Here is a 60,948-nt window from a genome sequence, read left to right on the forward strand (position 1 = left end):
TGTCTTTCTCTATTTCTCTCTATCTATTTATCTATTTTTTAACTAGAGTATCTTTCTATCTGTTTAATTTGTTAATAATCTTCTCTGTCTCTCTCATTCTTTAATTATCTATTTAATATCTCTCTCTCTATCTATCTATCTATCTATCTATCCATCTGTCTGTCTTTCTCTATTTCTCTCTATCTATTTATCTATTTTTAACTAGAGTATCTATCTATCTGTTAATTTGTTAATAATCTTCTCTGTCTCTCTCATTATTTAATTATCTATTTAATATCTCTCTCTATCTATCTATCCATCTGTCTGCCTTTCTCTATTTCTCTCTATCTATATATCTATCTATCTATGTATATATCTATCTGTTAATTTGTCTATCTTCTCTGTCTCTCTCATTCTTTATCTTTCTATCTATCTAACATATATCTATCTGTCTCTCAAATTCTCTATCTGTCTCCTTCTCTAGCATCTGTCTGTCTTTTTTCTCTCTTTCTCTTTGTCCGTCCATATTTCTATCTACAACATCTATCTCTCTATCTATCTATCCTTCTCTCTCTCTTTCTCTCTCTCCCCCTCTCCCTCTATATATCGACCTCTCTGTCTCTCCCCCTCTCTCTATTTAACTATTTATCCATCCATCTCTCCCTCTTTCTCTCTCTTTCTATCTATCTATCCACCTCTCTCTCTCTCTATTTCTACCTATCTATCTGTCTATCTATCTATCTATCTGTCTATCTTTTCTCTATCTATTTATCAGTCTTCTATATCTATCTTTCGGCAGCTTCTTAGTGTATCAATCCATTCTCAATTTGTCTTTCCATTATAAGTATCTGTTTATTTTGATTTTGTCTGTCATTCTATTCATTTAGTTAATAATTTATTTTTAGAAAAAAAAACTATCATAAACAACGCGACTGCAAAAGCATGTTCGGATTTCACTCCTGACTGCCGCTCTTTCTGTACATGAAGTGCCGAGGAACTCTGCTCTGATCAGTAACTGTGCAAATTGCATGCGATGGTGGACTCGCCTGTGTCGCACGCTGCATGCAACCAGCGACGTGTGTAGACTCTTCACTAGTCGCTTTTTGGCTACTTTTCCGGAAAATGCCTTCGCCAGGGTGTAAAACGGAAACGCGCCCCCCGGGCGGCCTCTCGAGCTCTGGGAGGAACCAAAAGCGGATTTGGAAAGTCGTCCTAAATCGGATATATCGCTGTTACCATAGTAGCAACCAGAATTTTGCACACGAAACGCAAATTGAATGTTTCCGTTCCAGATGCGAAACGAAAAAATAAAATCTCATGTCACACAGTTTGCATTGCAGGACAGAGGTTTACGACCATGACGACGGGCCCAAAAGTCTCTTCCAAAATCAACTAGCGTCGTAAATAAGCGTGCGCGTCCTCAAACGAAAGGTCGGGAATATTGAACAGCAACGATGTTCGCCCCCCTCCCCTCTACCACGCTCACCCTTCCGGTTTTCCCTGCTACGCCACCGATTATTTCATTTTTCGGATTAATGGACCTGTATCAAACCTTCGAAACAACGAACTTTATTTTGTTCGAAGATCATCGAACCTTCGGAATAACGAAGCGTATTTCGTTTTCGGACGGACGAACCTTCGGAATAACGCCACAAAATAATACAATTTACGTGTTTCGGAATAACAAGCATTCGGATTTACGAAGTGTAAAATTCAAGAGGTAGAGGATCTTAATAGAATGCTAACAAATCAATCTTTGTCATTAACAATGAAACGCCTTCAGTCTGTTTGAAATTCACGTTTTCACATATTCATTATAATCCCTTGCAAAGAAGGTGTATTTTACCTTGAGGTTCCAGCTGCGAATTGAACATTCTGACGTCACACATCCATATATAACTGCGCTTTGAGCAATCGTAGATTGATATCGCGCTATATAGAAGCCAATTGTTATTATTATTGCTGGGTGTAAATGATACCTTTAAATCATTGTTAAGTTGTCGGCATGTTTTTTTTTACATGCTACTATTTCATTGTCATAATGTATAAAATGCATATACTTTATATATTCTGTCCTATTTTTTCTGTGATTCTGCAAGGAAAATGAATTCACTTAAAAAAACGGAAATAGATGAGTATCAGATATTACTTCGAATTAGAGAAAATGCCATTTCATGTATAATACGACATTGTTTATCTAAAAATCAATCTGGAAAGAAAACGTGATATCTTATATTATATCTGATGGAACCTCACAACCATGTCGAAGACCAAATACACAGTATTCAGTATCTCCGTAAATTCAGTATCTCGGTAATTATCCTCACTCATCTCGGGATTTTCAGAATCTCGGTAGAGGGAAATCATCCAATGTTTTGTACACTATTTTCTCAAGATTTTTTTGAGAATATGGGTAACAACGCAATGGGTCTGTACTTTTCAGTGCATTTAGGATCATTTTTTTTAAATACCGGGACTACTTTAGCTATTTATTGAAATACTATGCTTAAGTAAATCCGAATTTAGCAATAATTCGCTTTGATACATGTCATTTGGGAGTGGCATTTTCGAACAAGATTAGTCAATGTATTTTTGTAATCAATATACTTTTTCCGATAAATCTCATTTTAATTTTTTGTATATGCATAATAATGCTTTTGCTTATCATGAATGGATTTCAGAAGAACTGGAATGATCCATGGTTTCCTGTATCACTACATTCAATTAAAAGAAAATGTTCATTATTTAACTTTAAAAAGGTCACTAAAATAGTTAAACGACACATTAGCATCACACAAATCATACAAAATAAACCAATCTGTGTTGATTAATTCTTGTCTAAAGTTATTCATTCGTGCTTCAGTAATTACACGTCTAATCACCTTTCTATTTGCTTTACTAGAAGTAATGGTATTACCTTTGTTAATGCTACAAATCGGCATATGGTCAGAAAAATCAGAACAAAGTATTCCAGAAAAGAATTGATATTGAACACAATTGGTAAATATATTATCAATTAAGATTGCTGAAGATGATGTTATACGTGTAGGTTTAGTGATTAGGGAAAACAAGCCAAATGAACAAATGAAATTATTAAAATCTCTAAGCTTTTCATCTGTATCAACATTTAACAAGTTAATGTTAAAATCACCCATAATAAAAATGTCTTTATTTTCTTTTCTCAGTATTTGCATATAATTGTTTAATAGTATAGCTGCTCGGGAATAATCTGGGCAAAATCATTGTGCCCTGTGATTTCAGCCTTGTTAAATGAAAGGAAAATAACTGATGAAAGTTGTGGTAATATGGCGGTAACAAGTAAAGCAAAATTAAAACCTAAATGCTGTGAGATAACATGTTGAAAACACATTTTCCTTGAAATTGTACAAAAACCGCTACGTGGTTTAAATTGCATACAGTAATGTCATCGTGGAATAATCTGTAGCAGTTTACACCAGATTCTAAAACCGTTTAACCTTTGCTTTCAACAAATTCGATATAATAATTAATGACACAAATTAACGTCCTATATGAAATGGAGAAAATGCATGGTGACATTTTTGAAGCCTTTTTAAAAACTTGTTTGTAATTTGTACTGATTCCCATATAGATGCGAACTTTTATCCCTTTATAGACCACTGATTAATCTTTACAAATAATTCAGATAAAAGTGCATTTCTAATGAAAACGATGCTTAGATTAGGATAATTATGCATTTATTGTCTTTAACGAACGTCATAATGTAAAAAAATGAAGGAAAAAAGCCCCATAATAATCAAATTAGAATTTGTAATATATGAAAATACATTTTACTAATGTAAAAAAAAGAAATTTCTAGCATACACATATAGGCATAAATCAGAAAGTTGAGAGAATGTACTGGATCAGTGTGGTATCCGATTGCTGATCTGCTTTCTGGCGAATGAATTATTAACTAAGATGGATTGACCAACAAAATATATTAATGTAACCATGCATTAACCTGAAATAAAAACACTCCAAATATTCTTTTTTGCTCAATTGATTTTCCATCGGATCAATTGTTACCAGAGCAATGTCATGGGACCATCTATACCGTACTTGCTGTTAAAATAATCGATATTCGACATAATTTTGTGACAGGATTTATTTCGTATGATTTATACGTAGAATCCTAGAGGTTGGTATAATCTGTTCTCTTTTTGTACAACAAAACAAGTTAACCTTCACAAACATTGTACTCCCACTAAGCATCTTTCGAGTATTGTCACCATGACAACCGATTCTCCAGTCAACGTTTATCTTTGAACCGTGTAAAGGAAATTGGCGGGGAAAATCGAGCAAATAAATTTGTTCGTGATCATCACGCTCAATGGTGGAAGTGTAAATAAAAACAGTGAGAAGAATGTGGAAGATGTGGCACAAATGGGGAAGAGGGATGATTTCTCGGTTAGCCAGATATATTTACGCTGATAATGTTTGCTTGATTTCATGGGTAAAGACATCTTAAATCACTCACAAGTACAAACAAAATGATGGCACCATATTACCTTCTTTACTGTAGTGGAAGCAAGATTCACTTCAGAGGTATGTGTTGATGTGAGTTTTGAGAGCTAGGGTGTAGACTATCTCAGAGGACATTTACTTTAAAGAGATGCTAAACGTGCCAGTGGAGGACATATTATGGCATTCAAATAGGCCAAACTGATGTGATTTCAATCGAGAAGAACACATGGAATAAAACGCCACCAAGTGAGAGGAAGCTGACATAGATGTATTCACTTTTGTTAGTATTTCGCTTGCGCGTATTCATTTCCTTGACAAAATGGACAACGCACTTCATGTTTGAAAAAGTAAAAAAAAGGAAAAAAAAAAACGAGACACCAATCAGAAAACACAAAAAACATGAGAATTTCAAAATATTGCTTGGCATAGACAAGGATGATAAATTGTAAGTTTATTGTTTGGCGATACAATTTAAGGGCCTATTTCAGTTGAAGCAGTAAATCACAGATCACTTTATTTTTCTTTCACACAGATCACACATTATAATCATTCTTGTGAGCATTCACACACGAACTCTCCATTGTAAAAACCCTCTTTCACATTCATACATGCACAATATGCACAAAACATACCCTCATCCACACACCCACCCTCCTTCACCTATAGGCTTAACTAAAACACGCACATAAAAGCTTCCGAGATGTTTGTTTTCAATGTCTTTGCCGCTTTAACCCTTTCAGTATTTGCCTATGAAAGACCGAGCAAGATGATGGCAGTTACATTGTCATTGTTTTGCAAAGTCTATGAGAAATAACTATACAAAAAACGTCACCAATTTTTTCTGTTTTCTTGAAAGAAAAGGGGATGCAAATTTGAAATCCACAGCTTATATGTGCTGTAAATGAAACAAGATTGAGCAAGTCAATAACATGAAATATCTTGGACTCATGATTGATGATAAGTTGATGGAATGCTCACACTAATATTCTATGTAAATCTGTCGTTTACAAAGTCCATATTCTTGCCTAATTTAGTAAATTTGTTAACTCTAACTTATTGAACATAAATATTGTATAAATCCACAATTCAACCATGCTGAATGTTCTGTGTGGGGTAATTGCCCAGAAGTTTACAAAAAGAAATTATTGAGAATACAAAAAAGAGCAGCACGAATTGTCACGGAAAACTTTGATTATGAGAAATACAATGGAACTAAGTTAATGACTGACTTGTCGTGGCCAAACATTGAACAAAGACGCAACTACTTTCTTGCAACACTTATGTGCAAAATGCATTAATGGCACAACTCATGCAATGTAATGAAATTAAGATGTATTGTGACCGCCATGGATTAAACACACACAAAAAAAGATTCTTTAAATGTAATAAAACCTAAACCTAAGCTAGAATTATTCAAACAATCATTTAAATATGCTGGTGGTAAAATATGGAACGAGCTTCCACCCAGTCTCCAAAATGCAACATCACTCGATAATTTTTAATTTAAATACAAGAAATTAATTAAAAAACCCTGATGTGCAATTCATATGTACTACATTACCTGAGAGCTTTAATTATTTAAGGAAAGGAATTGTAACCCAAACCCCGATATGCAGTTTCATGTACATTTTACCTACCATATTATTCAAATAAACTTCGATCCAAACATTGTTTTCTTTTTTTTAGTACCTATTATCTTTGTCGTAATTCGTTACAATTTATTATTTATCTTTTTTATATTTATAATTCAGTTTGATTCATGAATACATGAAACACATTTTTTATGTATTCTCATACTTTAATGTAAATAATACCACTTTTTTCTATCTGATATCAGTGTTCAACTTATGAATATATTTTATTATCCTGAGTTTTACCGATTTTTATATAGTTCTGTAACCATTAATTCATATATTTTGTCCCTGAATTGTGTACTTTATTGGTTGTTAAATACTTAAATTTAATTACATTTACTTTATTTCTTTGTATAACATATTGTAAATGTTCTTGTATTGCATTGTATCACTTTAAACACATTTTTTTTATTTGATTTTTATCTCATCTATAATATATTATTGATTTACATGTATTTATGTTTTTAATGTCAGGACCATGATGTAAAACAGTTTTTAACTGATCTTGTCATCCTGAATAAATATATTTGAATAAATAAATAAATTTCTGATAACAAAAACAAATGTGCTTCATTGAGTCCTACCACGATGCGTTCTTTGAGATTTGAAAATAGATCCGTTGAGGTTTTCACAACAACAACAACAAAATTGATAAAAAGTCTGCAGGCGCGCTTGAACATTTTCAGTATAAAAAATGGCAAAATCTAAAAGGAGGCACAATTTTGTGACAGTGTGAGATCCTCAACGAGAGAGGGAAGCGAGGGAGTGTGGTGGGGGATACCCTACAGGGGCAGATCCAGCTTTCGCCAGGGGGGGGGGTGTTTCCATCAACATTTCCCCGATATGCCGCTTAAACCTGATTATTAATGACATTTTTTAGGCCGGGGGGGCAATTCTGACTAAAGACTGACGTTTAATGTACGTCTATAAGCCGTGATTCTTACACTGTTAAAACTGTGGTGTTAAAACTGACACCAATTGGTGTTAATAGAGGACCACACCCTGAGGTGTTAAAATTACACCCTAGAGATTGAACATAACACTAAAGAATGTAAATTTAACATCCAAAGGTGTTGTAATAACACCTATAGGTGTAAAACTAACACCACCAATTTAACACCGGTGTAAAATAACTGGCGAGGTCCTCTATGTACACCGGTTAACACCACAGTTTTTGCTGTGTACAAACAAGAAAAAGGATCTCATAAGGTCTTTATAAATAATACGACCGCGCGAAGCGCTTCCGACCTGAAAACTGGACGTTCTGAGCTAACGAAATAAATAGATGCGAGCGCAACGCGAGAGCTGAAATGTTTTCCGGAGATCGAGGCCTAAAAATAGGACATTCTTTTCATTTTTTGTTATTATGAAAGAATAGGTATCTGATTAAATAACTGATGCCAGCGCAAAACGCAAGTTGAAAACTGATTTTTTTTTTGTCTATAATCATATTCATCATGAATAGGGTGCGTATCTCGATAAAAGAACTCGAATCGTGAGCAGAATATATCTGCATATTTATTTGGCAACCGGATACTTTAAGCCCCAATTTATCCTCTTGCACAGATCACTATCTCACTCAATAGAAAACAATGCGATTACAAAGCGCGAGCGAAAATTTGTTTTCATGCAGTATAATGACCTTAACGTTTTCCTTTTTCCCAATTATTTCCCTCCTTAATTTCATTCATTTTTCTTCCTCCTCATATCATTTTTGTTTGGATATGGAGGTGCCGTGGCCGAGTGGTTAAACGCGCCTGGCTATACATGGAAAGTCCGGGGTTCGATCCCGGCCGCGGCACCTTTGCCCGTGAGCAAGGTATTTAATCGAGAGTGCTCTTATATGCGCTTAGATAAACTAATGGAAATGTCATACGCGTTATAGGTAATTCGGTGTGCACTTATTTTTTTTTAAATATATATACATACATATTTATATTCTATCATCTCCATTTTGCGTCTCCGATAGGGGGTGCGGCAGCTTCGCCCCCTCACGTTGATCTGCCCCCTCCTACCATGCCTACTGGAGGCAATTATTGTAAAAATGGTGTATAGAGTTCGCATTTATAGAGCATGTAAAAACTCTTTAGAATAAACATAGTAAAAAATCTATTAAGAGGACTATAATTACCAAAGGTATATGTTTACGGGAGCCTGTGGCATACTCGTCGATACACGCGAGGCTACCATCAACACACTAAATTTACTTACCCTGGTAGGGTAAAACAAATTTCTTTTTCAGTTACGAAATTAACAATTTTAGACAAGAAATGTACCTTTATTGTTTATTTTACTTTTAGGAGGCACATACCTCCCAAATTTTAATGAGGGGGAGGGGTGAGAGGGGCAAGTGCCGCTTCTACCACTGCTTCCAGCGCCTATGAAAGTCAATATTGAAATACAATACAAATTGAATAGCAAAGTAAAGCCAATCAAATATGAATGGGTATATAATTATTTTCGTCCACTAGACACACGCACCCACCGTATATTCATAATATTCAAAGAAGATAGACTCGACACTCCCGTTAACGTATCAGAATGCCATGGGTTGTAAGAAAGGGGGATGTCAATTTTGAAAAAGGAAAAGAGAAATAACACAGAGGCTTGGGAAGAAAATGACTGTTGTTGGGCTCGTATCGGCTGGGCTCAAGGCTTGATAAGTGCTTGCATTGATTCAAAGAGCACACCGGAACTCCTATCCATTTGCTACATTTTGGCGATATGCGCTTTTTCAAGTGGCCGCAGAAAGACAGCAAGCTCCAAAGCGTCCTGGCTTTTGCATGTACGCTTATTCGCATATATTAATCTTATTTTAAGGTAGTTGACGTCTAGTTTCCCATCCTATTCACTACCACCCCCTGTTATCGATCCGGCGCCAAAGATGGAACACCAGACAATCTTGACTAATGACAATAACGAGAGAACTCATTTCCTCCTTGATATTGATACATTTACATTCCCATCTCTCATATGTTAAAAACATATTCAATTTTACAATCATCTACCTCGACACCTTAGAGGTCGGTTATTGAAACGCACTTTTCTCTGACGGGTAAAGTCCGTGTCACATGATCGCAATCGAATAATGTCCTTCTCAATCCTAATTTTGATAAGAGAATACAAAATAAAACCGTGTGAAACTCAATAAATACTGAACAAATTAAGTATGATCACTAAAATTACACTAAGTTCCAAATGGAAATTGTGAAACGTTATTTATGCTTATATAGTACACAAAATTATCCTGTGATTATAAGCAAGAAAATAACAGGTGAATCGGTTGAGACAGTGAAATGTGCAAATATAAACATAGTCCAATATCTGAGTTAAAAATGATATTTTACCCGAAGTTAATCTGATTTCAATATTCTTAGAACAATGTCATTCCAAGCCCTATTCTTTTTAATAAAAGAAAGATGGTTGGATAAACTGAGTATCCAAAGTGTGAAAATCCATAGATTAGAGATGAGAATTTAGGGATGCCCTCTAACAGCCCTCATACCCCTTCCTCTACAGCCATCACCTGTGGATCCACCATTGGGAAGCAGTTCATAGTTTTAACACACTTTTACAACATGTTCCTCCGCTCAATAACAATACCATGTCTGTCGAAAGCTCCTCGGCGACACCTTCAATGAGCTTGTGAATGCTTATATTTCTCTTTAGATTTTGCATTAGACATGAACAATAGTATAATTATGACAAAAAAATACTTGAAATCATTCCAATACTTGAACTAATTCAAGCATTTAAGCCCCTAAGGACGTTTACTGTGGAAAATTCCTACGGTCGGCTGCAAGGTACTTACTTGCCTTGTATATTACTCTGAGAAATATAAGCATACCTCCTGCTAAAACTAGGTCTGTATGAGCTGAGCAACCCATGTTGGGATATAACTTATTCACAACCTATACTGGGACTTGTACATATAGCTAATGGAAAATTGCTTGATTCAACCAGGCTGTTTTTGAGCGGGGGAGGAGTGAATATTTTTTTTGTAGAGATCCGCAAATTCGGGAGGGCAATTGTTTTCAACAAAAACAGCATTCTTCATCATTAAGCTCTGATGCACTTTGAAATTTCTATCCAATCCTGGATCATGGTATTTCACCGTCATTCCACCAGGGTATTTTACTGACTCCAAGCGACTTAAGATTGCTGAAAGAAGTGAAAGTCAATTAGTAACGCGATAGCTAACAAAAGGTCGATCTTTCTTCAGAAACTATATATATGATTTCCTTACGAGAATCTCCATGAGACCCCTTTAATAATGACATTTTTCTGTTAAAGGTTGGGGAGATCTATGGCCAGAAAAATCAAATATTTGACCCACATAAAATTTTCTTCTTGTGATGTTGACTGATATCCAACTATATGATTATGATATAAAATTCTCCTTAAATAAAATGCAATAATTGTTTTAGTAAATCATATCAAATAAAGTAGTTCAAATCAAATTTACGTGAGAGAAGGAAAAAAAGTTGCCATAGTCGGTGTTTGTGATACATCGAGTATTGGTCACACGACATTTGCTCCTGCGATTTTGATAAGGTCGTAATATTTCAGAGGGAAAATGATAAGAGTTACGACTGTATCAGCGTTTTTGGTTAAGAATGATATTGTAAAGGAAAGGGTTAGGTTTTATTTAGTTCGGAGGTTAGGTTTTATGTTTGGCTTAATGAGCAGAACATTTGGAGCAATTGTTACCGGAGCAAATGTTCTTGAACCGTTTTATCACTTTATAAGTATGAAAATTACATTAGGTAGATCGTTGATTTCTTTTCTCAACTCGATATTACGATCACAATAGGTATTTCAGTATTTTAGTCCGCTGTATTGAAGTTTAAAGAAAATGTTGTGAATGGAGAATGTTATCGACAGCTCATCTGTGTCGAGGTAATACTGCAAAATAAAATGTAAAAAAAAAGTCACTTTCTATTTGGTATGCGCACCCTGACGCACATATTCGTTATCAAAATTGTACTTGCACCAGGGCCAGGACAGCGTCAGGACAAGGCGGGGAATGTAATAATTGTAATACGCGACCCTTCCGCAACCTGTCCGGACATTCCTGGGAGTGTCCGCACGCTGTCCTAAACCCTTCCTGGTGTTCGGGAAATCAAAATTTGTACGCGGGTATTGAATTCCTGACACCTTCGGGATCTTGTCCTGACGATGTCCTGATGATGTCCCGGCCTTCCTGAACCCTTCCGCGTCTTCCGGAAACCATACGCGATCAGGTCAGCTTCAGGAAGAAGCCATGCGAAATGTTTCAGGAAAGTGTGGATTGGAATAAGAAGGCGAGCGGACTATTTCAGGAACATGCAGACTGGAATAAGAAGGCAAGCAAGGCAGCGGCGTAACAGGGGTCGGTGGCCAGGGGGGGGGGGGGGGGGCAGGAGCCAAGAAATTTCCCGGTCATGTCATGGTATGGTAAGATTTTGAGAGGGCCAGACATTACATATCAGGCAGAATTTATCTTTAAAAAAAAGTTGTAAGCGAGCGAAACGAGAAAGCAATTTTTTTTTTACATTTTTTATACAAAAATCAAATTTTGTGATAGATTTGACATGATATCCAGAGAATGATATATTTCACTCTTCTCTCTTTCCATTTTTTTGTGGTATGTATGCCACTGTGAACAGGATTCTTTGCGGCAGTATGGCGCATGTGCTAAAAAGCTGCTTGATATAAGTCCCGAGCGAGCAAAGCGAGCGAGAGAAAAAAAATCACATTTTTATGAGAATCTATATAACTGAGATATTTTTATACTTTATATTCAGTAAATAAAATCATATCCTACACTTTTCCTTTGCTTTTCTTTCCTCTTTTTTTCTCGGTTGTAGAACTTTTGGGGACCATGGCCCAACCCTTTCATACGCATATACGACAGTGCTGGGCGTTTGGGGTCCGGGCCCGGAAGTTTTTGACATCAAAGCCATTTAAACCTCGCAGATTGCCGCTATTTATAATCAAATCGCGGGTATATACAGAATATAGCTTTTAAACAACACGTTTATTCAACCCATCTGAACCAAATATTTTTGAGGGGGCAAAACATAGCAATGAGGGAAAATTTCTAAATAGTCGCCAGCGAGCAAAGCGAGCTGGAAAAAAAATGCCTGTTGAAATTAAATTCTTATAATGTGATAGATTTTTCCAGGCATTATATTCAGCAAATAACACATTTCATTGTTTCCATTCATTTCATTATGTTATACGTTGTTTCCTTTAATTTCTCTTATTTCCTTTTGGTTGTGGAACCAACCCCCCCCCCTCCGCGCCTGTACGCAAGTGATTAAACGTAAAGCTTAATGTAGGAAGGGTCCTTACAGGGGGCGATATAGAGCAATTTGAAGGTTATAGATGAAGAGCCCTACTGTGTGGGGTCCGGGGCAAAGCCCCGATACCTTATTTGCATAAAATTTAGCAAGCTTATAGCACAATGTTGTATACAGTCCATTTTTCTTCCCGCTCTTTATTTTCAATCCTCGACAGCTCGGTCGTGTTATTAAGTGTTTTTTTTATAATTCTTTTCCCTTTCTTTGTTTTCCAATTTAGCATCTGACTAATTCCATTCTACCTTCGTTTCCCGCTATTGTTTGCCATTTTTACATCTTTAATTTATTACCCATCATGCTATTGCATTACATAAGCCTATTTCGGAATGATTTGTTCTTTCTCAAATGTTCTTCTTTCATTCCTTTTCCCGCTTTCCTTCCTTTTCTATAAAAATATGTGTTTTTCTACGTTTCCTTTTCCCTTTCCCTTTTCTTTTCCTCCTTTCCTTTTCCCTTTTCCTGTTTTTTCCCCTGGTGAAATCTGCTTGTGGGGCAGCTTGTTCCCCCCTGCCCCCGCCTGTTACGGTCCAGTCGTATATGCATAAAAGCACGGGATTTTCTAATCTCACAAGCATGGTGTCGCATGAAAAAAGAATTTTGCGCACGAAACGCAGATCTAGGGCCCGTTACCCAAAGTTTAGTAATGGTTTTAGAAGACATTTCTACGATGGATTACATTGACTGTAATGAATAATCAATTGTGAAAATGGAGTGTTACCGTCCCGAGGTTTGCGAAAGGTGGCTATTAAGGAAGATGACGTATACTAAGAGTGATATTCCTATTAATCCCACAGTTTGTCTGAATAAGGAGCTAGGTGCGGCCCCCAACAAAATCCAACTTTAGTAGAGGATGATAAGATAGGATCCTCTGGAGTCTAGTCTGCTCCACATTGCTTTGGAGTGATCTCATAACAATTCGGAATGCTACAGTTCTCAGAACTGCGTTGGAACACAATATGGCATATCTGATCCCCAAAGAACTGTGTTTCTGATCAATGCCAGGTCAGAATAATGACCAAGTATGTCCAAAAGAGGCTTAATCCGGTCGATATCCGACTCTTTCAATATCCCACTGCTGTCGTGCTATCTATCCATTAGTGTCATCTTATTGGCATCTTGAATAAAGCACCTAGAAGCAGAGGGTCACAGCAGAAAACAAGGGCTTAATATTCAGCTAACCAACATCCAAATGAAAGAGCAATATTAACCTGATTTTGTGTTGGTATAAAGTTCAAGACAAGTACCAGTATAGGAATGTCAATGTACACAAATGCGATTAAATACAATAAAGCGCTTTAAATATAGACATGACTTTATGAATAGTGAGTGTAATTTCTAAAAGGAAAATAATGTATTCGCTTTTACCTGTTTCTGGTTTTGATACTTGACAATTTCTCTATTTTTTACATTCGTTTTAAACAATGATTTATATTATCTACCAAAGATATTGAAGACTTATTTGTAATATACCTGTAAAAAATATGCATCTGTTGTTGGTTTATTTTCAGTATCATCTGTAATGTTAGTGCTTCCATCTGCGATCACCTATATTTTTGTATTCATTGTTTTTGTTTGTTATTATCAGCTGTTTTCAATGGGATCATGTCTGATCGCTTGTCACCCTACACTTATTGCAGATTATCGTAACACTATGAGGCGATCGTGACTGGTCATTTAAGCCCCTTTCACAATTGACGCACGAGCAGTTCACGACCACCTGCAACAGTTTTTTCTTGTTGTTGCACAATCGATCTCTTGGTGTCTTGCGAGCACTCGCAGTCGTTGACTCTTTGTAGACGATCGCACGAACTCGAGGTGGTCGTGACTGGTCGCATCTGAACTTTGAACATGTTCGAAATCCAAACGCGATCAAATACGATCGATTTATCGCATCAGGTCGTACCATCGGTCGGGCGATCATCGTGTGAGTGTTGTTCAACGTTGTAAGACTTGATGCGAGATGTGGCACAGCTAAGTAGTCGCATTTAGTCGACTGGATATCGTACAACACTTGCACATGTACTAGCGACCTACTGAGACCAGTCTTACGACTTGGTGCGATAATGTATAGGCCATAAGACTGTTGCAAGACCGATCGCAACACGGCTTACAACATTCCACTACCGTATTAACTGTACAGCTTTAATGAAATTACACCTTTCATGCCTTTATAAATGTTGCAACTTTGCACTTTTCAGAACAGATCGCATGGTATCATGCCTGTCTCACTAGGTGGGTCTTCATCAGCTCGAGCTTGAAGAATAGCGCGCTATTCCTGATGCAGTGAATTAGCCCGATCAGAGAATAGCGAGCTAATTTTGCAATGAAGACGGAAATAGCGCGCTATTCTGATCGGAAAATAAACCACCAAAATCTTGGACTTATTTTCAGAATAGCGAGCTAATTCGCAAAATAGCGCGCTATTCTTTTCGCGTCTTCATCAGCTCGAGCTCAAATTTCGGGTTAATCGATCCCACCATGCACTGCAACAATCAATTTCCGGCTCTTACAACAACAAAACACACGTGTACGTGTACGCACCATAGAGATGTACGCACACGTACTGTGTACGTACGGAGAGCGCGGTACAACTGCTGTATGCATGCATGTACTGTGTAGCCGCGATCGATCGCTGGCCTGCGCTTCAATTGCAACACGTACGTACGCAGACGGTCTGAATGTTGGCGCGGTAAAATTTTAAAAGCGCGCGCCTGTTCCTTTGAAGCGCGCATGCGCCAGTTTCGGGCTTAAAATCGAGCGAGCTGCAGCAAGGTGAAGCTCGAGCTGGTGAAGACGGGATCGCACACTCCCACTGACTTCGGGCTTATTTCTCTGATCCCACATTAGGGCGCTATTCTTCAAGCTCGAGCTGATGAAGACAGACCTACTGTCATGTTAGGCCATGTCTTGGTCCATGGCACACAGAGAACATTTTGGCCAGTTCTCCAGGCTCTTGTACATTAAATTCCAGAATTACACATGTTTAACACCGGAGCTCTATGGCGAAATCTTGCAGAGAGTGGCAAATTGTCAGTTACTCTGAGAACCTGTGGACAGTCGACTTGCGTAGGCTTTTAGGTTTGGAGTGTCCAGCATATCAAAGATGGATCCTTACGTGTATCTGGCAATATTGTGCAAGCATAAATATAATTATAACGCGTTTCGTAAGGTCTGGACAGCAAATTTTTACTAGTTTAGGCAGAGATGGTCACCAAAACATAGCCTTCTTTATCAGTTTGCCATGTTGGAATAACATCTTTGCACTTTATCTAATGAAGTTGAAAATGCCTTCAGGATACTTGCCAGAAGATCCGGGTGGAAGATTCAGGTGTCTCCCAATGATTCTAGACAGAATTACAATAATGGAACAGGATTCTGTGGAAGCGACACTGGTTCTGCACCACAAACTGTTGCATAGGTATCCGGGTATTGCGGCACTAAAGACGGACAATGAGAACGAAAACTACAATCCCATTCCATGTGCGTGTAGAGACCAAGTGACTGACCAGGTGTGGCTCAACTTCTTGCACCTCGAAACTCATCCAGAACAGATGTAAATAATCAGAGAGAACCCATAAACCCCTTCTTTATCTCACCACAAATTTGCAGTTGCATGGCAGAAGGATGGCATGTCTACACACTTAAAATGTTGGGCAACACACTGTTCACTCTATTGAGTAATGTATGTTGGTAAATACAATTCTGGGTCAAATGGACCAAATTTATTACCAAAATTATTAGTTTTTATTACCCAATTCGGACAGATCTTGATCAATAGTTGTGTGGACAGTATGTTGCCCATTGATGGTTTAAAAATTTGTCTTTTTTGCCAAAACTTTTCAAGAGTTTACATTATCCAGAAGATGAATAGGATAAGGGATAAAATAGTGGTGGTGGTGGTGGTGGTGATGAAGCAACCTGAACCAAAACGGCGACTACCTCAACTCCTAGTTGAGCAGAAGGTAAGGAACCAGGTACGTCATGACCCTCCTCAACAACGACAGCTTCCGTTCGTACGAGCGATCGCATTGCCTCAGGTCGACTCACGACGAGATTGTGCAACCATTGAGATTGCTGTGTAACCACTCGCAATCTCTAGCGCGACATTCGCATGTGCATGCGCTACGACATCGCACGAACATATGCGAGCAAATGCGACTTACTCGTGCAACCGTGCTTACTGAAAGCCTTTATGCGATCTTATTAGACAGATAACGATTGATGTATGTCGTGCAACACAAGGGTGCGAAAGGGGCTTAATGTGTATTAAGCCCCTTTCACAATTTATTGACGTACAACCATTTGCGACCTTTGGTCGCGCAACAGGCATCCATCGCTAGTCATCTCATAAGATCGCAAGAGGCTTTCACAAATGCAACAGTTGTCGTAAAACAAAATGCTTTTATTGTGCTCTTGCGATCACATGCGAGTGTTGCAAGAGGGATTGCGAATGGAACGGTCGCATACATGCGAATGCAGGATGTAGCTCGGATGTAGGGATGTAGCTGGGAACTTCAGTGGTGGTGATGCAGGATGGTACTTATAGTGATTTAAGATTTCTATTTATATCTGAGTAGCTTTTTGTAATGTACGTGTACAAAATGTTTGTATCAAAAGGAAATGTTGCTGCGCTAGCGCTATGAGCGTCTCTGGACGGTGTGTGCGCTCAATAAGATATCACTATTATTATTATTTATTATTATGGCAGTGCAATGTTGTAAGCCGTTGCGATCGGTCTTGCAACAGTCTTATGGCCTATTATCGCACCTAGTCGCAAGACTTGTTTCTATAGGTCGCTTGCACATGTGGAATTGTTGCACGACCTCCAGTCGACTAAATGCGACTACTTAGCTGTGCCACCTCTCGCATTAAGTCGTACAACTTTGAACAAGACTCACACGATGATCTCCAGACCGATGGTACGATCTTATGCGAGTGAATCGATCGTATTTGATCGCGTTTGGATTTTGAACATGTTAAAAGTTCGGATGCGACCAGTCACGACCACCTCGAGTTCGTGCGAATGTCTACAACGGCTGCGAGTGCTCGCAAGACACCAAGAGATCGATCGTGCAACAACAGGAAAAAAAAGTGTTGCAGGCGGTCGTAAACAGGTCGTACGTCAATTGTGAAAGGGGCTTAAGATATCAATCTTGCGTGTGATATCTGTTCGGTTGATCAAGACATCAAGTCTTTCAAATACGGTTCCAAGACCGGCTGCACCTATATGCAACCGTCCGACAGGGTATATTGTCGGGGAATGTAGAGAAGATCTTGTAGAATAGAACTTCTATAATTGACTCTTGTTTTCGTAATGTTTCGGGTATCCTGACTCAATGATTTTTAACTTGTGATTGTAGTTGAAATGGGGTAAGGTGTTTCGGTAACTCTTCAACCCGCAAAAGATAATCGTATAACCATTCTCACCTAATCCCATTACCAATCACAATATTCTCATGTACACTCACACTTCCATGCTTTGAATAGATTGAACATTGTTATTGGCGTCAAACGATTTGCAGTCACTAAAAAAATCTAACTCCTCACTCAAGTATTTGCATTATTCCATGGAGCTATTATAGCTCCATGATTATTCTGTCTCTCCCGGTCTTGTTGGTTGCAGGATGGCTATGATCTAGTGAGGTTTATGGTGATTGGTCACATTCTGTCATATACGACTAAAACAGTGTTGACGGTCACAACATTATTTTGCACAAGGTCTTGACTCGTCGTTTGGTTAGAAATTTTGAAGAATAGAATGAGTGTACATTTTGACAGATAAAAAAATAAGAATTCGACAGGTTACTGAGTACAAATTGAGAGACCCGAGACATTTAGTAAGACATTAATACAATATAAACTAACTTTATTGCTGAGCATTATATCGCCCAGTTATAATGAAAATGTCATGTGCTGTTTTGATTATCTTACGAGATTCAGTGGATTTATCTTGTACTAAATACCACCTTGGTCTAACAGAAATTTGCTATGTCTTATGGCGACAAATGGTGGCGTTTTAGAAACATTATGTTGAGCTGTTTATTGATGTAATTTGATCTTCACGTCAGGGAATATAATTCCCAATAAGGTTGCTCTTTCTCTGTCTTTTCTCTCAGCTTCTCCGTTTCAAATCATGTCGACATAATACCAATGCAAACAATAATCAGTGAAGGCGTGCCTCTACCTCGTCAGGGAGACAGCTTTTGGAAGTCATTCATTGATTTGGGAATATGATACCCAATTATACAATGTTTATGTAAAGATTTTGTATGTCAAGCAGCATGACTCTGGTTTTAAGTATATAGATGACTCTATCACTTTTACCTCCGCTTTAGGTATCGTTTTAAACATCCTTGGTGTGTACATTTGATTTAAAAGTTTCAATTGCATTGAATATTTCAATTCATCACGCGTGGTTTAATTTAAAAATATCATTAAATGTATGTGCGTAAACGAACACTGGACGCGTAATATGCAATTATCTTTTTCAATCATTGAAAATGCCTCCTACCTCATGAAGACATCATAATTAATTGTTGATCTAAAGTTTACATAAGATACAAGTAATCACTGTATAATAGATGATAGAGTTTCTAGGGCTGTCTGAAATTATTTATCAATTCAAATCGTCATCTTGTTATACTGAACAAATATTTTTGAATTGCCCATAGGCCTATATGACACACTTTATTTCTAGGTGAAATGAAAACATGATTCTCCACAAAAATGAATCATTTTGACAAACCAATAAAATTTTACCTTCATCATTCTATTGGGCAGCTGAGATTTAAAATAAATCCGAGACAATCAATGATGTAATGATATGAAATTATTAACAAGTATATTAGTTCGAGATTGGCTTTAAAACAGAATAGAATATACCGGTAAAATGGTTTATTAAACCCAAATCATTTGCTACCCAGAAGCCAAATTAAACTAAGTATACATCGAACTTACATGAGAACATAACAAAATACGGTAACATAATTTAAAAAAAGTACATAACATGCCTGAGGCAATAGGTTAAGTTAAGGAAAAGATAAACAATGATGTAAGTCGAGTAATAAATTAACTGACCACATCAAAACTTTAACATACACTAAATAATTACCATATCGTACCCTGATTCAAACCATAACGGTTCCATGTGTAATTATTTAAAGTTCATTGATACCCCAGCTTATATACGTTTGATGTATCTATAATTGGTTTGTGTTATGAAATTTTAAATCTGTTCCGTTATAAATGAGGTAACACTAGCTTGTACACCTTATATTTTTTGTCGTGGATTTGTGACATGTGAAATAAAACATAGGTTGTCAAAGTTTGATGGAAGATGGCGACCACCACAAAATCCATCATAATGAGAGATCGGATTCGGGGCTCCAAGAGCTTACTACATTGCTCAGGAAAAGATTGAGGTCTACGTCAAAGAAATAAGAATCCTACAGAAAGGGATGCGATCGAAGAAGAGAGGGAATGTGAGAAAAAAAATCTAAGAACTCGAACTCTCTTCGGATTCAAAAGAGATTTTCACTGGTAGTGGTGTTTACTTTTAATCATAGACCCCAGTTCAATCAATTGTGTCCCCAATGACTAAAGTAAGAAATATTAAACTTTCTGAAAAGTGAAATAGATGGCAATAATAATCTGTCAAAATAGGTTTACTTGTGCACCAGTTTTCATACATAATTACAAGTTTTGTAATCTTTATCCTCTCACTGGTTGAAAGATGACAAGACAGGGAATATTTATAATTGTATAACATACCAAATCTAAGCAATTTCAGATACCAATTATCTTCTATGATATGCATTATTCCAAACTCATGTATCGCCTTTTAATTATTTTGGTTCTTCAAGTTGTGTGGCTTTGTTTGAAGTGAGCCAGTGTCTTTTAAAATGAAGCTTGATTAGTTAATAGTATTCAAATCACGCCATGTTCAAATCATTTGCATCACCGAGAACACATTTTTCTTGATTTGTAGGTATAATGTATTTGAATGAATGTGGAAAAGGTATATGAAAATATTGCGAAAAAAGTGACAATTGAATAGGGATGGTATTGTGGAACTGGTGACTAGCCAAAGTAAAATAAAAGAGTGGATGTACTCCTTTATTCTCTATGTGACAGATGATACTGAAGCGGTTAAAGGTTTTAGGGCGCGGATTATCGCTGGGCGATGGCTTTTAACGAATACCGATTGGGGGCTCATTGGACCTATATATGTCATTCAGATGGGTTGGACCCGTCTTCATTTTCACTTTCCACAGTTGATAAATTCGTCCCTTCCAGGATCTCATTTTCCATATATGAATGTCTATCGGGTTACATCGCCCAACGGTGATCGCCATTGCTTGCAAATTTTAGTTTTAGCTTCTTCACACATAATTTAAAGACGTAGTACCTATATACGTATTGAATGTTATACTTGATTTCTCACTTACAGTGTTTGCTATCGTTAAACTACGAGTCAATACGTCCCTTTAATGGTCGGGTTTCAATCAGAATGTATTATGAAATGGATGCATTTGGAGAAAATGAAGAAGAAAAAAATCGACATCTGTAGAAAATAAGTATTATGAAATGGTTGCATTTGGGAGAAAATGAAGAAAAAAGTCTATATCTAAATTGCAGGGATTTAAATAAAATCCAGATGGACTGTAGTGGGAACCAATCAAATCATGAATTCAGTTAGAATCCAAAGGATTGTGGATTTAGTTTTAATCCTAAAGATTCATATTTCAATCTCAAAGGATTTAAATTCAAATGCGCTCTTAGGATTCAAGCTATTTAGATTGGTCCCTAACTAAATCCACCTTAATTGGCCCCTTGCATAAAAGTACTATTATAGTAGCTACCATGGTAAAGCTGATCACCAACCAATCAGAATCAGATGCAACGAGGACCTTTTTTGGGGGTGGTATACTTTACTCCGTTTTTGCATAATTTGATTTCATTGAACAAGTTGCAAGCGTGCGCCATTCGTTATTCCTTCAAAATCCACAAAGGAGATAATAATCACCATTATATATATTTTTTTAAAAACACGCATCGATTCGAAATGGCTTGGGGATGAATCTTTTGAATAATAGTGGGGGCGTCGTGGTCTAGTGGTTACGAATCTCGTCTTTCAATGAGAGGGACGTGGGTTCGAGTCTCAGTCACGGCATATTTTTCTTAAGCAAGAAATAAATCCAAATTGTGCTGCACTCAACCCAGGTGAATGAGCTGAATGGGTACCCGGCAGGATTAATTCCTTCAAAGCACCAAGCGTCTTTAGCAGCTGGAGCTACAGTCGGAGTAATATATAGTGCACCATTTAACATGAAACTAGATAAATCGGTGCCTAATAGATGCGATATATTATTATTATTATCATCATCATCATCAGAATAATTGGTATTATTATTATTACTACTACACAGATTCGCATTATTGGTCAATCAATTCATGCTTTCAACGGCTGCGAGAGAAAAGGTGTCTTTCTGGATATGAGCCTTTGGAAGAATTGTAAGCAAATTCTCTTTTTGAAAATGATTTCAATTTTTTTTTCAAACCAATCAGACATTTTCTTCCATAAGTTTGCAATGATACACATGTATGTACCATAATACACCGCTCGTAAAACACAAATCGGGACCTGTCAACATTTTACCACACCATATACCGGGAGTAGAGCAGTCCCTGTATGACTTGCACAACCTCCTTATAAATTATATAAATATACATTTCATATCATAAATATTAAGAAGACATCGTAGGGTCTAAGGCCATGCTGATTAGCCTAATAGGTTTTATGAAGATCGTAAAGCCGCCTAATGTCTGGAGATAAGGGTTCCTTATAAGGACACTTTACAAGTTAATAAAATATGTATACTTATGACACTAGCGTTCCACATGTTTCTACATGGCATATTTTTGTCTTGAATAAAATGTTTATGATTTCATTGCAATTAACCTTTTCTATCATCTTTATATAAAAAAATACAATACATCGCTCCATGCAGACGTATAATTCGCAAGGACTTTAAATATTTATTCCATCGTCGGTTATATCGTATCGGCTTAATGCTTAACTGTATACGAGAAGACTAAGAAAGGAAAAATTGTTACCTTTATTTGGAGGAAACGTTTTCCATACATGCTAATAGGATTAGCTTCCTTCGAAATTACCTAATATACTTAAGTAACCTAAAATGATTTCTGTAAGTCTTAACTTACATCGCTTTCATGAATGTACCGCCATTAGAGAAGGCATCGTCTCGATGGTTGATTCCATAGAATTCAGTCATAAGAAATAAAACGACGTATTTGGTATACATCTGATGATTTTAAAGCATTTACTAGTGATGTAGTGCAAAGCTATCATGCTCGTCATTTGGAAATGATATAACGCCGGGAGGCGAAATGGGTTCGGCTAATATAATGATATCACTTGTACAATTCGATGCACAAATACATCGAGCAAGCCTCAGTGTTCAAGTGACAAATGCAATAAAGAATATTTGCAATATTTTGATCAATACCCTTCTAAACATATTAGTCCTCTTCCCCAATATCCTGACCCTTTCACTATTCACTACGAAAATTCAACATCTGCCTACATTCTATTAGAGAAAGTGCTTTTGTCTCTATTATGTCGTTAATCCAATAGATTTCATTAGACTACGCCACTTTAACATAATCATTCTATTCATTAGCATCTCCACATCGAATCCTTTAGTATAAAGCATGAAAAAGAAGTACGGTATATAGGCCTACTTTGCGATTCTGATGTTTACCGACTTTCATGCAACGGTAAGAGGAAAATTTGTCAATTTAAATGGAAATGTCCATTACTGCGACATTCCAATTATTTCCTTTAGTAAACCTAACAAAATGATATACTTTATATATTTAATGATTCTGCTTCTTTTAGTTCGTAGTTTGCTGAAGCATTTTGTTAGTAGTGAGTTTTCGCACCACGGCGCAGAACACTTTCAACAACATAAACGTATCGGAAATGTCCGTCAAGTAACCATGAATAGCTGGGAGGTCTTTGTCAAAATCGGTAAACCAGAACAGCAGTATCGTCCTAAGTTACGGAGCTGACGGAAAATTGCAAATATGTCGATTGACCAGAGTCCAGAATGAAACTACTGTTTTTGATTCACGGATTTTTGACATAGACTTCTTGTTTGCCTTGTGCCATGAAGGGAATTTAAAAATACATTTTCTATGTTCTTAAAAGCGTTCTGCGTAGCAGTCCGAAAACTCCGATAGTAACGCGCAACGTACGCACGATTGATGATTTCTTGAAAAGCACATGAACACGTTAATAGCAATACATAGACGCTTTCTGCAACGTGTGGCTAATGACATGAAAAATCGTCGTGGATCGACCATGTTGTTGTTTGTAGCAACGAGAAATTTTCACACGAACCGCAGATCGAATGTCGCCGATGTGGCTGCTAAAATAGCCTATAACGCTCTAGCATTTTTATTTATTTGAGGTAAGATTTTAAAAAAGCCATGTAGATAAAATGTCCTACTCTTTGAGCCCGGACTGCACTTTTTCTTCTTGGGTACCAATTACCACGGTTCCTATCAGGTACAGTTGATAGCTGATCTTTGTAAATCAAAATTATTGTATCAACAATTATCTGAATGATTATGGAATCGTATCTAACGAATAATGAAACACCGGCCCCCTAGACAATCAGTAAATCCTTGCACACCCCTTCATGGGCCTGTTGCATAAAAGAAAAATTCGGGCTTTTTTTTAACCAGAGTGTTTTGATGTGTTATTGTCAATAGCATAATTTTGTTTGTCAGAGATTTTATTTTTCAAAGCTGTTTTTATGACAAAAGTTTTATGCAACCGGCCCCTGGTGTGATGCCGATAAAGCACATGTATGCAGGAGCTTGAATATTGTATACCCATTCATGTTCCTTCATTTAGAACACTGTATATATTTGCCGCCATTGTTTTGATTTATATCCACAAATTACTATTGCGAAACTTTAATGACTGCATTACAAAAATGAGTGTTGGCAACACTCAAATGTGGATGATTGCAGTTTCCATAAGAATCTGACCTAATAGTTCTCTTACAAATAAATTTCAAAACGAATATTCCACAGTACAATATAACTCGGTGCAGATGAAATAGTCATCACAGATATGTGATATGAATATGGTATGTAAGCAAGCCAAAGAAGATAAATTTTATCTAGTGCTAACGATAAATTTTTGATATGAGACATGTCAAACATGTATATCGGTGAAGAAAGTTGGAGGCCAATACTGCATCATCAAAAGATATGGTTTGTATAAATGTTATGGACGCATGCTGACGGAAAGAAGTGCATCAAACATGTCAAAGATGATGTATTGACTTTTAAAATGTCTCTTTGCGAAACAATGACATATGTTACGATCCTTTTTGGAATGATTTAGTGAAGCGTTCATTTGAAGCTTCCCTCTACAACCTTTTAGTAAACATGAAATGGAAGGTAATTTGGCAATGTCTGTGTTAAACTACCTCCCCGTTGACAAAAAACATCCATCAGAATTCACGCCAAAGAGTAGATTTGTGTTGACGCTGTAAAGCTTGGTGAACCCAAATAGCCCATTATCTAAAGCTTCATCCGTGGAACCGGTCACATCTCAGTCCTTTGTGAGATGGAAATAACAAATGGACTCTAAATCTATTAAAACGATTTCTTTCAGAATGGAAAGACAATGTGGTGAAACGGCCGAAGTAGTCACTTCCTCCATGAAATGTTTAGTCTATTATAGATATTCATCATTTTTGCACTGTAAGCAAATAAAAATTTTAATAATAGGTTTATGAAACGCTTTGAAACAATAAATTACTTTTAAAACTCGTATTACTCGATGTTATTTAACCGATAGCGAAAAAAGGCGACTGCATGATTATTTCATTTATCAATTTATTTATGATATTTATACAGGTTGGCACATATCACCAACCTCTTTGTATTCCCTATTTACCCGCTCCCGAAACATGTTATAAGAAAAATTATTCGTAATTGGGAATATCATTTGAAAATCAACTTCTACGGTTTGAATTTAGAAACTAAACTATACTACAATAATAAGTGAATTTGAAATAAAAAATGATCACATATCAAAAGTGAGGGAATGATTACAACACGGCATACCAACGATTTCCATACATGTATATCTATTTACTTCTATTCACTACACTTTGATTTTTAATTATAGTTAAATATAATCAATTAAAATGAAATAAAAAATGAAATCAAAACAATTGTAGTCATTAATCATTGACGAGCTTTCCAATTGCTTTTACTTGAAACCAGGAATTAATTAATTCCATGATTGACAGTGGATCATTCAACACATGCGGTTTACACGCAGAAGGTGCCCGATATTGTCAAAGAGTAATATTTACCATGTGAAACCGTGAAGAAGTTTGTTAGTGTTTTAATTACATGCTTAGATGTAGTTATTTTAATGAAAAATAGCATTATAGTTCAAACAAATATAGAAATAACACTTTACTGGAAAGGATGATAAAAGCATTGTGATGGTAGGATTATCTGATGTAAGTTACACACATTCTGTATTTTCCCTTTTATGTACCTCGATGCAAACAGAAAGCAAAACATGTTCTTGCACTATGCAACATAATCATATAGTTAATCCTACACACTTGATTGGATGAGGGATGAATATTGGTCACACATGACGTTAAAGCTGTTACACGTTGACACAACAAGCAATCGAGTCAGTCATGCAAAATTTCAAACTACACATGTACCTGAAGGCCCCTATTTTGAAGTCCGGTTTAACTTAGACCGTAGTGCTAAAATTACGGAAAGCCACAAAATGTCAAACATTTGTTTACATTGTATATTTCTGATGTTTACTGTACTCATTCTTCATGCTTTAATGATAATGGTTAATTCCCGATTGAATGACTGATCGAAAAACTTTTAACATGTTTTGTCTCGTAAGAAAACATTTGGTTCAGCCCTTTCGTCATTCACAATCCAAACATTTAGAATATGAGACAGAATCAATTTGTTTACCGTTGTACAACAATTGAAAAAACAAACAAACACAAAATAGCAAGAGGAAAAAAAGGTGAGGAAAAAAAAAAGAAAAGGAATGTATGGAATATAGCTTTATCACCAGTATGCACTGTATTCGTAGGCTGTGTGTTTGTGTTTCATTGAACTGCTCGTAAGTTAAGGTCTAAATGAGTGGTGATCTGTTCTTGTGTTAATAAGAAAACTCATTCTATTTGAACATATAAGGAGTGATTTTATATTTCCGGTATTGAATAACAAAAATATGCATTCATTTGATAAACATGAGAAAATCTACAACATTCATGTTTCAACTAAAGCTGATGGGAATCAGAGTGGTTGAGAATATCCTTTTGGCTGCACCCAACATGGTCCAATCGTATGTAACGTAGTGTGTAACGTAAAACAACAGAAGCCTTAGATCTAAGATTATAAATGTATATATATTTCTTTTAAATGTTCAAAACTAAAAACAAAAACCTCACTGCAATGTTATAAAAACATTCTGGCATACACTTATCCAATAAACCAAGTCCATGTTTGTTTTAAAAGCATTCAATGTTATCCACTGACTTCCATCATAGTAATATTTGCCAGTTATTAGACAATGAAAGTGTCTATAGACTGACAAACTCGGAACAAGTAAAGAAAATGTATAAACCGATTACAGGGATTTTGATTCATCTTGAAAAACAGATTTAATCTGAACAGTAATGTTTGCGCCATTCTTTTCATTTCCGTAAGTATAGTTTAGACAGAATGTCAAACATTTTGATGACAGCACAAACAATTATCATCATATGATTGTCACATATTGACACTAATATGTTTGGAGAGCAGAAATTCTTCAAGAATTAACACTCGAAGATGAAATATGTATCTTACAAGTTCTAGGAATATATAATATCTGACTTGTTTTACGTATAGAATACTGCACTTCTTAATATTTTGTTCTTTCATTAGAGTACGGACGGCTATATTCTCTGCACTCAGATTATCAAGAAAAAAGTACCATATACCGTAAGAGTATTGGGCATAAAGGTTGGACTTGGTTTTCACATTAACAGCTTGTGCAAACGAAGCGACTGTTATAAACTTAACTCGACTCAATATTCATTAAATTACATGAAAACATACAAATATCATACAATCGTGTCAAAATATGATTACACAGAATATACACTCATATGTGTGTATGGGTGTGTGTATCTTGCATGTCGGTTGTAACGATGAATAATTCTTTCTTAAGTCGTCATTGTTTGTAACTCCTATATGTATATGTATTTTCGTGTTTTGTTTTTTGCGGGGGGGGGGGGCAGGGCCCCTAAAAAAAACAGTACTTAGTTCACTGATGGGGTTACCGTGGGTCAATAAAAAAAACAAACACACATGAATCAAATAGGGCAATTTTCAGTGATGTAAGATATAAGATTATCATGATGATAAAAGACACACGATAAAAACGCAACAGAATATTGAATTTCCTTAGTCATAAAAACAGAAGGGAATGTAAAGATTACATACCTTGATAACCAATTAAGTATACAACAGAATATTGAAAACAATATTGAATTGTTATTTTAATTTTGATAAGAAGAAATTAGGAAATGGCAAGAAGATACATCCACTCAAAACAGCCGCACAACAAGCATTGATAACGATAAATACAAAATTCAAATAGTTGTGCTTGAATGAAGAAGTAAAATTTATCTAGAAAATATCTATTGAATTGAGTGAATTTATTTCTGAAGGAAAAATTATTCCACAGTGCCGGAGTATGATATCTAAAAGAAAAGGGCGATTTATTTCCATAACAGTCCATTAATGTTAGAGCTATTAATTACTAAAATGTGTGTTATTAGCAAATAATATTTTGACAACCTTGCTATATAACATATCGTTTATACTCATGTCAATTTCATTCCAAGTATTTTACTCGAATTCGTCCGGAAATATTATTTTAAAATAACACATTTGATAAATAAAAACAATTTATGGTAGGTCGGTTGAATTAGTATAATGTTCATAATACACGGAAAGTTAACTTGTTATCATTTCCATTTTGGGTTAGCAAATTTGAACGTGCCATTTAAGAGTGGAATGTGGATAGTTAGACATATAGAGTAACTCCCTGAAGCAAACACAACATCACACTGCGAGTACTTACATTTAGGGATGTAAAGGGATGGTCCGGGCCGAAAGTATTTATAACTTAATAAATAGAGTAGAATTCACTAAGCAAAATACTGAAAATTTCATCAAAATCGGACAACAAATAACAAAGTTATTGAATTTGAAAGTATAGCAATATTTTTTGAAAATAGTCGTCATGAATATTCATTATAGACGATGTCACATCCCCACTAGTTCTTTAGCATTTTATTACATGAAATAAAGTTTATTCAAATGTTTTCTTCCAAGAACTAGAAAAAATGGATTGACAACTGATTAAGTGCATTAGATATTTATTGCTGCAACTTATTTTATTATAAGGGAGACATACTACTCACACAAGTATGAAATACTAAAAAATATGATTTTATGTAATATCATAAGAAAACGGAAAGTGGGAATGTGATATCATCAGCCCACCTAATGAATATTCATGACAACTGTTTTCACAAAATATTGCTAAACTTTAAACTTCAATAACTTTATTTGTTATCCGATTTTGATGAAATTTTCTGCATTTTGCTCAGTGCATTCTACTCTATGTATTAAGATATAAATATTTTCAGCCCGGACCATCCCTTTAATAACTATGCCAGAATATTTCTTCATGAAGATTATAATACACAACAACGCTCCTTGTTACACACACTGAGATAGCAATCGGTTAAGCAGCGCATAAGATATCAATATCATGTTCTTGTTTTTGAAACGATCTAATACCAAAATCTAAATGTCCCCTCCAACTTCCCCACGCAAGGACAGAATGTAAAAGAAAAGTTAGTTTGCTCAATTTACTCCCTGTGAAATGATCACTTTTACATCCCTGTTTAGATAAAAAAAAAACCTATACCAAGCCTTTTATATCATATCATTTTAACAGTGTTATCAATGTATCTACTTTTTAGATTACCATTTATCCACTCTCGATGTTTTGTCGTTAAACGTTTACGATTTTACCTCAGTCTGTATGTTCATGTATTGTTGATGTGCCTTTGTAAAGCAGTTTTTCAAGTCTGAACAGGTCAACCATGAATTGTAACAAAATTCATAAGCAAGATGAAAAACACAATGTGAAACAAAGTGTTGTCACATTGTTATTCACATTGTAGTGACTGTTCAGACCGACAGGAACTGATCATTATGTTTCATAAAAGTTATGAAATCTTGGATTGTACCAGCGAATGGGCTCGCCATTCAATGGACACAATTTTTCAATTACCGTAAATTTTGTTTTGAAATACAGTTTTCGTGATAAATTACTGCTGTTGAAAAAAACTGCTAAAAAAAGTGGGTTCCTATTTTCATCCTTGTGTCACGGAGTATTTTTATATTACTGTGTACCATGTTCAGTCAAGAATAGTAATAACAAGGTAATATGAAGGTCAAAGAAAGGAGCAGGTGGATTATCAAACCCTCAGCAGATCTCATCTACATTTCATGAATAACAGATCGGTTAACACCTTCCAAAATTAAGAGGAAATTTTACAGCATGAAAATCACACTGTTATCAAACTGAATAACATATACAAGTGCCAATAAAGCCTATTTATTAATCTTCGTCTGATAAGAAAAATCTCCTCAATACTCGGCAAAGCCATTGATAATATCAATCCCTTGAGCCATTACAAACAACTATCAGGAATTGTACACATTTTGAGCAAAAATGGTTAAAAGACCTTTCAAACATTCGCTGTTAATATTTTGTAAAGAGTTTAAATTGGAATAGGCGATAGACAAGTTTCCTTTCCTAATATCAAATGGCTTCATCATGGTGGACCATTTTGTTAAAGGAGAATGAAACCTTTTAGAACAAGCTTGTGTGAGAACAGAAAAATCAAAGAAACAGATTAATGAAAGTTTGAGAAATATCAGACAAAAGTTGAGAAGGTTATGAGCATTTGAATATTGCGATCAGTAGTGCTATGGAGATCCTCATATTGGTAATGCGACAAAGATGTGTGATGTCACCACGGAAATATTTTTTTTTATTTCCGTGGATGTCACTTGTGAACAACTCTCCCAATTAATTTAATATATATTTCATTGAAATTGCCTCTTTTATCACATCTATCAGTAGATCATAATGTTCTTTCTATGGGAGGACATGTAAAACAGATTATTAAAGAATACATCATGGATAAAGAGTTTGTATGACCATAAAAAAGCTAAAAGAGACATTTTGGGGGTATTTTATAGTCCCATCAAAGGGAAAGTTGTTCACATGTAACATCACACATCCTTGTCGCATTGCCAATGGGAGGATCTCCATAGCATCAGGGATTGCACTATTCAAATGCTCATAACTTTCTCATTGTTTGTCCGATTTTTATCAAACCTTTGTTGATCTGTTTCCTTGATTTTTCTAATCATTCCAAATGTTTCATTACCTTTAAAGATTAAACTCTATCGGCAGGAACGGAGTGACGTCACATCCGCTTATTTTTCATGAACAAAATTATAATAAATTTTAATTCTCAATGCTTTCGGTTGAAGCCGTTGGTATGATTACAACTACGTATTATCACATAAGTTCTGTTAATGATTATTTACAAAATAAATCTACACTGTTAAAAATAATTCAAACAATACTGTTTACTGTGAATCGCACAATTATTGTTTAAGCTTTCAAACACTTGTTCAAAATGTTTAAATAACTAGCGTGGAAGCGTCGTGGTGTAGCGGTTCTGACTCTCGCCTTGTAATCAGACGGTCGTGTGTTCGAATCCCAACATGGCCTAGCGTCCTTTGGCAAGGCGTTAATCCACACTTTGCCACTCTCCACCCAGGTGTTAAATGGGTACCCGGTAGGATGTGAAAGCCTATATGTAGTATGCCTAGCAATTGAGTCTTGGAACTCTTGTTGGAATGCTCCCCAGGGAGTGGAGAAGGTGCATACATTGTATACATTGTATGTAATAATATGTCTGTAAAGCGCTTAGAGACGTCGTTCCGATGTGTTAAGCGCTATATAAATGCGGAATATTATTATTATTATTAAACAACTACTGTGTCATTCACATAGTAAACAGCGTTGTTTATATTATTTTAACAGTGTAAAATTATTTTGTAAATAATCATTAATAGAACTTATGTGATAATACGTAGTTTTAATCATACCATTGGCTTCAACCGAAATGCAATGTTGGAATAGTCAGAACAACCTGAATTAAAACATAAATGAGCATAATATCTAAAAAAAAAATATTACTGCACATTTTTTGTACCTGCATTTTTAAAAATTTAGATTCAGGAAAATACAATAAAACAGTATCAATATGTATAGAGTATATATAACACTATTGCGCATGTCATTCCGATTAGGAATTAATAAGGTCAGTTTTAGGGGAAGAACAAATACTTAACATTTTACTTATTTTCAATCTAAATTCTATGTTTTTAACCGTTAGACAATACGCTTTGATGAAATTGCAATTTGCGTCATCAAATTTTGTTACGGAGTTTGAGGTTATTACATGGAGCTCCATGTTAGTGTTCTTTAATCAATTGTACGGTGTTTGTTATGGTCAGTAGGCCCTTATTTGTTTTGTAAACTTGAATAAAAGTTATATGTATATAAAATGATTGCCAAATCATGAATGGTATTTTAATAACAATTGATCCTGCTACCATTTAACGTTTAAAGATTGAACAAGATTAAAATAAATTCAATATCATGGCACATTGATAAGCTACATATTCATTTAATTTAGTTGCCTTATAGGCACCCCAGCGAAGATACCACTGACATCATACTTGTTCGTCAAACTTATAAAGAGATCAAACGAGTATTCCGCCAACCAGAATCGAGCAGTCACTACTCACGATTTCTGAAATGTAAAACCCTCCCCCTCTATTACATTCCGCCGAACAGGCAACAAGACGGAGAAAATAGGAGATTAAGGCAGGAAATGCCCAAAGCACGTCACACAGAGCCCCATGACGTGAGACTAGGTACGGTATTATAGCGTGTCTATTGAACAGTTTTTTATGATCACGTGACACGCAGTTGAAGACAGTAAGCGATCACTCTGGACTATAAAACACGAAAGAGTAACCCGTTGGACGACAGTCCAGAGCCGAAAGCACGAAACACCACCAGAACAGGTAACATTAGAAGACGAAAGCGAGTGTTCCTACCTTTTTACTTCGTGTTATAAGAGACTATATAGTAAATACAGAAGAACGAAAGTAAGAGAAAGAAAGAAGAAAATAGAAGTAGGTTGCTGCACTTGCGTCGGTGTTCCCGAGTTTGGGAGTAGCACTTTAATTTTTTTCTTTGGATACGGAGGTTGGTAAGTTTCATTTCTATTTAGTCCGAAACCATATTAATCTTTCCACGGCTCTTTTATTTCCAATTATCCCCGATATGATTATTCAAACCATATATCTTTTTGAACTGGGAATATATATGTTTGTATTAGAAGGCAAGTAAAATAGATTGTATTTGTTTCCAGGAACATTGAATATATCTTATTCAGGACATTTCAATGCAACCAAATATGCTAGTGTCAAAATATCGATAAACATGATGCTTGGTAAAGATTATCTTTTTCGTGTTATTACTAATAATGAAAGAAAAAAAAAACCAACCTAATTTCTTTATACAAAATCACGTTTCTATTTCAAGGAAACTCAATTAATTCTTGTGGTTCACATATTCTGAATTTACCTTTTTTTTAATTCGTGTACCTAAAGAGAACATGTTCAGAATCCTCCAAAATTATCTCGTATAAGTCGATAATATAAACGATACTTCTTTAAAAAAAAACCCATACTATTAAACTATTATATTTTTTATTCGCTTATCTGTTCCATACACTAAAATGTGATTTAACTCTTTTCTAGACTAACGCGTTATTGATTTTTTTCCAGCTCATCAATTCTAGTTTAGTGCGTGATCTTGTACTACCAAATCAGTATTAAATAACTCAATCAAATTAGCTATGATTAAATTATGCCTACAGTGGATTTTGGGTGTGAAATTTATGCATGAAACGGATTTTTGTAGTCGCACAATTTCAATCGCTTCTCAAATTGAAACTAATATGCATTTGTGTTGTTCGACGACCCTCTTGTGTAACCATTTAGATGTAATTAGTTTAACCTACATTCATGTAATTGAGCTTGTTACGTTCCATGCTCTACATTTTATTGAATGTGATTTTTATTGGTGTGATTTTTATTGTTATTAATGTTATTAATTCTAAGCCAAGCTAGCTCACGTATACCAAATACAATTTTATGAAGAACCAACTTACGTTTATTCCAGATGGTTGGATAGAGAAACAAGAACGACTTTAACGACTTTCCTGGGAAATAAGACGAAAATATATTGAAAGGGTTATCACAATGATTTCAGCATTGGATCTATGATTTTCTGTATGAAGCACTAAAAATATATTGGACATTTCTCTCTATACATTTGTTGGCAAACTCTATTATTAATTCATTGGTCAAGCTTAGTTCAATATTTCTGCAAACTGTCATTCTGATAAACTATTGTTTACGTTTAACAATTTATTCATTTTTTAATCAATAGTTGATCAGTTTCATTCAAAAACGTTTTCACGATCCTTGTTGGTGTTTTCAATCAACTATTTCGTATGTACTAATTTTGCTTTTAAAAAATGTCGTTTTGCATTGAGACTTGTTTTTCGCGATCAATAATTGTTTTACTACGTGTATTGCAGGTGACGTTTTAGAATCATTGCTTACTATACATTCACATTGAATAACATTCTTTCCTTACCTGGAAAATAATTACACAACTAACTAAATCTGAAAATCTAACATATCGATTCCTAATCATTTGTTCGCGAAAATTCCTTTTTCACACTTTTGGTTAGCATTTTTTCTTATAATCGACAAATATAACAAGTTTGCCATGTTTGCATCTGTTTACGTATAATGATATCAATTCTTCAAAAAATGATGAAATCAATGGATTATTATTTCCTTGTATTTCGCAACTCACCTAATCAAGACCTGCCCCAGGAATTCCAATAAATGTCATTCCGTTTCTCTTGCGTCTTTGAGTGTCAACTTGCTATATAATCCATAGAGACCGGATATCTAGAAAGGTTTTAATCATGTATGACATGTGTTTGAGTGAAAAGTAATATGACTTTTAATCATATATCTCTACATGCAACACGTTAGATATAAGTCTCCTTCCATAAACATTATATTAATTGTACATTACAAGAACTGATTGAGCATAGATCTAAAACTTAAACAAAACATACCCTTCCCCCTCTTATTAATACGGTTGAACTCGATATAGTAATGAATACAGCGTGACACTGGTGTTTACATGAACAAAAAATTAATTATTAATATATTTAAAAAAATAAAAAAAATGTATCTATGAATCGTATTTTGGATTTGTATTAGAGATATGTTTCCACACCATGGATCACAAGGTTCGAAGTTCGAATTCTACCATTTTTTTGCAATGCACATTTGCTATTCTCGTCCCAGATAATTTTGTAGCTTTCCTAAAGCCGGTATACTAATTGATCACCGCCAAGAGTGTCGTATTTGACATGAGCTGTATATAAGGACCTATATCAGATTCTGAATAAAAGAGAGATATGACAGGGATGGCCCAGTACTTTGATAAGGGAAATGCCTCCGCCCCCCTTTTTTCTGCTCAAATGACTAATATGGATGTAATACAGTTATACGAAACAGACGTCTCTTTTTCATACCCTCCTTTCTTACAATCTCTTCCTCCTTTTTTTTACTACCGGTACTTCAAAGTCATGAGAACGGGAGGCCCCCTGCCCTTGCCCTTCATAATTATGAAGCTCTGAACTTTTCGCATTTACTACGGGGAAACTCTCTACAATGCCCTTTGAAAATGGAAGTCAAATCACAATGGAGAGCTGAGAGGCTTTGTCGAAAGTTGGACCGGAACAGCGTCGGAATATCTTGACTCTGGACAATAACATATTTGCAGTTGTTCGTCCGGTGGAAATCTTCGGATGATCTACTGCCTTAGTCCAGCAACTTTATACAAAAGCCTTTCGGCTGTCCATTGTGATTTAAATTGCATTTTTAAAGGAATCGACACGTTGTAGAGAGTTTCCCTGTAGTAAATGCGAAAACTACCAGGTGCCTCTTGTTATAAAGTGTAAAGTGTAAGTCGGTTGACTTTTAGGCTGATGTTCATGAAGAGTATTTTGCACGGTTTAATTTCCTTATCCTTAATTTCAAACATCTATGTCACAGTCATTTCAAAGCACAGCAGCAAGGGATGAGGAGTTTGCAATTAATTAGGTCTTGGAACTCACCCGCTTTAATTTCATCAGGAATTTTGTAGAATGGTGGCTATTTGCTCAAGCGACTGTTCATGTTCAAAAGGTCGTGAGTTAGATCCCCGATCGAGTCATAACAAAGACATGTACAAAGCGGAAGAGGCAGGTGTAAATATAGAATTGTAATAATGGTAATGTAAAGCCGTTATAGAAATAGACAATTTGATCTTAAAATGATAATGAAATATATATATTATATGATTTTGATTATTTTAAGCATATAGTAAAGGTCTGTATATGTTAGTATTATAAAACAGGAAAAATTCTCTTTGAAGTAATACTACATGTATACGCAGGATATTCCATTGTTTCATTATCCACTACTTTACCTTGGATGAATGTCACATTTCTGTTTTGATTTGACAATGAATTGTTTCCATAATCAGTGGGAAATCAGTGGTACTTCCTCTTTGTTTGTATAAAAGAAATTTAGCTTCATGTAACCAAATAAACATGCTAATTGTGAACGTATCTTCCCACATTGCTCTTATAGTAAACCTAAAATCCATTAACAAAGGTTCCGAAAGCGAACCTTAGCCGTATCAATATTTTTGGAAACGTCAAATGGAAGATTTTTTGTAAATCACTATGATATTCCACGATAGCCAATTCTATTATTTCATTCTTTGGCTAATGTCGAACAAATTCACTGATGACAGGAATGAAAACAAATGCTAGCTGTCATTTTCGCTTCATATTATAATATTCGCAAACGTATTAAAAAGATAATACATTTATCAAAGAGTAAAAATAAAAATTATTCAGCAAATGAATTTGATGTTGGTTGATAGAGTTTATATATGCAACAAAATATTGACATAATCGTTCGATGGAATATAATGGCCTGTAAATAATTTCTACATCTTAAGTATTACACCTGCAGCTTCATTTTTATACCAAGTATTATTTTTTTCTGAAAAAAAATAAATAAAAAATAAAATGAATAAATAAAAATAAATGAAAAAATTATAATTTCTACATCTTAAGTATTACACCTGCAGCTTCATTTTTATACCAAGTATTATTTTTTTTCTGAAAGGAAATAAATGAAAAATAAAATGAATAAATAAAAATAAATAAAAAAGTTATCTTTGTTTATTTATTTCATTTCAGCTTCATTTCTATACCAAGTAATATTTCTTTTGAAAGAAGACAGATTCAAAAAGTCTATCTCCTCAAATTCATATAATTCATCGCGTCATTTACATTCGAGTTTTAAAAACATCCATAGTTTCTTGCCTTATTTGTCTGCAGTTGTATTATTTTTAGGATCGGATTTTCAGTATTTTGCATCGTTATGCTTAAGTCAGGAATATGGCAAAAAATAATTCTGAACGAATGAATAGAGTAAAATCCCTGCCGCTGGAGGATTACATATTGTTCATGAATATTTCACATTTGGTAAGACTCTTTTATTAACTAATCTTTCTCACAATATAAATGATTTTTATGATAATGTTTCGAGAATATCTTACAAGAACACATTGTTCATGTAACAGTTATTTTCTTGCTTCCATAGCAATTAATATATTCAGATTATTTCGAGAAAAATCAAATATAATATAAATATTGAAGCCTGATCATTTGTGTAATATGCATATCAGTTAACAAAGGCAGCTTTTTACAGACATTTCATTTTTTTAAAATTGATATCTCTCTTTTGTTTTCCATAATCGTTGCAACCATAACTCCCGGTAGGATACGGATAAAGTGATGTTTGATATAATAGGAAAATCTTGAGATCACCATTTTGATCATAAATTGTCCAAATAATATTCCATTTGAAATATTCGCGTGGTAGGAGCCGTGTGTTATTTGGTTGATAGCTAAATGATGCATGCAGAATATGAAGTTAAAACAAGGGGCGAATCATATCTTTCGATGAATACACCTTAGCAACATGAAAGGAACTAAATCTTGTCATCAAATTTGATCGACAGTGAAAGGCAGGAAATTTTCAAGCTTTTATATAAAAGGCACTAATATAGTATTCATTAATTCACTTTGTTGGGATAATGAAAAAGCTTTTTAAGACATGATAATCTTCAGATTTTTATGAAGGTTCACTTGAATGCTTTTACTGAAATTATGTATGACATTGGATGGTTTCCGATATATTTGCTGTCCTCAGTAAAAAGTGTCCCTATTGCTTAAACTTGATGTCTCTGTATATCAAATGAAGAAAAAAGAACACCCCGTCTTGACTTCGTCCGGGGTGAAAGTGCAGTAATTCACCTAGAGTATAAAGTTATCACATGCTATAACAACATGCCTTGATTAGCCGCCAGTGCGCCAATTCAATTTGACGCGAATGTCAAGTGTAAAACGATACGTCTATCTCACGAGATAGCTTCATTTCCAGCGGCATACCGCTTATGTTTTGCTAGCTGTATCAGCCTACCTAAAAATCAGAATCTTCACGGAGAGTAGAGTCACAACAAATTTTAATACCCTTTATCGCGTAAGCTGTCTGTATACGGTTCTCATTATGTAATGAAAAGGGCATAAATTATTAATTGACTACAATAGCACCTATCTCTGTCACACTCTTCCACTCTTTCTGTCCCTTTCAACTTTGTTCACATTGTTTGTAGGATTGTAACACCATAATATCGAACACTTTCTGAAAGTTGTGAAATACTGGGACATTACCCTTCGGTGAATAAATATGATGAGTTATGTCTTTAGAAAATTCAAAACTGGAATTTAAACTGATATAGAAATGCTTGGCTTACATCCAATATCGTCTTATATCTATACCTTTACCACTTTTGTTGTGGATTGCAGTAGTTTAGTGTGTTTAAATCCAGATACTATGTGATTGCAATACGAAATGATGTCTTCATAATCTACAAGCAACAAATCTTTATACCTTCACGTTGACGACGCTGGGTAGCTACACTGATATTCTTAAATGGATATCTTAATACATTTACACATTTTATTTCATTTTATTTTGATATTGGTAATTATTGGGAATAATAAAATACGGCAAATAATGATCATGTAACTTATAATGTAAATAATAAAGCGCCAAATCAACACTGCAGAGTGCTTAAGGCACCTATATGGAGAGTTAAGAAAATGACAAAAGGTTTTGAGCAGATTTTTACAAGATTCAACAGAAATATATTATATTTATGATTCCAGATCTAAGAAACATTAAATATCACTTCTATGAAAACGAAGCAGTAAAAATAAGTTTGAAGAAATTACAGCCATGGATGTAAATCTCTATAACATGGTTATTGAGCTCGAAGATAAATTCGTATGCGTAGGGTGAATGGATTTAGCTGAACAGGAGGCGAGGAGATGGGCAATTGATGTCATTTATGTTCCATCAGACTTAAATGGAAACCATGACATGATTGTCGATATTGCCTGCCTGCGATATGCGAATACATCTTAGTTTAAGTTAAAGAAAGTGAAATGAATAGCATGAATATGTATGAAATGTCAGCCTCTGTACGAAAAGAAATGAAGTGGAATTGAATAACTATTTGAAGAGTGTTAGATACGGTCTGTCATATTGCGTGACATGGGGATATAAAAGTACAATACATGTACATGTATCTATTTATCTTTCATAAAGGAAGAAAAATTTTTACTACGAGATGGGGAAAAAAGAAAGCAGTAGTAGAACGACAGTCAGACCGCAGGTCCCTATGCTAATGAGCAAAAAGGCCAGATTCATCCAAATCATCTCGTGGCTGAATCCTCCCCCTTGCAAAATCTCGTGATTCGTGAGATTTTCTTTCTCTAAGAATTTACCTATTTTAACCTCAAGTTAAATGAAATATTATTGCACCATCAGAAAGAGTAAAAGTTACTCTATCATATTGGTCATTTATTTTGTATACAATATTTTGTTAAAAAGGTAAATTTCTGGCCTGAAAATGTGCCTCAAAACTGAATTTTCTTCCTCTGTTTTCTTTTGCAAATTGTGCAAAACTTTTTATTTTGAGCCTCAATGATATCTATATCACCATAAAGCTGAACTTCTGTACTTTCTCACAATGCCACTCTTGATATGCAGCACCTTTTAATCGGGTCAAGATCACACTTTTCCACCAAGGTACAAGACGAGATTTCTGAAATTCTGTACTTGCATGAAATCCAGAGTCCTGATTGGCTGGATAAGGTTCACACAACAACAGACGCGGGGTATTTGAGGAGATTACCACATGGAAAGTGTGGCCTTCCCACGAACCCAGGCACTGGAACCGTTGGAATTTGCCACTGGGTGGTCTCTTTGACCAATCAGAGTGCAGTATTCTTGTTTTCAAACTGCTTTATGTACTTGGCAAATGAAAAGTGTGATCTTGACCCGATTAAACCAATTCTTATTTTGAAACCTATATCATTTCAAAGCATACATATTCAGCTTTATCATGATATAAAAATCATTTAGGCTCAAACATAAATAAAGTGTGAAAAAAGCAGCTTTTGTCAGGTGAAAATATTTATTTTGTAGCATATTTTAGATCAAAATTTTAACCTATATTACAAAATCTTTGAATAAATCTAAACACATGACCTGAAAGAATGATTCTTCTTCTTTACAATGGTACCAAATTCATGAAATTTGATGCACAATTAGAGCAGCAATGACTGAATGAAAAGAGGTGTTTTGGTTCGCATCAAGCTCATTAAATATGCAAAACATCTCAAGTCATGAATATCACTTGGATGAAAGAAGCCACTTTCTTGGGACCTGCAGTCTGACTGAGTAGTAGAACGACAATGAGATGAACAAGGATAGAAACACAATATGAGCGATAAGAAAGATATACGATCTTAAAAACATGGTAAGAAAATTTACAGGATAAAATTTTGTTTGGTTTATTGGAGAACATGATAGAAATACACCTTTCAAAATGTAGTTTGTGTATAGCTAGGAAGAAAAAGGATGAGGGCATGTGTGGGGTAGGGAGGGTGTGTGTGTAAATGGATGCGTGTGTTCGATACTCGTGCGGGTGTGTAAACATGTGCGAGGGTGCATAAGAGTACTAGTATCAAATTGCGGGTGTGTATTTGGATATGGGTAGCGTGGGAGAAGGGGAGGGGTGATAGACACAAGTTAAATATCTCCCTCTTAATTTGCTTATAACATGTTGCATTTGGGGTTAATAATCTTGTATCATAGAGCTATTAACTGTTAGCTCCATGCTTGTATCATTCGGAATGTTTCAATACGATCTTTGAGTTGCGTGATTAATTTCTTTCTTCCTAATTTGCATAATAATGATACGATTAAGTTCATGAATGTGTCTTGCATCTATAAATTCATTTGATATAAATTCATTTTGCGTGCACTGTAAAAGGAAGGAAAGATAATTAGTTTGAAACAAAATAAAGTTTTTTTTTAAGTTCGATATGACTATATTATGCAAATAACATTATTTATGATGCAAATGTACTGAAAATCAACCATACAATCAGAAAACCTCTGTATTTTCCTGCCTGTTTAATATTACTTACCCTTTTCATGAAATGATTTCAGAAACAGTATCTTTCTATTTATTTTATTCTTGAGTTTCAAAGTCTGAATATAAATAACTTTAGCCATAATCTCATCATTCTTAACAGCTTTGTGGTTCATTTTGTCAACTTCCTTATTTTGAATTCGATTTTGATGAAATTGTGGAATTTCGGTGGATTGATTTTTTCTCTGTTTGGGGGTGAACTTGACCCCGTCTTCAATCATCCTCCTCTTTAGTCTATTTTCACTGTTCCAGAACATTTACCCATACACATATTTGAAGTGCGCATTTAGGAACTAATCACTAGCCTATTTAGGATAAAAGTTAATTGGACGCCAATTGCATCCTTGGGAACATCTTAAATCTGAGTATGAGATTGTAAAATCAACTCACTATTACATAAATACATTTGATTCTCCTCACGCATTCAGTATGTTTTACGAAAACCGTATATTATTTCAACGGCGCAAAAAAAAGTGAGTCAAGTGAGAACCACATATTCATTTCAATCCAATCTTAGCCATACCATTGTTTTTCTTTCAGCAGAATGAACTAAACATGTAATTGGATGGACATTACATCGCGGAAATTTGCCGAAAATGATATCAAATCAGCCCTTTTGATCCATCACTAATTACTAGTCGTATTTCTGTTAATCGCTGACTCTGTTCAGACACGTTTTGAATTCACATTACCTGTTGTATAAACTTGCCAATAAATAATCTAAACACGATTTCTGAATATCGTAATTCGATGGGATGTGAATCTGCCTTCAAATTTGTTTCCTTCCAGAACAAACCATAGAGCTATTATCTGTTAGCTCCATGAACAAACCAATACATTTTAATATTTTGTAATGTGACTGAAATGGAGTCTAGCAATCTTGACCGAACTCATTTTTAAATGCTTTAGAAAGATTACTAATGTAAAGAATTATCACAATTTTGATAAAGTCGACCTGTATGAAGGACAATGCTTATTTGAGAAAAACAAAATCCAAGACTTTCCTCCTTATTTAGCAATCACTTACCCTAATCATCATTGGTTTATCCTCTAAGGTGGCATTTGCAATTTTAGTAGTGAAAAAAGAGCTAATTATTCTTAACCTACACGATATTGTTTGTACATTAGAGAGAACCCCTGCGAACAATGTAGATTAGATGATGCCATTTGTTTATTAGCTTTTTCTGGGTCGGTACCCACAAAAGGAATTTACATCATGTATGATACAGAGTAAGCGACTCCAACTGCGATAGAGTCATCATTATCAGTTCCTTAAAAAATATGTACTTTTGTTGCTTTTGTAAGCTGGGTAAAAGTCCGTAGAGCTTAGATATCAAAAGAGTCTATATTATCATCGAGAAGCAATACTTTGTGGGTAGTTTTCAGGCAGATATTTTTTTTATGTAATGCCATTTTAGATAATAAACAGTTGTCTAACGTTCTTCTACATCTTCCAGAGTTTCTATGATGAAATAGAAATGCATGAACGGGAGGCAATCATTCACTAATCTGATTGGCAACTGCAACACCTTTCCTCCGGTTCTCAAAAGTAGCAGACGGCAATGAACTATCAAACCAGTCATTCACCTGTCTTATACTTCACTATTGTAATCTTTGCGTTGAGATAATACAGGAAATGGAATTTGATTTTTTTTTTAAATCTGTAGGATGTCTCATACTCTTTCCGTTTCCACAAACCTACACTCGTTTCTCAATCCTCGCTTGTCGATTTTCTGTTAGATCAATTGCTTTATTACTTCTAAAAGGTTATCATCTGATAAAAGTATAAAAACTACTGAAAATCAATTTTTAAGTCAGCGTAAAATGACGTTCATTTTTTTTTGCAACAAATAACAAGCCAAAAAATAACCTAATAAAAAAAGAAATTCCATGAACGATATCTTGGGGTAGTTACATTTGCCTAAGTTGTCTTATGCGATCACTTTCTACTCAACATTTTTGTTTTATTCCTCGACATTTTATAACGAATGACAAACCACTAAGGCTTAAGTAGAAAATTCTCTTCATGACGTATGTGACAGTTCCTGTCCCTCCTTTCTGTCAATTCGAATGCTGAGAGAAGTGAGAGACGAAAAGAAGGTGATTTGCCTCAGATTGAAGTTTTTCAGTGAAAGGACAAAGGGATTAAGAGTTGAAGTAAGAAAAAAAAAGATGTGGGAGAAGAGGACAGCAATGGAAGAGAGAAAATCCCAGACACACTGATAGAAAGAAGGAAATAGCGGATCATAGATCACAAGAATGACAGACTGAGAGGATGTAACAAGGTTCATGCACTTAAGAACATGTAAGGGTGGAAAAGATCCTTTCTTCATGGGAAAGTCGATTATTACAGCTCTTTCCCTGCTCTTTATAATATACAAAAAGATAATACTTGTCATGTATACACCAAGAATTGTGATACAAAAATAGAACAGACGTTGTTATCAGTGTGGAATTAGGGATTAGTGGCTTTTTTTTATTTAACCAACCAAATTAGCTAAAAATATTAATATTTCCAATCGCTTTCACTTCCATGTCTTTATGTTGTTGTGACCATTTTTTTATCATGGAGATCAACATCTTAGAATCTATGGGAATTTATGCAATAGCGTTTAACTTTTGGACTTGTAAAGTGCAGCTCAATAATTCTTCATCTCATATTAGGATCGTGACATCGTTGACTCTTTTGTGGAAGAGGGTATTTATCAATGGATTTCTGCTTTCATTACTCTTGAGGAGAAAATCGATCAGAATTGTTTGGATCTTACAAAATCTTCAATAACAATTGCAGCCAAAGTGCATGAACTGTTATCATGATGCTGTACTTACAAATTCAGTTTGAAAAAGGGGAGAAATATGATAATTATGCTTAGAAGAACTGAAAACACATTTTTCATTCTTTAAAACGGTAATCATTCACATTGGAATGGTCAATATGCAAAAACATTATCAGGCTGACGTAAAGTATGAGTGACAAATTATCCAACCGGTATCGAACGAAGGTGATTGAAAAAAAATCTGAAGTATAATGCCCGGTTCCCAGAATTATAAAATCTTCTTGAAAACCGCGAGTAGTATTTGATTTTTATCGTGGAAATTAATTTAACCTCCCTGATTTTTTTGGGGGAAAAACTTGAAAGTATATTTTGCTTGTCTCCCTGTTTCCAAGTGTGCAGATCGTAGGATATCGTGCAAGATTTCATGGCGACCCAATTCTTGATCGTGGTAATGGGATGCTTGGGTTTTCTCGAAATTAATGACGATAATGGAATTGTGAAGGTATGATTATTATGCGAATAGTCACTATAAATCGATGCTTATGAAGATTTTGGACCCTCCATAATTTGCCGCGACATGCAGAAAATTTAACATAATCCTCAGTATTTCATTCCTGCATGGGTGAACATGGCATACTAATATCTCTAAACGACCGAGGTAACATTTTTTAAAGAGTCTCTTCTCTTGCAAATAAACATTATCTTAAACATGCTTAACTATTTCATGTTAACAATAATGAGATAATTTAAGGATGAAATTTATTTAGTGTACTTTGTACGCGGATTTGATTGCTCTTTTTCCTCACGAACAAGACGACTATGGTTTGTGCAGTACGGCATTAATCGGGTTATTGATATACATATTGAAAAACCATTATATATAAAGTACATCAGTAGCTGACAGATGTAATGGGGGTACATTCATGACTTATGTTTCAAACATGTGTCTACCTGATGATAATGGACTCCTAATTTTTTTTCAGCATTCTGTAATGACGGAGATTCCATAAAGGCCAAAGAAAACTCATGTTATGAATTCGGTTCTTGACCAGTTTGTTGAATAAGTATTTCCGTCACTCCTTTGTTAATTGTCATTGTCTGGATTTTACCAAATACTCAAAATAAAATATAGATAATGAAAAAGAAAAGAGAAGGAGGGAAGACGATAAAGGAAAAGAGGAAACAATAGTATCGTTATTATCATTCCTATTATCGTTCTATTATCCTCTTCTTCTTCTTTATCTTCCACTTTTCCTTTATATTCTACTTCTCCTTTACAAATAGAATTAGTAGTAACAGCAGTATCATAAATGTTACAAGTAGTAACATCAGTAATAACTGATATACACTGTTGAGGTAAAAAAGCAGGTTATTACATGAAAACCCTAAAAAATCCGGATCTAATACAAAGAGACGAGAAAAAAGAAAAATGTTCGTGATAAATACTAACAATAATAATTATGATATTAAATTATGATGATGATAATAATAATAAAATGATAATAATAATGATAATAATAATGATAATAAAATAATAACTCTTGTTTACTCAAGGTAGCCACTTCGTTTGTGTAAAGCTGTTCTTTCAGCGGGCAATACATAACGTAGCATGCTATAATGACCCTTTTTCATGCTCATACGTCGAGCGCTTGGCAAGAAGGTAGAATGTCCCATTTTTAAGGTCTTCGGTAGGAAGCGGCCAGCTTGGATATTATTTACGATTTCTTCACATGTAATCGAGTTGATGATTCGTTCGATTGAAATGAAAGAAACTCACAAATGGATATCAAACAAGCTACAATATTTTTATCCCATTAACAGTGTTTCAGTGTCTCGAGGCCGGCATCGAGGACGGAGGTTAATCCTCGGCCTCAGACGCAATTCTCAGGTCAAGGCTGGGAGAATTTTAGGGTGTGCAAATGCCGAATGTTGTTAGTTTCTCTAAAATGTAATATATTCAAAAGCAAATTGCAGTAATTGAAAGAGAAAATGTCATATGTTATAGCTACATGTAACAATATTTCAAAGTGATAACCCTCATACTTTATATCAAACTATTGAGTGAAAGCTTTAACTTCGCCTCAGGCTTTCGGATTGTTTTGAAATCCAATTGTCTGTAGACTCCCAGACAATTTGATTTCAAAACAATCCGAAAACCTGAGGCAAAGTAAAAAGTCTAGTCGTCCTCAAAGGGTTAATAATAGGTTATTTAGGTAAGTGGTTATGTATATATAAGTGGGTGTATGTGTATGGACAATATGCAATGTGTACCGGTATGTTTATGAGCATCAGTGTACGTTTCTTTATAGAGATGTGGAAAAATAATACATAACCAAAGCAAAGAGCATCACTTGGCAAAGAAATGACAAGTATTTAGGGCCACTACGAAATCTGTGACCGTTGCCATCACAATATCTGGCCGTGACTGGCCTTTTTTTGGCTCTCCGCCTCGGTCGGCCTTGTATTGGAATATTCGACCTCGGTCTGACCTCGACCCTTCCGGCCTTGACCTTGTCCTTGTACTCGGGTGATCCGGTCTTGGCCTTGGCCTAGGATAAGCGAGCATAAACACAACACAGCCCATTAACAATATATATTTCATCTCCGAGTTTACATGATTCACAGAATACGTTCACATCTTCTCAAGATCCAATCTGATCATGTGATCTATTCCAAACATTCATAAAACCTGACAATGTATTTGGATTAATCATTTATCTCTGAATACAACCCCTCTATTCACGAATACTAAACATCGAAATAGTCATGTGTCGTGACTGTCGTGTATAATCTGATTGAGTCCAGTGTCTTGCATGCAGTAGTCGTCAGCCAGAAACATTAATGTGTTTGTTGATTGTTTTTGTCATTAATGTTATAATGAAATAACTCATATTTTACAGGGGAGAAAGTAGGTATCGATAGCCCCCATTAAAAAGAAACTCGCAACTGAGAGGAAAAAAAATCTTCAAATTTGCCACCAGTCAACAATAACATTATTTCAGATCATATGACAGCTCCCGACTTATCTAAATGGAAGGTATTCTGGCCGCGTATATAGCAGGACATGAGAAACAATAAAAACATTTTTTTATGTCACATGTCGCCAAGTATGAAAGAAAATAAACTTCTCTTGTGGTAGCAAAGAAGATAAATGACATACAATATTGCTGAACTCAAACCTTTGGATGATTTGATGATTATCGTGGTCAACTTCTAAAATCACTGCAAAGGAATAGACCACTGATTACACTTTTGTAAAACAACTGTTATGTAAAAAAAAAAATTCCGTTTTTAACATCACGAAAGGAGAGGTTTGGTTTACTACGAGTGCGTACATGTAAACAGCGCGTGCAAGGAATGTCACAAAAGAATGTTATGGTCACTGTTTGTTATAAAATGAAAATGGACCCCACCCCCCCAAAAAAAAATATGAATAAAAAATAGAAAGTACATCGGGACATGCACTTTTAATTCCCGTAGTTCAAGTCATTCACACCGCGTTATAACTCAATGGGCTGAAGTAATGTGCGAAACCTAAAATGCCCATCACCGCATGTGATAGGTAAGCCTACACTGACTTTTAACCTATCATATAAAAAGACGCTTGGTATATGGAATATAATATTACTTAACATTGTGGGAAAATGTGGTAATAAAAGCTTGTTTCTTTTCTTTCACAGATCCTCAAACTACCATCAATAAATCACCATGCGCAGCCTGAGTATAGCCGTTCTCCTCGTCGCCTGCCTCGCAGCCATCATCTCCAGAGAATCGGCCGTCCAAGCAAGACCAAGGATGGGCATCCCAACTTTAATGCAGGGTGGTATGCCATTCGGCAAGAGGGGTTACATCGGAAAAAATGCAAGAGACTGCTTCCACAGTGCACTCAACGATGATAAAAACAGCGAAGAACTTCTTGGTCTGATTGAGGCATGGTACAGGATGAAAATTGATGATGCATTTAGTTGTATGAACGGATTATCAACATTCGATGATGTCGATGCATAGTAGGTCAGTACACAAGCTCTTTTTCGCGTCTTTGGTTTTACTAGGGTATCCAGTTTTCTAAATTATTAGTGGGCAGAGTAAAACTACGACAATCTGCAACTTCAATGGTGTGACGCGAGGTTTATCACAATTGCATGAAACAGAATTTTATCGGTTTAAATGATCACAAAATAATGTTGATGTTTTTAAGCAACTTTGAAAAGCCACATGTATTATCCTCTTATTATAGCTACAACGTGAGCTTGATTCGTATCATGTGAACCACTAAATTTTTAAGATATATTCTAATTGCGGTAACGATCATCAAGAAAATTAATTGGAATAGAATCCAAATGATGTTCCTAATCAGTGGCGTAACTACGGAGGGGGGGCATAGAGGAGCACGTGCCTCCCAATCGGCTGGGGAAAAAAACGGGGAAAAGGAGAACGCGAGAGAAACGTAGTGGGGAAAGAAGAAATTATTGTTCATTATAATATCATATTATATAATAATTATGTTATATTACATAAAAATAAAAAAATGTCCTAACTTTATGAAACACAATTTGCTCAGGGCCTATGTCTTCATTGTTCCTGGTGCTCGCATTGTCTCTTTAACGAGATATATAATCATGTTGTACTATATACCCTCCCGCTTTCAAGTCAATATACACCAAATATATTTCCACGCACTTCGAATTATTATCGTTTTATGTAGTGACATATCATTTTAAGGTCTCAATATAAATCATTTCCTTCCGTGCTTACGTTCGCATTAGAGGATTAGTGAGATATGGATGCTCTTCATGGATTCCTAGGATCAGTCCTTAATATCCTAAGCATGGCTTACGTGAATTCATACAAACAAGCTTTAGAATGCCCCTCTTCAGGTCTGATTTTCCTAAATTTTCAGCTCGCTCTTCGTGCTCGCAATATTTGACTAGTGAAATGCGTATGATAATCATGAAGACAATGACTACAAAAAGTGTGTCTTTAGGTGTAATTCTAACAAAATCAGCATGCACTTGGCACTCGCATTAGATGACTATGGTGAGATATGTGTACTCTTAATGATTCTTTTAAAAATAGTCCTGAAAAATCCCTCTTTGGGGTTAATGCATACAAAAATTTCAGCTCGCGTTTCGCGCTCGCATCATTTGATTAGTGAAATACGTATGGTCTTCGAGAATTCCTACAAACAAGCCTTAAAATGTCCTTCTTCAGGTCTGAATTTCCTAAATTTTCATCTCGCGCTTCGCGCTCGCAAAATTTGATTAGTGAGTTGCATATTTAATCAAAATTACAATGACTACAAGTGCTTCATGTATTTACATGTATATAATTCTAACAAAATCAGCAAGCGCTTGGTACTCGCATTAGAGGACTATGGTGAGATACGTATATTCTCAATGAATTCCTAAAATATATTTCAGCGACTTAAAAAGGAGTGAGATTTTTTTTTGATCCGCTCGACAGTCTTTTAAAAGTACACCACATGGAATCACACACATCCATACCCTCACATACAAACCCATCCCGCACATCCACCCACACACATACAGTACATTCCCACATGCATACTTTAAAGCTCAAAGAGACCTTTACCAACATGAATTCATGAAATTTAATTTGTTAGTATACTTCTGTGCTGCATTACTTATATCTAGGCCATTGTTACATATCGAAAAGCAGGTTTTATGAGTTTGATAATGCGGGTGGAAAACGAATTCCTATATGTGTCTTCCACCCTTTAGTTTAACCATGGAGCTAAAGGTCCATGGTCTTAACTACTGACAAAACTGTTACGCCTGACTCAAACAACCACCCTGGTAGAATCAATAGTAACGTGATATCAGTTGCTAGGCGCATCAACAAATTAAACTACTAATTCATCTCCTGAATTGCCTAGAAAAAGGTGCCCACTTACCATATAACGACAGTATCTAAAATACAACATAATTTATAGATTTAATACAGTATAATATAATGTAAAATGTCTGTTAATAATTTGTTCGATAATAATAACACATTAAGAATGGCAATCAAGCTGTTAAGTTTTTTACTTTGACACCTGGTATATATATAAAAAAAGAAAATATTGTTTATCCATAAAATAGAGGGAATTTGGATTCCTCACTTCCTTCTCAAATTGATCAGAAATTCTTCCTGTCGTTAAAAAAACTGTTAAGGGAGTAGGAAATTAGCTTTGGGTTTGTTTGAAAGTCCATTATCAGTATGTCTCATTCTGACGAGCCCGCCGGTTAAATTGTACACCTGCTTTCGAATAGAAAGAGTGATTTATTGGAGAAGCACTTTAAGTGAATGCATCATATTGTGTTTTAAAATATAATGAATGTAACTTGACGCAACAAAATACTCAGAATGTACAACAGAAAATGTCAAAACTATACCGGATAGCCTGTATACAACAGTCTCCACATCCAAGACTACTCAACAACAGTAACTGTGTGAGATATTGTCCCTAATTTGTTAGTGAATTTAAGATTTTGTCTTGTTAATGATATCAGCGAGCTGAATCCATTTCAGTTTGAGAAAAACTCGAGGGAACGCTAATGGTAAGGAATCCATAACGCGTGGAGAAGAACTTTTATGAGAAAAAATATGTTCAAGCGGTGTAATTTTATGAAAGAAAATACAATTCTTCTCTATCACCGTTATTGGAAAATATCACGGCAGAAAAATATGCAATGTACGTCTCCTTCATTACAAATACGTAGTGGATTCTTGATTGTATACAGGTATTTTCTATAATGTGAGTTATTCCCCATACTTTTTAAATTCTAGTTTAGCCACAATAAACGTGGTATCATCATAGAAATGCTTCTCGATTAAAATTTTGCTTTCATGTCAGCTCCAATAACCAAATGTTCATTTGTGCGTATGCGACGATCTGTTTCATTCAAATGTTGACAGTGAGGTTTGGTAATAAATTCTAAATTCAATTCTTCTTAATAGTGGGGTGCATCACTGTTTTCTACATAATTATTCTCTTACAATGACGATAACACTAACATGCAACCACATGAGAAAAAAAGGTCTGTTTGTTGTGGGGGAACAGAAGTATTTGGGAGGATTATGGAAAATAAGATTTGTTTTCCTTCTAAATCTTGCGATTTTATTGTCTAGCTACGACGCATTGCCCTCTCTTCCATCCGTGATACTACACCTTCTTCCTATTTCCTAAGCTTTATCTTCTTTTTGTTTTGTATTTTCTATTTCGAAAATTATGGGATGGTCACCTCATTCCCTTAAATGTACCCCTGCATTTATAAGTAGTAATGAACCCAATAGTATATTTCTTTATTATTTACCTTTTATCTGTCCTGTATCCACTTTTGAAAATACCGTATTGACACTTTTCTTCAAAATTATGTAAAAAAAATATATTTTTTTACGATACTTCGAAATTGATTTAGAAGCCCTCATTTTTTACCTAAGCAAGGTACGTATAGTTTTCGGCTTATCATAAATTGATCCACAAAGTCTTCTAATGTACAAAATAGCAATACTAAACAATTAAAAATATGATAATAATGACGAATAATGTTTATTTGTCCGACTTAGCACACCACCCAATGTATGAAGGTAGCTTTGTTGTGTTGTATCTATTGACGTTTGCTCTCTTTAACATTTTATTATCGATGAGTTCGGTATGTCCCAAGAAATGTAAAAAGCGACTGCAGTACTTTGAAGCATTCGTGTATATCCTTTTTTTCCGCAAAAGTGTGTAGGTTATGATCGACAAGCTCACTCAATATAACCTACAAACTGCCATGCTAATAAAAAATAAATCTAATCAAATTTATTCGTGCCCATTCAAATGATGATTAGTAATTATATATTTATAATTTGATCATTGATTTTAAAAGTGACAATTTTTGTCAACCTACAAAAACTCTAATATACCTTTGAATAAACATATCTCATTAAGCTTCAAGATTGAATCAATCATGTTATGACAATGTATTTTATCCTCCCTTGATATCTCTTTTTTTCAAGATTGACAAAGCTTATTCGCAGCGGCAGACAAATGAAATTTCATTATTTCCAACCTTGATTTTTTCCCTTTCCTTATTTTAAAAGCTGTTCAGATTGAAACTACGATCATAATATTGTGAAAAATTCATGACAACATAATACTTGTCTATCATATCCTGCATCAGGTATCGTATACCTATTGATGAATAAGGTATATCAGGATTTCTGCCTTTTGTACCTCTATCGAGTGGGCAACCATGATACACCTTACTTGTCTATCATTTTCGCGATGCATTGAATGAATCTCAAAATCGACTTTACAAAAGGGATATTGGCTTACATATTAAAGAAGGCTGAATGTTCCATGCGTATCCTTGGCTTTTCAAAACGACCGACGTCAATTTCTCATTAAGGTATGTTTTTCGTCAGCTATATTGTTAAAAATATTGCCACGGTTCAATTAGCTGTAGTTTCTTTTGTAGATCATGACGTGATGAAATAATTTTTTTTTATTTAGCTCTGTATGTTCTATATCTAGCCATGGAATGCATTACTTCAATGGTATAAACTACTTTTTGGTCTTTGATTGCTAATTCCATTTCCCATCAAATAATCTATATCGCGGGCACTACAAAAATAGCTCTCTAAAACTAGTGATGGCATTACATTTGATTTCCGTCTAAAATGTTATAACTTTGTTATTGAAGATCTATTTTAATTATATTTAAAAGCAAATTTCCTGCATGGAACAGTGTATATATAGGATACAACTCGCTGACTAAGCCAGGGGTTGTGAGCACAATATCGGACAAAATTATGTGATATCTAATCGTGGCCAACAAATGTTTTTAAAGACTGGGCTATTTCGACGTCTAAGAAGACGAGGGTGATTCAACCCTCCCCCTTATGATATTGGCTGTCGATCGCGCGATCACGACGAAAATCGGAACATGCGTTACCCATGGCATAATCAATAGATCAAATTCTGCGATAAATCTCATTGCTAGATTATTATGCTAATTTATGCGCAAAATAAGAAGTTTGCTCTATTTATTAACTAAATAACTTTTTAAGTTCACCGTCTCTTGATAAGAATCCGATCAAATGCATTACAGAAATTCAACATCACATTTTCTCATACATTTTATTCGTTTTATAAATGTATTACGTATTTTTTTGTTTTCCTTCAATGGAAATTGTCGGGTACTTTATTTTGACCATAAACAAGATGAAGTAAAGTGAAAAAATAATGATACATTTAAGAATTTTGGCCCAAAACACTATTTGCATTGGATTTGTACACGAATTCATGTTTATGAGCAATTTGGGGTCTGCATGCACCTACGAAAATGTGTAATTTCGAAACCGCGTACCCGGGGGTCGCAATTTGGTCTCAAAAGTTGCGTAACACTGTCTTGGAAGTAAAAAGTCAGCGAGCGACGTAGTCAACCAATTTGTGAGGCGGATAACGCGGATTTATCGCGCAAAAATGTCAAGGGGAGAGGATGAATCAGCCCCCTCCTCTTACGGTTAAAGAATAGGGCTTACAAAAAGGCTAATATCAAACCAATGGCACTTTCCATGCATTTAGCAAAATTAATGTCATCTAAGGTTATTCCTTATGAAAATTAAGTCATACAATGCCACTGTTTTTTTTTAATAGAGCCTGCATTCCGATTTGGTCAAAAATATATTCATGCACGCCATGTAGATTAATTGCGTATATGTCTGCTAAGTTAAGATAAAAATCGAAATTAGTTTTCATTTTTCAAGGTTGAAATATTATCTACTATATTTGGATAATTTGTATTGGTAATACAATAGCCGTGGATTGAGATTTATTGGTAGACTGAACTAACCACTCCCTTCGAATTCGATTCTATCAGTTGCTGTGCGTTTGAAAATAGTTCTTGTAAAGTAATCCGTTGTTTTTGAGGGGAAAATCGCTATGTTGATTTTTTTTTGTCAGGTAACTGAATATTCTGTAACAGTAAACATGATGTTCATCTTAGCTGTAGTATTATAGTCTTAGCAGAGATATCTGATGTTTCTTAAATTAGCTGGAATTTTGATGCAAAGCAAAGATAGCCTCCTCCGAGGTCAAACAGATCAGATAATTAATAGGATTTTTTTCAATATATACACTTTCTGACTTTAAAACATTTGTTTCTAGATCATTGCATTCTAATCTCGCACAAAGCTGATAATACTTTTGCCGAGAACTCTAACTTCCCCAATTTGGAAGTAATTCTTCATATTGAAGGAAAGCATTTACATTGGTGATACGATTTGAATCAATACAAATTAGAAATGCCCTGTTTAATAATAATAATATTGCGCACATATCCACCTTGTTAGGTGCTCAATGCGCTCTTATATTACCCGGCTAAGCTAGGCGTTCATAGCGCACACAGCTTTTTAAGGAATTACTTCCTACCGGTACCCATTTACCTCACCTGGGTTGAGTGCAGCACATTGTGGATCAGTTTCTTGCTGAAGGAAATCACGCCATGACTGGGATTCGAACCCACGACCTTCTGTTTGAAAGTCCGAAGACTAATCCACTGGGCCATAACGCTCCACTTTAGCTACAATTAAATTATGTTTGCAAGCTACGTTTATAGAACGGAGTGGGATTGAACAAAAATATCATTCAAATAGTTAAATCTTAAGCACAGCACTTTATATAGTTCAATTATTATAAACAATTAGCACATACGAGGGGTTTTTATCATCTCACTCTGGTAAAGCTTTAATTACACCCGAATTCATGTTTTGTTTAAAAGACGCGGGCAAAATTTAAAACGGAGAGAGGGAATGAAAACAAAGACTCGTAATCAAACACCCTAGATACGTGTTTCTTTTTCTTTTTTTTACAGTTTCCTTATTTTCCTAGATGTGTTCCATGTCCACCATAGTGCCCTACAGGTTTAAGAATGATATCTCATCATTGTTTTAGATCACAACATACACCACTTTATCTCAATTTGTCAGACAACCGAAAAGTAATTTTGCGACAATTAAATTTGATCCTTAAAGACTTGTCATTTTTAAAAGGACCCTTTCTGGTAGATTGTGATTGAAGGAAAAGCCCAAGGCATGCATAGTTGATGGAGACAGACACGCCGTCCACCGGAAAAATGAATGAGGCAAGGCATTGGTGAAAAGGGATAATATCCCGGAGCATATAGAGTGTGTGAATAAAAGCTTGACTTCCTTGCAAAAAAGCAATGTCTCACTCGAGTTAATAACTAGATAGCGAGGCATATCACACTCAATTGATTGCAAACATATCAAGAATTTATCCAATGCTTACAAGATTGATTTTTGAGTGGCGTCAAAGCACGACTGATATCTGACATTCAAATTGATTTGGTGATCAGTAAATGTACAAGGCCCGAGAGGATTTGAAATTAATACATCATTAATATACTACTGAAAGGAGGATAAACATACTTTTGATTTTTATTACCAGCAAAAATATATACACAGTAAAAACGCTGTTCAGAATTTTTATACAACGCTGTTTGCTATATGAACCTTAAATCAATTGTTTAAACAGTTTAAACAAGTGTTTAAATTCTAAACAACAAAGTTTAATTTTCAAAATCTAATCTTCAATAAATTAAACATGATTGTTTAAACTGTTAAACAACTACTTTAAGGTTCATATAGTAAACAGCGTTGTATAAAATCTTAAATAACGTTTTTACTGTGTAGAATAAAATTATTTTCATGTTGGCAGCATTTTTTTAGCAATTTATTTAAGTCGAATATATCATTATGTTTACAAGAGTTGAGATGGCAACTGAGATAGCTATTACATTATTTTCTTGGGGCATGTTTTGTGTACACTATAATACGCACAAACCTGTCAAAATAAATCACAATAACAAACTGGCTTTCATAATCCGTTAATCGTTTTCTGTCTACATATGGAGATACAGAAAGTATATGCGATAATGTCCAATACTTACTTGAGACAATTCGTATCTATTTTCTTTTTTCTCTGAAGGATTTGGCCAAAAGGTAAAAGAAGAAAAAGGAAAAGTAGAATAAGAAGAAGAAGAGGAAGAAGAAGGAGAGGAAGTGGAAAAAGAAGGAGGAGAAGAAGAAAAATAGCGAGAAAAAGAAGAAGAAAAAGAAGGAGAAGAAGAAGAAGGAGAAGAAGAAGAAGAAGAGGAAGAAGAAGAGGAAGAAGAAGAAATGATTTTTCACAGGATATACACACTCTGATTATGAACTTCAATAAGGCAAAATCATGGTATCAAGATGTTTTTTAATCAATCCATTTCCCGTAGTATAAAATTCAAGATTTGTAAACAGACACTGTAAGAAAGTTATTTACCTGATACACTAAACCATCAGTTATGATGGAATTTACAGAACAACATCAAAACACTTGCATAAAGAAATGGACACAAACTGTGGTACCTGTCAAGATATATATTTTTAAAATATATGAAATGATCCTATTTAAAGGAGGTTGACGACTTCAAAGGAATTTCTAGGTTCAAGAATTTAAAGTTGGTTGGATTGATGAGTGAGACAGTCTACATTTCACCATTTATCCAATGTCCAAAGATCAGCTCCTGGCTAGGTTACCGCAAGAAGGATCATGGCTCTTCCATCACAAATTTGTATCTGGGTCGTGTACACCTTGTATCTGTTTTTCACGCCCCAGTAACAGAAACCAAGATTGAGGAGGCTGTCGCATGTAGTATGCCGTTTAGTTGTTTTAAGGACGATTGGTCTCTTCTTTAATTGATTCTATTTCTTCCTTTCATTCCGATTTCAGCTGCTTTCCATTAAATCATGGCGCATAGAGTTGACCCATTCTGACGGGGAATTACTTAAATAGACGTTCAGGTCCACCTAAAACAGAATCACACGAGCAAATAAATAACCATGCATCTTACCAAATGGACCCAAACAATAATTTGATACACTTGATAACAAATAACAGGCAATACACGATTATGGTCTGTCTGATCACCTTTAAATCTAATACATCATCATAGGTCTCTGAATCGAGAATACATTTTATACTTTGTTTACCATTACTCTATATCCCAAGAGAAAGATTAATCTCAATGAACCGTTACATGTACACCGCCAACTATATTAGAATGTTATGATGAATCCTTACGAGGACCATTAGCGCAGCTTTTACCCGTGAATGCGTAAACATCATCAATGATAAACTAGACTGTTTAATCACTCAAGCAGATAATATGTCATTATAAATGCATAGAAAAGATGCATGAGGTATTTGATATGAACGAGAGGGATCATTTCATTTTACGATGTGATAGAAACCGTTTAATGAAGAAAGTAATGAAACCAAATGTAATATTGGTTTCTTTGTTTTGCAGTTTCATGCGGGATCCACATTCCATCTTAGGTAATTATTAATTTAAAACTTAAGTCATTTGCACATTTATGATAGAGAATTACATATCCGACAACAGAGCACGAAGTTCAGTGTGCTACGACTTAAAGCTACATCTCGTCTATTCTGCATTCATCTTTCACGGCACAAATGTCCCTGGTAATAAATAATTGAGTTCTACCATGCCTATTCAGAGCCACATTCTACATTAAATCCAAATTTATTTGAAACCTTTAACAAAGCTCGGGAATAATACTAAAGATTTTTTTTCTGTGTTTCTTGTTTTCTCCCAAGAGACATCATACATCATTCCCATCCCATTTGGAGTGTGTTACTATCCCCTTACAGCTCACTTTGCACTTAAAGTGGAAAGCGATATGACAATCTCTCCGATAGATACGACTCCGGCATTATTTCCATGAAAATTCCTGTTTCCTTCTCGTGAACTTTTTGCGCAAAATGGCGCGTAAAATGTCGTTTCCTTGATTTTTGATCGATTTTTCACGTGTCATGAATGGAGAAAAATCAATTCTTAACTATAGTGCATCACGTGGGTCATGAATCCGAGATCTTTCATGCATTGGTGCACATTGACAAAGTGCTTTAAAATACACTCTTCACCTTAGTAGTATGACATGACAGGAACAGTGTTTGCTATCACACATAAACACATATATATATATATATATATATATATATATATATATATATATATATATATATATATATATATATATATATATATATATGACTTTTAATATATTACTATTTAACACAGTAATGGAAGAACGATACATATTCCATATAACACTAATTGTCGCTTCAGCAAAAATATTGTCAAAATGACTTTCAGATAACCCCGATTCATTTCCTTTCAAATCTATACTACCTTTACATTCCATTCTGATGGTATTTCGTTTTGGGTGGGGGAGATGATGACTATGGAAATATATTTTAATCAATTCAATTATTCATTTTAATTAGTCATCTTTAGAAGATATGAACATACCAAGTCAAACAAACAATCAAACAGTAGGCCATCAGATTATAGGATTGTATTTCTTTTGCCTTTTTCATGGAATACATTTTCAATTTGGCTTTTCAAAATGTATATTTTTTTAATTCCGAATTATGTTTAATGCTACACTGTCTTGGCGGATGTTGAATAAGCATGATATGTTATTGCTTCTCACAGACTTTGAACAATTATTTTCATTTGTTTGTTTCTTCTCTTCCTCTTTCTGCAGAAGTAAAAACTTTTGTTTTGTTCATCGTTTCATCGTGTCTTCATGTTGCTTCAGTAAATCTTCTCTTCTTCACCTACCTATAAGATGACATCATTGCACGTAGTCAAAGAAAGTGGACTTTGCCTGGTGAAACAATTCGGATAAACAAGGAAGACCCAATTATCGCAACAAGAGATATAAAAAGAAGTGGACGATTTAATGAGGTTGTAAAATGACAGCTTTGTGAAGACCTATTTGAACTGAGCCTGTCAGCGGAATGTCAGAAACAGCCTTTATGTTTATTCTCTCTGTCCTCGAATTTGATATTTTTGTTTTGATTAATACCTAATTAGCGGTGTGAAAGATAATTTGTTGGCCAATAACTGACTCTTCTTTCTAAATTACTAATGGTGTTATGATAATATGATTTTAAAAACGATTACTTAGGTGGATATATTACGTTGCACGTAGCACAGAAGTGGAATCATTCACCGTTCTCCCTCGCAGGGAAAGTTATTTGCCTGGAAAATGGACGAAAAATTGGCAAGAGGAAACGAAGAGTGAAAAAAGAAGGAGACTATGCAATGTCAATCAAAGATTTGGAACCTTTGGAAGGATAGCTGTACCCATAGGAAATGGCTGACACGATGAGATGGGCAGGTCGTGCAGCTATATAGAACTCACCACTCCCTCGGTATGGTATACATGGCCTTTCTGCCCGTTTAAATTACAATCAACGATACCAAACAAATGGCTATTGATCTATTCCATTCCACCAAACTCAAAGGGCTGATAAGTCTTACGAGGACTATCCACTATAACTTGATAGAAAGGCTAGCAGGCAAAGCAAATAAGTGGTCATATCGATGCTTTATTACACAGCACGAGTGACAACCATCTTGTTCCATTATCTCTTCCATTTTCCTGTCTCTCGTCACATTCTCAGATTATAAATACGTTACTCGAACATTCATGAACTATATAGGTTATGTTTATCGTGTTGAATATCATTTAGACTGGCCTAATTCCACTTCTTAGCACTCAACTGCACTTATTTTTGTGATCGAAATCTCGTTTGCGTATCGTATTGGACTAGAATCACCACTGCCGTCAAATAATCTGTTATCTTTTTTGAAATAGTTGTTCTAGAAGATGTAAATATGAGAAATTAATTTCCAACCTAAACCCAAAATTCTCTTTCACCTTTGAAAAGTTTTATTTTGTTTCGTGTTGTAAATATTTTAATAAAGATAGTAAAAAAATATGTAGCTTATTATATTAGTGCACGCTATTATGCTATCGTTAGGCCTAACCTCGAAACTCACCATGTCTTGGCGTTATCAAATTTCTGAACTAACATAGGCATTTATTTGCTATTTCAATCTATCATTTTGATTATTTATCTCCTTTAAGTACAAACAAAAGCATGAAAGTTCAATTTTGACATGCTATTTCTAAATAAAATTTCACTCCTATCCATCCTATCAGTGTTTCTTTGTCATGTACTACTGTAGGAATTGAAGGTTAACCTCAAAATACATATTAGATTTTTTTTAAATAGAAAAAGAAAACATTTCCTTATTGATGTGAATCAAACTTTGTTTTCAAATTGCTCAAAGTTTATTGCAGTTACCACTTAAATTGACGGTTTTTATTCAGGCGCTTTTTTGGAGGAAGCAGACGTGTTTTGATTTAGGTCAATACAATTATGGAATTAAACAGTGAACGTATTGCTGCATGGTTCGGTGTGTGTAGATGTGAATGATACGTGATCTTCGGTAAGCGTTCTTATCAAAAGGTTTTACAAGTAAAATTCGTGTGTATAAAAAGAGAGTGTGAAAGAATTGATTTTCTTTACTATCAAATCATATATATATATATATATATATATATATATATATATATATATTGGCGAAGAAGCTCAAAAAGCATTGAAGCGGGAGACGTAGCCTGGATTTCTTCAACTTTTATTAATACAAGCTTTCGGCCATTTAGTTCGGCCTTCTTCAGGTATCTGAAGATGTAAAAGACATAATGGCTTTACATGTAATATGCATATATTTGGATTAATTTACTAAATAGAG

General features: G+C 35.0%; 1 long non-coding RNA gene across 1 annotated transcript; it reads left to right on the forward strand.

Moving 5' to 3' along the window:
- Positions 1 to 32,721: 32,721 nt before the first annotated feature.
- On the forward strand, positions 32,722 to 60,348 carry LOC121410366. Its single transcript, XR_005969324.1, has 3 exons — positions 32,722 to 32,970; positions 47,941 to 48,271; positions 58,886 to 60,348. It is a non-coding gene; the product is annotated as an uncharacterized LOC121410366 (long non-coding RNA).
- Positions 60,349 to 60,948: the final 600 nt, after the last annotated feature.

The sequence above is a fragment of the Lytechinus variegatus genome, chromosome 3, assembly GCF_018143015.1.
Source record: "Lytechinus variegatus isolate NC3 chromosome 3, Lvar_3.0, whole genome shotgun sequence".
Classification (NCBI taxonomy): domain Eukaryota; kingdom Metazoa; phylum Echinodermata; class Echinoidea; order Temnopleuroida; family Toxopneustidae; genus Lytechinus; species Lytechinus variegatus.